Consider the following 72,089-nt stretch of genomic DNA (forward strand, 5'->3'; position numbering starts at 1 on the left):
CGAAGCAAGGTACCTCATAGGCTTACAAACGGCCGTCTTACTCGGAATGAGCCACAGAATAATTCATTAACTTATTGACAACTGAATTTAAGTATAAGATGAATTTAAATTAAATATCGGGTGTTTTTTGAGCTAACTTAAGGCATTGCGTTGGTATTTCTGTTCAGTAAGGTTTGGCAAGTCATCATGAATCGTTTAACACCAGAACAACGCTAACAAATTCTGCAAATTTACTTTGAAAAAAAAAATATGTTTGTACAGCACAGGCAGCATCATCAGTCCTTATTTCTTTCGAAAGAAGGAATGAGCTGGCGTTACAGTGAATGGCGAGCGCTATCGAGCCATGCTGAAAGAGTTTTTGTTTCCAAAAATGTATCAGCTAAACATCCCACAGACGACGAAACTTGCCACAATCGATTACCTGCAATATTCAAGGGACCATTGACGCCATACCGCCAAATTTATTGGAAAAAGTAGTCAAAATTTGACTGATCGAATGGTCCATGGAAATCGTAGCCGCGGCGGACATACTCGTACACCGGATATTATATTCAAAAAATAAATTACATGAAATTATCCACCAGATTAGAATAAAAGAAATTTAATCCAACAATAATTCTGTTTTGCATTAGCATTTTAAGTTTTCATGTTCTTAAAACACCCGATATATTGTGGTAGAAAGTTTCTTTTTCGCTAATAATTAAGAATTAGAATTATAGTAGTTATGTACTAAAGCTTTATGCGCCCTTTTCTGTTGTTTTTCTACGTTTTCTTTCTCACTCAGTTTTTAGAATTTGTTCAAATTTAATTAAAAATATCTAATTAAAATAAACATATGTACTATTCTATAAATAAGTTTCGGGTAAGAACCCTTCAGATTCATAGAGTTCGAAGTAAACAAACTTCATTAAAAAACTAACTTTATTACAATAAATATTTTTTTTTTAATTTTTCCAATTTTTATAATTAAGAAACGGAAATCTTGGACAACTACTTAGTTTTTACAATAATCCCTTTTTATTATTTTTTTTCTGAATTTTCTGAGAAAAGTGAGTTCCGGACCTATGCCTGTTATTCAGATTTTATAATTTTTTTTCTTCCATTTTTTCTATTGCATATAGAAAAACTGAACCTCGAAAAACTCAATCGTAACATTGTGAGAACTCCGCATGTTAGATTAATTTACTGAATTTTATTGAAATTAATAAATGTGAGACCCGAAAACAGTCCCGAAATGTCGCGATGAATAATATTTACATCACTAAATGTATCTATGAATGTACAAACCCGCGTACGAGTACTATTATGAGTAATTATTAGTGGACTTTCCCAAGGCTGTTGTGCTCGTATGGGCCAGCAACTGTTCTATGCAGTATGTTTTCTCTGAAAACGCGAATTAGCTGGAGGGCAGTGATGCATCCGCCAAGTGGCCAAGCAGTCAGCTAGAACATACCGCGCTTCTAAGCATTGCATGATTGAAAATAATTGAGTAATCTTTATTCTCGCATATATGTACATATGTGTGTATCTATGTACGCTCGAATGTACGATCAGCCACATATGAGTATGTAGAAATTATCACAAAGTAGATGTGCATACATATCTACATACGTATTGTACATACATGTGCTCAACTGTTTATGTAAATAAACATACAAAAGCGTAAATGTTAAATCTCTGGTGCGTGATTTAAATGCTTGTCCAGCGGTCATTGAATGAGTGAAAGGGGCTAAATAGACATATGTACATAGTACATATTTTCATATTTCTAATTAGAAGTGACAGTTTTATAAATATAATTTTTGTGCGTGTGAACGCGCACAGATTCAAAAATTTATGTATATGTCAATCACTTTCGCGTAGGCTGAGAGTGAAGGTTAGGTTAGGTTAGCCTGGTTGGCAATAAGCCACGAATAGACCTTTTGGTCCCTAGCGATACCAGATGGAGACCGACCTCTATGAATACCTAAAGTAGACATCATGTAGGATGTCAGCGCTTTTGGCGAATCTAAGTAAGGCTGGGAGCTCCGCTTTTGAGAAGTCTTCCAGACCCTCAAACAGTGGGGCTCCCAGGCATCTTAGTCGCGTTTTTGATAATGCCGGACAAACACACTGAAGGTGTTCTAAAGTTTCCTCAACATCCTCTCTGCATTTTCTGCATTTGTCCGTGTTAGCAATCCCTATCTTGTACGCATGTGCAGCCAATAGATTATGACCTGTTAGCATGCCTATAATACTCGTAGTTCTGCATTCCTTTCGCGAGAGTGTAAGTACGAATTGAGTCAGTTTTTTGTCGTTAGTTCTACACATGACTTTTGCTGTTTTGCATGTGGTCAGGTTAGTCCACCTAGCTTCCACTTGTCTTTTCATGTGGTCGTCCATTTCGTTGTATATTGCGTTTAGCGGTTTTGGTATGTCATTCTCTTACTCAAAAGGTAGTCTAACAGCACTTTTTGCTATCTCATCTACTATTTCGTTCCCCATAATGCCTTTGTAACCAGGTACCCAGTAGATGTGCAGCCTACTGTTTCTGGCTAGGCTTTCTATGGCCTTCCTGCTCCGTCAAACATTTTCGGACTTAATACAATATGAGCTATTGCTCTTATTGCTGCTTGACTATCCACGTATATATTAATTGTTGAGTTCTTTCTTGTTCTAGTGTAGGCTAGCTCCGCGGCTTTCCCCACAGCAAAAACTTCCGCTTGGAAAATACTGCTGTGGTCTGGCAGCTTGATAGGCTGCCTTCTTCCTGGTTTTGAACAGTAAATACCCGCTCCCATTCCGTCTAGAGTTTTAGAGCCATCTGTATAGATGTGAAATGTTCTATGGCCAAGCTTCATGCCTTTGTGCCATCCCTCCTCTTCAATTGTAGTGCAAAACCTTCTCTCCCAATTAAAGTACGGAGTCATGTAGTCCGTGCCACCTGAGCTCCACTTTCCCATTGAGCTGTGACCGAAGGTTCTGCAGGTGAATACCCCCGCAGCAATTAGCCTCCTCGCGGATTTCGCTGCCAGGTTTTCCGCCATGAGGTCAATAGGTGGCATGCTGAGTATCATTTCCAGCGCCGCCGTTGGAGTGGTTACTCCTAGAGCATACTCCTTATATTCTAACGGCTTTTCTATGTTTAGTACAAGTGAGTGAAGTGCAGTTTCAGTAGATCTGCCTTTGGTGTAAGCATGCTGCGCCTTGGATAATTCGTCCGGCGCAATTGTGTCTCTAATGTATGTGTCTAGAATCTTCTCTAACGTTTTCAGGAGAAATGAGGTCAGACTTATGGGCCTGTATTCCTTTGAGTATAGAGGGTTGCTTTTTCCTGCTTTTGGAATAAACACAACTCTCGCTTCTCTCCACAGTACAGGAACGTAGCTGAACCTCAGGCATCCCCTGAATATCGTTCGTAACCATGGTACCACAAGATGGCTTACCTTTTGGAGCATGGCTGGGAAGATTCCATCCAGTCCTAGCGATTTATATGGGTCTATTTTGTTGGTTGTAATTACGTTCGTTGGGATTTCGTGCACAATATCTCCTCTGGGTTCGACATCGTTAGTGTCTTCCATACTGCTACAGAAGTTCTTCCAAGATTCTCTCTTGGCTTTACGTATCTCTTTCTTGTATACTTTTAGTAGATCCTTGTACTCTTTCCAACAGAACTCATTGTCAGCAACTTTGGCTAACCTATAGAATTTATGTCCTCTACGCCTCTGTGCTCCTAATTCCCTGTTCCACCAAGGAGGCGTCACCTTGCGTCTATTACGTGTTGGAGGGCAGGATCTTTTAAAGGCTTTGACAAGAGTAGTTGCAAACTATTCAACCCCTTTCTCAAGCGCGACGTGTGACTTGTATTTCCGAGGTATCATTGGTGTTTTTGATAGTATATCCCTATACAAGTCCCAGTTCGTATTTTTAGGGTTTCTAAAGGATATAGGATTGTTTTTTGAGCGGAATATAACCTGAAAGCTTATGAATCTGTGATCAGAGAATGAGGGCCTACTCAACACTTCCCATTCCTGTACCATAACATGCCTGCTTGTGTAGAGTGTTAAATCAAGTACATTCTTCGAGGTTGATCCCACATATGTTGGTTCTTCACCTCTATTAGCTATTTCTAGGCTACTCTGAAGAATATAGGTAAATTGTGATTCACCTCGGTCGTTTATGTCTGCACTTCCCCAAACCGTGTGATGTGCGTTTGCGTCCGTTCCTACCACCAGAGCATGCTTCTTTCTGGCAGCTGTTTCTACCAGCTTCCGAAGTTCCGTCTGTGGTGCTTCTTCATCATGTGGCATATAGCAGGACCCAAAGAGTAGCGTCTCATCCTTGCAGCCCTCCAGCGCCACCACTGTCAGATCGTCTGAAGAGAGATTATGATCAATATAAGAACATATACTTTTTTTGACCATTATCGTTGTTCTTACCTTATTTTTTACAATCGGGATGTATGTGTTGTAGTTGTGTGACTTTAGACCGGAGACTATGTTGCCCGATGCTATCCATGGTTCCTGGACTAGAGCCACATCGTAGCCGACTCCCTCTATGTTGAGCAGGAGCTCGGCTGAGGCGTTCTTACTTTCGTGGAGGTTGATCTGAAGGACTTTCAGCATCTGGCCTCAGTACCTTCTCGGGGTTGGATACTACCTCCAAGTCACCCTTCTCCACTTCCTGTATATTGAGGGAGGCTTCCAGGATCTCTTCTATACCGAGATCCTTTTCCATCTCCCCCACAGCGAGCGTGTTGTGGTTGTCATCTGCCGGGTTGCGCTTTTTGAGGCGAAGGTGCACGCTACCAACTCCCCAAGCCATCCTCCCAAATCGCGCGTAAAGCAGGTCCTCTGCCGGCTTGTTGATTTGGATAATGTAGTCCTGGCCACCATCAGCAGTTGCTGGTTTTGCCACGCTCAACACTTTTCAATCGTCTGTCAGCACGTCTGTGTTTTTTCTTTGTAGTAGTCGCAGCGCATATTCCGGTTTTACCACTCGCGGAATGAAAACCTTTGCCTTCGGTATTGAGGGAATGCAGCTGCGATCAACAATTTCTAGTGATGCCCCCTCCCACAGGCCGTGAAGCGTTTTTACCGCTTCCTTTAGCCATGTGAGCGTGGGGTCATCCTTACATTTTATGATTTTGACGCCGCTGAACCACCCTGCTCCGTCGAATGCTGGCATGGGTGCGTTCGGCTCTGCGTCCATTTTAGTAAACAGGGTTTCCAGTAGCTTCATTTCCACTACCTTCCACGACATTCGCCCCAGCTGGTCAATACGGTCAGTGAGTGCCACTATGAGGAGTCTCTTGGCAATTTCACTGGCCGCTGCCGCTGCTTTCGACGTCGTAGGTCTTTCGTCTCCGTTTTTCGGTTTAGCCGTCTCGTGCCTGTCTTCTGCTTTGAGAGAGTGAAAGCGTTTCTAAATTATTTCCAAAGTCTCGAATACACACAACATGAACTTTTAAGCAAAGTTACTCGCATCAAATATTGTTCAGGCCATATAAGCACACAGGCTCTTCTGCATTTCATGATATGCACTCAGAATTCAAATTATTGCTCTAATAAATTCTCATTTTTCGTTATCTGCGTTGGACTACAGCTATTTTAACTGGGTTATTCTGCATTGACTACTTCCACAGTGTTTCCGGGCCATTTCATTGCCATTGGAAGTAGCAGCTCAGAAATTCCTCTTATGTGATACCAAGTCGCCTATTATATTTGATTTTGCGCCGAAATTCCTCTCACTCCATGCCTACTTCCGCTATCAAACCATTTATACCGCTAGCATTCATCTCAAGCGGAAGTTCGCATCGGTCAAACAAGCTTCTAACCTCTACCTTCATATCCCAATCTCATGCAAATCTACATTTACCCTTTTTATATCGAGGAAATCACTTGAATTCACGCAGCGACACGCACGCTGGAAGTGTGCAATCCTTCCACATATGCATATGTACATACATACATATGTACATACTTGCATCCTTCAATTGATTGCTTGCAGCTTGATTGAGATCCGGATTCACCGCTTCATTCAGTACATTTTTTAAATACCGTTCCACCTATAAATACAGCTATCTTTTCTTTATTTGCCAAATGTAATCGAGCAAACACATACATACATATACATACGTATATGTATATGCATAGGTGTACCTGTCAATTTCGTGTGGTGAGAAATTTTTGGAGTTCGCATTGATCGTGTATTTAATTTAGATTCACATACATGCATACATATGTACGCCACTGTGTGCGTGCGCGTATGTGTTTAATTTCTTTAGAATTCCCTGGGAATATTTTGCATGTCTCGATTCTTTTACTCACTTCACACTGCAGCGCTACACTTGCGCGTTGTTCTTTGTGTCTCCTCTTTCCCACATTTTTTAGCCATTATTATTATTCCTCTGTATGCCAACTCATTTCATTTGAGCCCATATTTTCATTAACATTAACAGGTGTCCTGCCCGAGTGCTTCGGTCCTTTCTTCATGAGTGTGTATGTATGTGCATATGAATGAGTATCTGTCTGCATGTACAAGTACATCTTTGCCTTTGTAGGTGTTACATTGCTTGACAGCGCAAATTTTTATTCATACTCGTACAAGTAGTATCCTTCATTTATAACTTTCCCATTCTACCTTTGTTGTTGGTCTTTCGCTTCGTGGCTCCTATTTAGTGCTTCTTATGCGGGTTGTTATCTATGTACTTTATGTCCACGTCTTGGTTCCCATGCTAATCGTCATGAGAACCAAGTGAAAAAATAGTTCTTATCTACATTCAAATTTTTATCTGTATTGCGTTGCAGACTTGGCAAACAGTTACTTAATGGATTGCTCATTGACAATACTGTGAATCCCAGAGTATGTATGTATGTACATGAACCCATATTTTCGGCAAAGTTAAAATGATATTTAATGGAATCAAGGCCTAAGAACTTGAGCAATACCCTGAACGTTGGTGGCGAATCATTTCTAAAAATCTTAAAAACAATAAATTATTATTATAAGCGCTGTGGCTTATTGTTGCGTCTAATATATAATAATAGGAGTTTGCAATACAATTGCAGGCTTAAAAAGAATATGCGAGTGTGTTTGTGCATGTTAGCATATTTTTTACCACGCCAGCCTTAGCCCAATGCCATTTCGGTAAGTAATTTCTTGTGCGGTACAACCGCAAGGGGTTCCGTGTTGCAATATACTTATCAAAGGACTACTGGTTATTTAGAGGAGTATCAATAGGGTTACCAGTTCCAAAGTGCTGCTCTGATGCTCTTTGTACAAATGATCATTTGATTTCTAGAGAACCAGTCGGTTTACCATCAAGTATATCAAGTATAATTCCTTTATGTTATGAGGAGCACGGCTACCGACTTGTAACTCCACAGCGAGCTGACTCAGAACCAAAATCTACTTGCATTTAGTAGATAATAAGTTGCAATCAAAATAAAACTCCTGGAAGAGCCGTTCCTGAAACAAGCTGGCCTCCTGTTCCCTGTGGTAGAAGTATTAAGGCATCAATGAGACCTCGATTCTAACCAGTGACGGGAACTCCACTAGAATTATATCGTCCATGAGACCATCGAATTTTCCTCACTCGCGCACCCATAGTCAGTATCCAGTATCTAGCTTCACATATCTGGCGCTGAAATGGATCACCGTTGAAAAGTCCAACGACAACATCCTCTTGAGAAGCACTGCCAAAATGCCGACAAGCACAAGAGGCTCTCAGCTATTGGTTATCCCAAGTAGCTGCTCGCCCTTCCTCGCAACTCTGCTCTGGTTGGATATTCTATCAAAACAAGCAGCTCATCGGCGTGAACACTGAAATCACAAAGTATCACTAGCTGTATATTACATTATTTCCTAGACCCATTCCACCTATATACTATATAACATCGGTATCCATGTTTGCTCTTGCAGCACTTCGCCAAGTACTCGAAGGTGTCTAATATCTCGATAGCAAATACGCAATCATATTTCCTGAGATTCCTTTATCTTTTAACTTAGCACAAGCTATTTCTATATTTTACTAGCGAAAACCCGCCCGTTCCGCTGGTCGTCTTTAACAAAAATGTAGATTAATTTATTAAATTAAGCCGAAAAATACTGTGTGTTTTTTATAAAAATTCTCGCGCATGAATAGTAATGAAAGAAGTTTTGAATAGTAGTAGCAAGAAAAAATCGTTTGATGTGATTTACTTTATTAATTTTTTATTATAATGCTCTTTGGTATACAATATTCTTCGTTTTTCCATGCGTTGTTGAATAAATGAACAGTACCGATGGCTTACCAACTCTTGAGCATGAAACATAAAGTTGGCTATGAGAAAATCATGGGTATTCTAAATCAATACCACAAATTAATAAAGTTTGGCCTTGTGACTTATTAATAGCATAACCTTTCTGCAAAAAATTAAGGAAACGATCACCAATCACGCCGGCAATGATACAATGAATTTTTCACTATAACTGACTTCAGATTAACGTTTATATAATAAGCGTATATGTAACATTTAAAAATTTTTTTTTTTAATTTTTAATAAGTGGTCTTCCTCTTTCTCTTCCTCTTCCTCTTCCTGTAGCTATTCCTCTTCCATCTCCAGCTCCATCTCCTTTCTTTATCCCGGAAACGGGCAGTAAAAATTACTTCACTTAAAAGCTTTCATCAACAGCTTCCATCTGATACCCATATTGTACAAACACATCCAAGGGTACCTTGGTTCACCTTTTCGGCTATATCTCGAGACCCTGGTCAATCAGAGATCTAAAAAATACCCTGTATTAAAGCACTCATCAGTAGCTTTGATTTGATACCCACAATGTAAAAACACATCCTAGGGTTATCCAGGTCCTCGTTTTGGCCTTCGGCAGCGCCACCTGGTGGCGAGTGGAATCAATACGCATATTATACTAACCTTCTCCGTGGAAAAATATATATATATACCAAATTTCATAATAATCGGCCCAGACACACACGACCAAAATGTATTCAATTCTAATGAATGCAATGTGCGGTACAAAAAATACGTGCGGCAAATAGCAAAAACACACTCACTTAACCGACGCACCGCACACACACGCGTTATCCGAGTTTAACCAAACTTCACAGAAACCTTTGCCAAAGCAACACCAACAATGTGTGAAACTTTCATTGTATTCCTTACACGCGTTGCTGAGATTACCACGGACAAACGCACACTTTTTTTTCGGCTTAATTTTTATATAATTATTATATGTATATAGACGTATCACTAAATTGCAGTCAACTGTGACCATTTCTTAAACCCTCCACAACGTGTGAGATTTTCTTTAATGTCCCCCAATTTTGTAGCACCTTGGAGTTCATCAAGTAGCATCAGAAGCCAACGACAATTAGCGCCAAATTTCAATATCTGGGAAAACATTTGCTTTTATGTACACATACATACATACTATATGTACAAACGTTGGGGTACCTATTACGGGCTCACTAGGTTCAACAAGCCGGCACGCACACGAAGGCACATGTCTGCGGAAATGAGTTAATTAGGGGGTGATTAAATGTAGAGCCAGTATTGGCATTAGGGGAAGTCATCCCTATTTAGCTGTTTATTTTGAAAATAAACAGATAGAAGCTTCTTTGAAGAGTTGTGAAGAATTTTTGGAAACAAAGCACTAATTGGAAAATGTCATAAATTAAATATTACCAGGACAATTTTTAAAGAGAAAATATTCTCACCAGCAAGAGGATGGGAAAGCTGATAAAATTCTTCTAGAAATTATTTAAAGCAAAAAGAGGTTCCTTGTTTTTTTTATAAAAGGAAATCTTGTATGTGTAATGAGAAATTCCGACATTTGCAAATACTCTTTATTCGAAACTAAATGTGAAAAATCCAAAATTCTAACTCCTCATTTCCTTAGCCAAACCAACAAAATGAGCATTCCCAGCATGGCTTCTGCACCGCTACGAAACTGACCATTATAATTACGATTCATTAAGCAACTGTTATTGGTAAATTGGTATTTAAAATTGCTCGACGTCGCTGCTAGAAGTAACTGTCCCTCAAGAGAACAGTTGCTGCTGACCGTAGCACGAAAGGATCACAAAAATGATTGGAAGAATTTCCCGCCATTCGTAAAAGGAAAAAAGTGATGTGCTAGTGAATACGCTTTACAAATACGTGTATATATATATGATATGTATGTAAATGTACATATTTATGTATGTACAAGCTAAGCGTTTCTGCTATTTCGCATACAATCACGAAGATAATGCGTCTGACGATATTCGATCATCCAACCCTTCAATATCGACCAACTTATTGCCACAAAAGTGCTGAGATTAAATTCACAATTAACAGACAGTTAAATTTGGGTTAAATGGCTTGTGGTTGCAACTCAAAGGCAGCCACAAACTACGTGTTGTTAAACGTGTAAAGTGTCAAAATCAAAAGCACAAAAAGTGGCCATGAAAACAGATTTCACACGCACACGCGTGACAAACTCATGCACTTGCGTGTAAGGATAATCGGGCAGCAAGCACAATATGTATGTATGTATGTATGTAGGTCACATCAGGTTCCCACTAAAATATTTGCCTTCAAAAATTCTTAACAATACAACCAGACAAAAATCTGTTTTACAATTATACTTTCCATTTTTTGTTTGCCTTGTAGAAGCACTATTTCTGTGGACCACCAGCAGCTGTATGACAAAATTTTAAGTGACATTTAACTGTCGAAGAGGTCTTTACATTGTACTTGTTCATGTCGAGCAATTACTTAAAATCGGGCAATTTTCGGCTCTTTTGATTAAATATAAAGTGGTTGGCCTAGCAGTAAACGTAAAGGCGTTCCCCCTTTTATGAAATTCGTCTGTGGTATTGTATACGAGTATCAAGTAAAGGGAAATAGGGAATCGGGAAGGTTTCCGAGTGAATTTGATTGACATTTTTTGGCGATTGCATTGAAATACACTCGGAAATGAATTGCAGAACCGGCTTGAATATTTCCATTTTCAGCTTTAAATTCCGAACACGGCTTAAAGTATAGTAGTTATCTTAGTCCGCGATGTACTTATCAATTTTGATAGTTAAAATAAACTCATCTTTATTTCTTATACGCCATACCAAGTAAACTTACTAAAGCAAAAAAATTTAATCTCTTTTTTTCAATTTGCAGGTTTGAATGTCAAAATTTCAAGCCGAGTGTAAACGAATACACAAAGCAACAACAAAAACCCAGATCACCTTGACATTCAAACAACCAAATAGCGAGAAAAAAAATCGGTTTTCCCTTCCATTAAAAATTTTGTGAATAGATAAGCTTTTTTCCGTATAAAAAAATCGTCTATGAACTTATGCATGAAAGAAACGGCGTGAGAGCTCAGCAAACAAAAATTGTCAAAAATCAAGGGTATTTTGCCAACACATGAAACTTAAAACTTATACATACTTAGATACAAACTTATCCACTTGTTGCACTAAAATTCAATGGGCTAAAAACCTGCATACCGAGAAAAATTGCGAATGCATTGACTAAAAATTTTTGGTTTTTGTTGCAGTATGACCTTTATTGTTATGTTGTTATTGTAGCATTTATAAAAAGGAGTGGTGTGCACATGAGAAGAAATCGTTGATATGCGAATCAATAGTTGTCAGTGCAAGTAGCTGAAATGTAATTTCTGATTCATTTAAAAGAAATAATTTGAGCAGCATATTTAAATTATAATTTCTATTAAACAATTTTGCAAAATACAAAAGCTTGTAAAATCTTTGGGTTAATTAGCTCACCGTCGATTATCAACTAATTATCACTCCAAAGCATTGTTATTACCGGTAAGGTCATTTCTACATACTTCTTAATTAGTCATTCAATGTCTTGCGAAAAAGCAAATAAATTATTATTCCAAGCTATGGGAGCGGGAGAGAGAAGAGCGAGAATCGATCTCAACATTCTGTTGATTCTGGCAGTCTATGGCGTTTTCACTGCACTCACGCGACGAGGTGCATGTGTGTGTGTGTAGGTTGCGCTCACGCGATCCCGCTTTGTTTATACGGGGCCATTGCAAATGCAAAAAACAATTCAGTATTTGAATATTTAAATGTTATGCCGCCTACCTGCGTAACGGTTTTCACTTACTTTGAATTTTTTAATTCCAATTTATTATTGGCAACAAATTTATAAAGTTTGAAAGTGTCAAAAAATTAAAATCTGTTATAAATGCAAATGCAGGCGAAAGCACGTATATGTTCTTATATATAAATACATACATGTACAGAGACACATAAGTATGTGTACACACACACATCTACTGTTATATACTTGAGATCAAATGAAATGGAATTGAAAACGAATCTTTCATACCCTTTTACTTCTTTGAATCTTTTCTTTCTTTGTTTTCTAAAAGCATTTCCCTCAAGTATTTAAATAAATTCCTCTGTGTATTTCTATAGCTCTACCCAGTCGGAAATAGTGATGCATAGTCAAGTGCTCGGGAATGTATTGGCCTTAGGCATGTATCCGTTATATGTATATGTATGTAGGTATGTACTTAGTCCTGCCATAAGTTCAGTTTCACGATAAATCCGTTATACATACATATGAAATTATAATACTTTTTTAATGAAGTTAGTTTTATTTAATCATGTAAATATTAAAAACAAAATTTTTAATTTTCATTCGAAATGGCTACCATTTGCTTTAACACCAGGAATATTGTTTTTTAGCCACTGCTGGGTGGTTTTCCGGGAAGTTCCAATGCTCTCCATTGAAAAGGTACTGTTCAACTGCTTCATAAATAAACAAGTTCTAGTTCTTCTTTTTGTTTCTCTATTTTCTGTACTGACGTCACAGCAAATGCAAAGGCGCAATCTTGTACTCTATCATTTTTGCAAGATTGTGTTTTCCCAAGTGCCATGTCGAAATTCCATATAATATTCTTACATATACATATGTATGTTTTCATGTTTGTTCTTGCAACAAGTAACCGTTGCCAGTTTTGATGCGTACTGGAATGAAGGTGACAATTTTTCGCTAATTCGCAAAAATACGATTGTATTTTTAATATGGAAATATTGGGCGACGAATTACCAAATGCTGCTGTTGGTGAAGATGAAGAAGATGAAATTTCCGAAGTTGGACGCTTGTGACGCCAATTTATCTGAACGAGCGGAAGAAGAGAAAGAAATTTCTGTCTGCCAGGAAGATAATATCTGCGCATTGCCTCCAGGTTAGTCTGTGTTTATACAAACTTGGGTTGAAATAGATAAGATCACTCAGTATTGAATCATATTTTGAGCTTCTGCTCTTAGCTGGAGTATTTCGATAACACGGCGAAGCAGACGAATGTTGCATGATAATAGTAAAAGCCGTTTTATTTTTAAACTGTCTCCGGAGTTGTAAGATTCGACAAGAAATCTGATAGTAATTAAAAGCGAGCTCCCGATAGGCTATACGAACGAAGAAGCAACCGGAGAGCCTTCGGTGGTCACAATCTTTGTTTTACTATATGCTGAACTAGCAAACCCGGCCCCCTTCGCTGGGCACACTAAAATAGAATAGATATGGTTTAGAACAGAAAATATATGATTTTCATATTATTTATTTCTTTATTCTTTATTCAAGCGCTTTGGCATAAACAATATTTTTTGTTTTTCTATTTGTTTTTGAGTAAATATAAAATATAAATTGAAAATCAGGAAAAAAGAAGATTGTTTTTAAATTTCAAATCAACGCATATGAATAAACAATCGTCTTTTTTCCTGATCATCCATGAATTTTTCGTTTCAATTTATATGTTTTATTAAGCATTGGAGCTTTTTTAACCATTATCCATTTATATTTTTCAAAAAAAAAAAACGAAAAAAAATTTGTTTTCCACGAACACATAATTTCATTCGGATTTCACATTAAATTCTCAAATTTCGTAAGAAATTATTCACTGTTCCAAAATCCACTCCAAAAAAATTCACAAACAATTTTTACATGTTGCACTTACGTTTTTTCCTTATGGCATCCAAATCAGAAAGAAATATTGACACATTGTAACTCACACTGTCAATTTGACAGTTCAGGTCCGCCTCAAGCGTTAAAAAAGTAAGCGACATTATGGCTGGTTCAAAAGAACGCTGTACCCGTTGCCAGTGCTCCGAATTACAACCAAACTTTACGAAACCCATTTTCAATACTTAACAATGTGCGTAAGTTTGGTTTAATTCGGTTCAAAGACACGGCGGGTCCACGTGTTGGCATATATTTCGAGACCCTAGTGATCAATGGGTATGAAAATTACCCCGTATTAAAGCACTTATCAACAGCTTTCATTTGATACCCATATTGTACATACACAACCAAAGGTTACCCGGGTCCACGTTTTGACCTATATCTCGAGACCCCAGTCACGGAGCGGCATGAAAAATACTCTGTACTAAAGCATTCACCAACAGCTTTCATTTGATACCCATATTGTACATACACGTCCGAAGGTTACCCGGGTCCACGTTTTGACCTATATCTCGAGACCCTATCTACCAATAGATATTCAAACTATACGGAAATCATCTTCAATACCTACTTAACAATGTGTGTAAGTTTGGTTTAATTCGGTTCAAAGACACGGCGGGTCCACGTTTTGGCATATATTTCGAGACCCTAGTCATCAATGGGTATGAAAATTACCCCGTATTAAAGCACTTATCAACAGCTTCAATTTGATATCCATATTATACAAACACATTCTAGGGTCCACGTTTTGGTCTCTATCTCGAGACCCTAGTCACGGAGCGGCATGAAAAATACTCTGGACTAAAGCATTCACCAACAGCTTCCATTTGATATCCATATTGTACATACACATCCGAAGGTTACCCGGATCCATGTTTTGACCTATATCTCGAGCCCTATTTCCAAAATAAAATATAATCCATGTTACTCGTGGATGATGTAGCTTTCGAATGGTGAAAGAATTTTTCAAATCGGTCCAGTAGTTTTTGAGCCTATTCATTACAAACAAACAAAGTTTTCCTCTTTATAATATTAGTATAGATATAAGCACATACAATTCTTTTATAATTTTTAGGGAAATAAACCCTGAATGGAAAATAACTGTCCTCCCTCGTAGCAGTCCAACCAAAACCTGCTGCTAAGAACCTACCAAAATACCGCAGAAAGTATTGAAAAAGCGCCGCAACCTACAAATCTAAACCGGGGACGTTGCTTCATTTGACCCAATCAACCAACATCACAAAATAAAGCAATGAATGTATTACGCAATGTAAAGCAATTATGTATTATGCGAAGAGATGCAATAATTGCTTAAAATAAATCTAGAAACTCTATACTTTGTACTTTTAAAATTATAATTAAATAAAATTAAATGCTAATATAAGCGAATTTGAAACAAAATATTTTATTTCATATATTGGGCATTATTGACCCATTAACGCCAATAAGGGTTAAACATTCACCTATTTTATCTTTAATTTTTCGATTTCACAATAGGCTTCTTTTTTTAGGAAAATATGAGTTAAAATACAAATGAGGAAAAATTAAGAAGTTTGGTACGAACTAATTTACAGTTACATTGGGTGCATCTTTACATAAGTCCTAAAAGCCATAAGTGAACATCACGAAATTTCCGACTGGGTGAGAATTGTACTGTATATACATATGTAGGTATATGCGAATCTGTATGTATGACATATGTGTGTATTTAGGCGTGCATGCCTTAGCGTTCGCGACCCAATAACTTCCGATAATTTTGCTGTTGTTGCTATTACTATATTTGTTTGTAATGTTTTTGTTGTTGTTTCTTATTTTTCTATGTTTCCCCCCATTACTTATCAGCATTTACTCGATGAGGCATTGCAATAAGAACTAAAACCAAATGTACGGCAATAAAATAAGAACTTCTTTTAAATTTATTTACAACCGTTTTGGCTCTGAACGTCTGTCGGTAGCGATTGCAGCATGTTGCAATTGGTCACGCCACTGTGGACGGGCGAGGGCAGGGAGCGCCGAATGTATGCATTTCCAAATAATCTGCGCGACCACGCAGGCGGAACGTTAAGAAGCCTCAATTCGAAAAAGGCATAGCAGCCAGTAAAATATTTTAATTGTATAACTTTCACGAAAATTAGTGATACAGTTTTTCACTTTGTCATAATGATTAAGGTTCCTAGAAGGAAATGAGATCCATTCGGCAATACAATTTATCACACATACTACGAAAGTTCTATATAAAGGTAAGCGAGGTATTCAAGTATTCAATACCCTGCTTTAGTCCTCCCCCGTTAGACGTCTCCCCGCTCACACTGAAGCTGTGAAGTAATATCTCGTAAGTCGCTTCTTTCCGGCCCGAAGTAACATCCGTAAAATAATCTGCGTTGGTCTGTGATCAGTGACGAAGTGAGTTAAGTCATACAACGATGAGTGCCCCAGTGTTCAGCAAAGCATGCCTCGCACTTCGGACTTCCGGTATTTGGACTTGGTGGGAAATTCGACCGAAGGATTGACGACCATACAGGTAGTTTTTTTTTTTTTTGTTTTTTAGTAAACTTTATTTTGTATTCTGTCTATACTTTTAATCCAGAAGACATTTTTTAAATTTTTGATTACATTTAAAAATGACTTTGATTGTATTGTTAAAGGTATATTTCTGGCGAAATATCCTTTCTAGTAAATAAATTCAATATTTCATAGGTAGCTCTTAAACGATCTGGATGGATGTTTTTCTTTTCAACCTTAAAAAGACACATAATGGTGACTCGACAGTAGAGGCCAGTTCATTTGGGAGCGATTGAAGTCGATTTCGGATTTCCAAATTTTAATTTGGTGTTGTGCCCCACAGTTGGATTCCATAAGTCCAGACTGGTTTCATCACAGATTTATAAAGGATAAGCTTGTTGCCCAATGAGAGGGTGCATTTATAGTTTAACAGCCAGTACATTTTTATTATTATTATTATTATTATTATTATTATTATATTATATATAAGAAAAGTAGAGGAGATCCACTTCTTTACATTAGAATGGAGCACTAGTGAAAACACCTTCGGCTCGCTTGTTAATAAATTTACCAGAGTAACAATAAATAGTATTAATATCTTACATTATACGCTATTAGACAATTAACGCTAAATTAACTTCCTAAGCTCAGCTAACGTAAAGTACTTGTTGATGTTCTTGATGGATTCGGAGTCATAGCTTTTCAGGGCATCGGAAGGGGTGTTGTAACCGAAGACGTTGAATCTTATTGTTGAAAAATGCTGACAATTATCGAGCAAGTGGATGACCGAGATTGAACCGCTGTTGCAAAATGGACACTGTGGAGGTGAAAGAACCTTAAGGAGATGGTTGTGCGTTGCTGTCGTATGACCAATTCGTAGGCGGGAGAAATTTCTAAGATCGTTACAGTTTATTCCCCTCGAGAAGGTGGGTGACTGCCTTAGCGAGTTTAATGCCGGAAATTATTCCACTCAGAAAGTTTGGCTTTGAAAAATTTTGCTTCTGAAAGCCTAAAAACATCTTCTCTGAGAATCGCGTTCAAGGCGATGAGTGGTTGAATTGCTGCCAGTTTCGCTCTTTCATCAGCGGCTTCATTGCCAGGTATTCCTGCATGGCTTGGAACCCACATGATTTTGATTAAATTATTTCCACCAGCTAAAACGTTGCGGATCGTTGAGATGATAAAGTTGCTTTTTGGTATGTTGGTTACTGAACGAATGGTGGACATGCTGTCAGTACATACAACGTATTTTTCACCAGTTCGAAGAGCATACTGCATTGCCAGCAGAACGGCGTTTGCTTCCGCAGTAAAAACGGAGCAGAAGTTTAGTAGATGACCAGCTGAAATTGTGTTATGGTCGGAGTCTACTACCGCAAAGGCTGTGGCGGAAACAGTTTTAGTCCCGTCCGTATACAAAAATGTCCAGCCTTGTTCTTTTAGATTTGAGGCAAGTTGTTCAAAGGCTTGACGGTAAACTGCTGGAGGAGTTGTACTTTTCTTAAAAGAATGCATGTCTAGATACAGCAAACTATTAAACTGGAACCATGGCACAGGACGTTTGTAATCGAATTTCTCTGGTTTGATAGGAATACCTAGTTCATTCGCAGCATTTAAACATCTCATAATAGATGACGGTCAATATCCGTGTTTTTTCCTTCTGCTTGCCGAATAAACCGCCTCGAGCAATACTGCATTCTTGCACCGAAGGGGCTTTGGGATCAATTTGATGGTGTTGGCAGTAGCTCTCTCTTCGATGGTTGGAAGACCAGCTTCTGTCAAAGTGCAAATAACCGGTGAGGTAGGGAAGGCACGTATGCTTCTCCTGGCTGCAGTGTGGTATAGGGGGAGAATGAGCTTAACATTGTTTTTCGCACAGTGCCCATAGATCGGTAGGCCATAGTCGATTTTAGATGAGAGTAGCGCTTTGGTCGCATTGATGAGCGATGCTGGATGGACAAGACAGTGTTTCGACGATAAGTATTTGATTATACATATCTAATCTTTTAACTAGAATTAGTCTAAGGTATTTACAATGACTTTTGAAAGTTAGCTTAGAATCAAATATAATACCAAGAATTGTTAAAGTACTACATAACAATAGGTTAACATTATTGAAAGATAGGTTCATCGGTGGATACATTTTCTTATTGCATATATGCAAGTTTCTGCATTTATTAAACGATATTTTGGCCCCAGACGTATTTGACCAGTTTGTTATTCCGATAAAATTTGTGTGAAATCATTCTGTACCACCGATAAAACTTTACATTTAGAGAAGAGATGTAAATCATCGGCATATATAATGTGGTTAATTCTTTTATGCGTCGATATAATTTTGTTTATGTCGTCAAATGCAATAATGAAGAGGATCACTGATAGTGGTGACCCCTGTGGGATACCATTAAAAAGTTTGTATGTGTTTGAATATTTATTATTGACTTTGACTGAAAATAGACGGCAAGTAGGAAGTTTTTGACAAAGTTATATATATTTTTACCGATTTTCCAAGACGCAAGATTTCGAAGAATGGCATGCGGACCGATTCTTTCGTATGCTTTCTTGAAATCAATACTAAGAACAGATCCGTGGTTTTTTGTGGAAAGGGCAGAAGTGACAAAATGTTCAGAAATAAGTAAGGTGTCCATCGTTCCCTGGCCTTCCTTGAACGCTACTTGATGGGCATCAAATAGTTTGTTTGAAAGTGCGAACCATACAATGCGGTTAGCAACAATCTTCTATAGTGTTTTGCTTAAACATGACAAAAGTGATATAGGTCTATAATCAGAAGCAGTTCCGCATTGAGACAATTTTGGAATGGGAAGTACTAATGCATTCTTCCACGTGTGTGGGAGGATGCCTTGGCTTAGGATGGCGTTGTACAGGTTGACTAATCGAGTTTTGACTACAGATGGTAAGTTTTGCAGCAATGAATATGAAATACGGTCACGGCCTGGGGTTTTACCTGACATGGAATTAATAGTAACTTCAAACTCGAAAATGGTAATAGGGGACTCAATTTTTTGGGCTGAAGGCGATGGAGAGTTATTAACGTACTTTTCTATTAGAGTTAGATTTTTCTCGGCAACAAAATTAGGGTGGAAATTGGAGTCTTTTGAATAGCTTGACCAAACTGAGCCAAAATTATTTGCCATGTCCGCAGACGAGTTGATAGGGCCATGAGGGGTGTCTAATACTTTGTTGGATAAGGGGGAAAAAGTACCCGAAAGCATCTTTATATTAGACCAAATTTTTCTGGGGCGGCAATCTGGGGTTATTGTACTAGTTAACACCTCTAAGCTTTGTCTCTTTGCGTCTTTCAGTTTTTTTTTTAAATAACCGTTCCTTTTTTTGTATTCCAATAGATTGGAAAGGGAACGATCCCTCTTATAATTATGCCAAAGGGTTTGTTTTTTGTTACGTAAAGAAGCAAGAAATTGAGACCAGTAAGGCACCATGCTTTTCTTAAATTTGTTTTGTGTTTGGGGAATAGATAGAGCAGCTGTACGAATAGTTTTAGTTATATTGTTGGCCTCCTTGCTGATCGTAGATGATTGGTTGTACTTAAACGACGTTACAGTTTCTGTACGTTGGAAAAGTTCCCAGTTCGTCTTTTGTGTTATAAACTTTGGTTTAGGGGTCCCTGGATTGGACAAGGCGGCGACAACTTTAGTAAGAAGGTAGAAATGATCACTACCGTGGAGAAAAGGGGAAGTTTAACAAGAGAGTTTTCGGGCCAAACTCGCCGAGCACATGCTTATGTCTACATGGGTAAATGTCTGGTGAGTTGAGAAATGAGTTGGCGCCAAGTCGTTTAACACTATGTAGTTATTTAGAAGGATGAAATCTTCTACTATTTTGCCCCTGGAGTTATCTGAAGTGGATCCCCAAAGGGTGCTCCACGCGTTCAAGTCACCGATCAAGAGTATATCTGTAGTAATACTAGAGGTTATGTCTAGAAGCATTTTTGGATTAAAATGTTGTTGCGGAGGAATATAGAGAGAAACGACAGTAAATTTGAAACCTAAATTGACTTCGACGGCAATGACTGACAACGGGGATATAATGTCTAATAATTTGTGGGGCGTTCCTTTTTTTAGCATGACGCATATGCCTTGCTTTGAGGTAGCGTTATGGGGCTGGTTATGAAAGTAGCTATGATTCGAATTCGAAATAGGAGCAGACCTATTGAAGGGGATGTGAGTTTCCTGCAGGCAAACTATAGATGGAGATAAGTCTTTAATTAATAGTTTTAATTCGGTTAAATTGTTATAAAGTCCATGGATATTTCAATGAAGTATATCAAAGGTCATCAATTGAGTTACTAAACCTATCTGATCTTTCGCTTTCAGAGTCAGAGGTCATCCGTGTTGAAGAGAAGTAGCGGTTTTGATTTAAGAGTACCTGGTTTAAACGAGTGATAGGCGAAGAGATTGTAGATTTAGAGATCGGTTGTGATTGCATAGTGTTGCTTGAAGTAGTTGTTATATTAATGGAAGTTGAAGGTTGAGATATGTTGGATGGTTTACTTGGTGGTGGGGAGAAAGTAGGTGAGTTAGAAGTAGTGTTGCTTGATGAAGCTGTTGATTAATGGGAGTTGCAGATTGATCAACATTGGATGATTGACTTGATTGTAGGGAGAGAGAAGATGAGTTGAAGTTCGTTTGATCATTGGTATTTGCTGGCTTAACTATATTTTTGCATGAAATCGAAGTGGTATGTTCTTGCTGGAGCAGTAATACGTTCTTGCTAGTGTTTGTTTCTGTTACTGGTTGTATGATTTTGTTGCTGGATGTGACACCAGCGAAAGAAAAGTGAGCTGAGGTAGAGGGAAGTTGAGAAGAGTAAAACTCTCTCGCTTGCTTCAATGTGCATTTACGTTGGGTTTTTATTTTAAGGATTTCCTTTTGTTGCGAAAACTTTGGGCATTTGTTGAAGCTGGATGGATGTTCTTCGTGGCAGTTTGCGCACCTTATGCGTGAACACTCTAAGTCTGGATGAGGGGGGAAGGCTGCATACTTGACACAATGGAGCATTATTGCAATGTTTTTTAGTATGACCTAAATACTGGCAAGGCTTACAACTCATCGGATTCGAGAAATATTCCCTCACCTTAACTTTATACCAAGATATGTTGATGGTTTCTGGAATTCTGAAAGCATCAAAAGTAAGAAGGATGACTCCGCTTGGTGTTGCTTTGTTATCAACTATCCTAGTGAATTTGAAACAACTTACTACACCCTCCGTTGATAGTTCTTTTACGATTTCCTCATCAGGAAGAGACTTGAGAAAAGGAGCGAAGACCGTCCCTTTCACGAAGTTGAGGTTATCGTGGTATTTGCATGTGATATCGCGTATTCCTGGAAGTTGTTTGGCAGCTATAAATTTTTCTGCAGTATGCTTGTCTTTGACCAGTAGTAAAAGGTTTCCATCTCTCAGTTCTGAAATTTTTTCTATGTTTTTGCTTAACACGTTTAACGATCTCTGCACTGCGAAGCATGAATAATGCGATAGGGCTTCTGATAATTAGTAGAAGAAACAACAATGTATTTTGGGGTGGATATTGTTTTTTTAAGATCTGGAAGATCAGGAAAATCGTCGAATTTAATTGGACGTTTTTTCTTCCGTTTTGGGGAGGACGTTAAGGTAGTGAACCTATTATCCCCTAAATTATGCGCCCCGGAGGGCATTGTGTCACAGTTTAATAGAAATAAATTAAGCACGTGGTACACTTGAAAAAAAGCAAATAGAAAAAACCAAACGTAAGAGTGTAGTTGTTGGGATATAACTGCACCGCGAATGAAGGAACTCAGAGAACACTATCGAAACACAACCGTATGCTACGAATGTTAGTCGATGACTGCAGCCAGTACATATTTCGAGTTACATATTAATCATATTTTGGCAAAGATAAGCGTTTTCCACGTAAGCCATTTATCCAAACGAATATTTAGCGATTTTACATTGCGGAATTGAGATACGGTTTAGGTTTATTGATGGGCAAGTGGTGTAATGAAATTATAGGATTCAGGTAATGCGATCATACCCTGGTGCCTTGTGATCTTTTAGCTTTTTAATAGTGCTAACTATTTCACTTTTGGTGAACCATTTGGTAGGATTCGTTTAAAAGGGCAGCGAAAGTGATGTCAAAACAAGGGTCAGCTTCAGTATCGTTTGGTGTAAGAACATCTTTTAAGTGTTCAGAAATAAGCTCTGATTTCTCGATTGCGGTTTTCGCCTATAGTAAAATTTCTGTAATATCGGCAGGTTCTGTAATTAATTCCAGAGAGAACTGCATTGAAACTGTTTGACAAATGCCTTCTTATATTGAGTATAATAACCAAAGCCATGGACAGAGACGTTCCTACTCGTGTATGTCTAACTGCTTACCAATAATTATGTACATAATATGTGGATAAGTTGTAGCTTTCAAACACCTCATCGGGAACTCTGTCCGCTATGTAAACTTCGCGCAGTATTCACATTTGCACCACTTAATGCCATACTTTGCCTTTCCTTTGTTTTGGAGCTAAATACATTTTTTATTTACAGTTGAGGTTGTTGGTGAATGTTTGTTGTTTTACCAAGTTTGAGTCATGCAATGCAAAGACTCATGTTTATGCACACCCACCTACATACATATATATACATCTGTATTTGTGCATATGTACGTAAGTACAGCGGTACACACATACACATGTATGTATGTAAATTCCTGCCACCCAATCAACCGTCCGATCGACACTGTGCGCGACTCCAACGCCTCCGTACCTCTTTCTTTCAATTGCCCATTAAAAGTGACGCTTCATTCGAAACTCAGGCGTCCGCTCGCTTCAAATCTGACTGAGCAACGTTCATTGATCGGCGGCACGTCGCGTTCGCAAAATACTCAACGAAACCGCTAAACAATTTCTAAGTAACTTCTGTATATGGAATGTGTTGCGTTGAAATTGGCCTGGGCGGGAGAAGACAACAATACCAGTGACACGGCCTGTCCGCATATGTCCATATGGCACTCCATATGTATACATGTCTAAGTGCATATTAAAATTTTTATATACATACATACATGTGTATGTATGTATGTACTTCTCTGGCATAACGACTTTTCGTATTGAGATTTAATTGCCCTGAAAATATTTTTTATTTACTTTTTATTCAGTTTTTGAACTGTATAAAAAGTTTTAATTTAGTACACGAATACAAAAATGATGGCTGCTGGATTGGTTATTGCTTTTGTGGCGCAATGTAGTATTAATTAAAATGTTTGGAGAATATTTTGAACGCACTTTCTGTTATTTGAAAACTTAATCAAATAGCATAACTTATAAAGTCATGAGTCTTGTTTTTATTTCTAACCGTTTTATTTAACTTCCGTTTCCGCATTGCAAAGTCCTGATACGAAGTTTAAAATTTTTCAATTGAGCGAAATGCATTCTAAGAAATACCCATATACAGACAGATGCGTGCATCTCATTAGCAACGAGATGCTTTGACCTCTTTTCTTTTGTTTATAATTTTAATCAATTTTCTATAAAAAAAGGGAACAACTTAAAAAAAATCGACGAAACTTCTTAATTAGAGTTTTTAGAAAATTTTCGAGTAAGCTGTTTTACAGCCCATTTTAGTGTTTTATTCCATATAAAAAATTAAGTTCATGCGTTATGTGGAGAAAATGTGCAACACCGTCAAGTAAAAAATTATTAATAATCAACGAGAACCTTGAGACAACTCAAACTTGCACTTTATTGCATTAAATTTAATGGCGTAAATAACTGGGAGCCCAAATTTTTGGTTCAAATTATGACTAAAGCTAGAAACTTTGATGAAAATTGGTCGAAGTTTTATAAATCATGTACATATTTTGGAACTTAAATTTATATGGTATTTTTTGTAGGTTGAACTATGTTTTTATGAAAATTAAAAAAATATAAAGGAAAATAGTGAAACGTAGGTACACAGGTAATCGTAGGTACAATAGGTACACGTAATCGTATGTAGGTATGTATGTATGTACATATGTATGAAAACTAGACTTTGAATTCAATGATTTTCATAAATATTTATGTCATTATATTTATTTTGTATATATGTATATTACATACGCACATGTATGCATACTGCTGATAAGCAGCTTATGAATTAAACAGAAGTGGCATTTTGGGATAGTCCCACAAACTGACTTGCTCTCTACCACCCATTTTGCGGCTTTATTTACCAAAAGGTATTTATGTCCACACATATTTACGTATGTATGCTCAAAATAAGCTTATATGTATCCCTCTAGTTGAAAGAAAACTCTAATTACTGCTGGATTACAATATTTTTTCTCTCACAGCGAACTGGGCCACCTACAATTTCTCAATATACCCACCTCCGGCGCTTTAATGAAGTGAAGAGAGCGCACGGCAGCATCATTTGCTACTCACTCAACCAACAGAAAATGCAATTCTAGAGTACTACACGCGAATGGAGCACATCACTTAGACCACAACAACACAAGCCGCTTGTGGCCCAGCAGCATTTCACCTAATTATCACTACAAAAGTGTGATGCATCAAACTTCTACGCTCTCTGCCGTCCACATAATATAAGCATACGGCCACGGGGCATGCCGTCATGGCATAAATAGGACAGCGGCGTCAACAATGTATGCGTCATGTGTTCCCTATCAATTATGACTACTGTGCTATAAACAAATTTATCAGCAGCAATAGTAGAATGTGTAGTATTTACCATGCGAAGTTACATACGTCACCGCATATTCACATGCACTCAACCCAACTGACACTAAACTAAAAAAAACAAACAAGATCCTGGGAATAAAATGGAAATACATGAGCTGCAACAACGGAGATGTTAGCGGTGGATATCCAATGGCATCTGCCAAGCCAGAAAAGTGAGAGTACTACACATTTTAAACTAAAGAAGACTTTATTATATTTTTGTAGGTATATATAGTAGGTAATAGTTTCATAATTAATGCAAGGAGAGTATGTACGCTACTCGTGGTTTAGCTGAGGGGGTTTGGGGAAGTCGTTTTTGTTTTCGTTTTGGAGTGTGTTGGTTCGCTTGCTTGCTTGCTTTGTAAAGTAGTATTTTAAATACAATTTTAGGTATTTCATTACTTAAAACAATTCGTCAGCATCATCATCGTGGTCAGTATTTTACCTTCATACCTAGATATATCTGTGCCACCATCTCTTTTTCCGTGGCAACTTTCGTTTTGCTTTGATTTTCTTTAACACTAATTTTGCTTCTTTGTGTTTTTAGTTACTCAATACTGCTTCTAGGACTATTGTTTTAAAATTAGTCGTTAAATTAGTTTAGAAACAGTCCCTTCTTCTTTTTTTCCTTCTTGCCGTCAACATTATCGCTGCTACTATTCGCGCCAAGACTGCGTCGCTTCAATTCCTCAAGTGTGATATGATTAGCTTCCTCCCACTCCTTCTTTTCGCGCTCAAATTCACGTCGCTTCTCTTCCAGCTCACGCACTTGCAATTCCAAAGCTTTCTTGCGTTCTTCATGTCGTCGCGCTAGCTCCAATTCGGAATCTTTCAGTTTCTGCATTTTTTCTTTCACTTTCATATCGAAGACCTGTTCCATTTCTGCCTCCATTTTCTTCATTTTTAATTCATGTTCACGCTTCTCCTCTTCCATTTGTGTCAAGGGATTTTTGTTTGAAAGACGGGCTTTGCCATCGACTAGTCCAAGCTCAGATAATTTGCGACAACGGTAGTTCTCGTAGTGCACATTGTTGGTAACATCCTTCAAATCCTGTAAATGTGTACGTATAACCATATTGCGAAGCGCAATAAAATCGCAGTGACCTAGATTTTCCACCTCGACCAGGCCCCACGGATAACGGCGACCACGAAGTTTTTTGCCATCCATTTCGATAATAGAGTTGGCACCTACTACAGCAAAAGGAACGCGCACACGCAGGTTCTGTGTAGTTTTCGCCTCTTCTGCGGCATCCTCAATGGTGGAAGGGAAATCGTAAATCTTTATTTTGTGCTGAGCAATTTCATTGAGAATTTGTTTTTTGAATAGATGCACCTCGTCCGGTGTCATTGTGTCTGCTTTTGCAATGATAGGCACCAGATTCACTTTATCGGAGAGACTCTGCATGCAAGCGATGTCTAATGGCCGCAACCCATGGCCGGATGGCGCAATGAAATATAGACAACAATGTACTCGATTATCTGGAATCTGTTTGCGATATACGCGTGACTCAGCCGTCAAGTATTCTTCGTACTTGCTGTCTACATATTCCAAAATGGGTACCCAACAATTTGTGTTATCGACAGCGTCGCCAAAGCCAGGTGTGTCCACAACAGTTAGCGTTAGATTGACACCATTCTCTTTGAGCAGCACCTTTGTAGCTTCTACGGCAACTGTCTTCTTGCGACGCAACGATGGCCCAGGATATTGCTCCGCATTATAGATATCAGCTAAGAACATGGAGTTGATTAATGTCGACTTTCCCAATCCGCTTGCACCTACAACCATCAACGTAAACTCGAAGCCACGCTTCACCGCTTTACGGTACACTTGGTTTGGCAGATTTGCGAAGCCGACATAACCCGCTATTTCCATTGGTTTGTTGCGCACAGGCAGTGGCGGTTTCTGCTTCTGCTGTAGTTGGTTTTGGTTTTCCTTCTCCTGCAACTCGGTGGTCACTTTGTTCGAATCGGCAGCGCCGCTTGCAGATGAATTGTTGCCACTGTTGGCACCCACTCCACCACCACCATTGGCGGACGATGATCCTTCCACCAAATGGCTCTTGTTGGGCACGCTCGGTGGCTGTGTCTGTGGCAACTGCGGAGGCTGTTTATCCCTCAGCGCCAGTTGCGCCAATGTACTAGGCAGCGACTGTATTGCTCCATTAACGGCATTCGTTCTCGGACTCTGCATGCTGCGATTTTTTCTCGCGTTAACACAATTTCAACGCCTTTTACCACACAACTTATTATTTTCGCACAGTTTTACTTCAATATTATGTAGTTTTTCTCAACGCGCTGTCACACCTATTTTTCTTCCTTTATGTTTTATGACTTTTTTTTCAATTCGCTTGTGCCTTTTTCGTATATTAATCTTTTGTATGTCAATTTGTGTCAACAAAATTCGAACGCGTACTGAAGCGACTCCAGCCAAACTATACCAGCAGCAGCGAATAAGTATTTGTCAGAGAGAGACAAAGTGGTCAACTAAATTCCAGGCAAGAATACGTGACACACATGCGAAAAAGGTACGAATGGCAGTGTACGATGAAATCGGTAAATATACACGTTGTGTGCTCTCACTCCAGTGAACGCTCTGTCTCAACCTCTCTCGGCGCACTCAAACGAAGCTTACGTCAGCGTCGCAGTGCAATCGCGCTGACAGTAGTTGTGCATTTTCCAGCAATGACAGCGGCAGTACTGCCAGATATGAGAAAATAACTTGTACTGCGAATATTTAAATAAATAAACAAAAAAATTCATTAATTTATATAAACCACCCATTTTGCTTCAACAACTTATGAAACTACGTGCATGAAAACTATTTTTTTCTTTATTTCTGTTATGTTTACAACCATTTCAAACTGCAATGCACGCTTTACAGCTGCTTAGTATTCCGTTTTCAAAACAGAACTTTTAATTTGTTTTTATAATTTCTCATAATTACTTATTTTACAGATGTAAGCGAATGCGTTTTCATCAAAAAAATCAAATTTAAATAAAACAAATTTTTCTTGAAGTAACCTATAATATTAGAAGGAAAACATTTCTAATATGGCAATGATGCTTTACGAAAGTGGAATCAATGAGACGAGGGAAAGATTGGCCTCTCATTTTTGAATTGCTGCGCTGCTAGCGTTTGTATACGGTCATGTTTTCGAGCCGATTTTCTATTTTTAAGGCTTTCTTTCGGGTGCATATGAACTTTAGGGCTCACATATTCGCTGTAAACCAAACCGTAGTATTTCCAGACCAAAATTCACGAAACTTCAATAACACTGCCCCAGTACAAAGTGTGCCTCTGCCAACGAGGACTTTCTCTGCTGCAGCATTCTCTTTTACACAAAACGCAAATTCATAAGTACATACATACATATGTACAATAACTGAGCATTCGTTGTTTTGTAGCCTCTATGTCATCTATGGCCTCTATTGAAACGATAACGCCATGCATTTGACAATTGCATCTACACTTTATCGTTAGGGGTATAAGCAAATGGATTTTACTGTGAGCATCAATTTTAAATAACTACATACATATGTATGTACCTAAAAGTGTGAGGTGTATCATGATAATGGAGCAAAGTTATAAAAAATACATACATACACATACATATATGTGTGTGGGCTTTTACAAAACGACTTGGCACTGCCAACCGTCAAGCACTAAATTGCTGTGTTGTAATGCAATATTGAAACAACAGTACCCATTCGTTTATGTGAACTAATTAACAACAAACCTTTTTCCCATAAACGAATTGTGCATATATGACATTACATTAAATATACACGCACTTACCTCTTTATCTATCATATGATAACATAAAAAAAATTAAATTGTAGCACTAATAAAAATGTGTATTTAAGAATGCATTGTAATTGTGTACAAACTTAGAACATTTGTTTCTCAGTTGCAATGTCGAAAATATGGAAAATATGTTAATGTTTTTGTTTTTTAATGACGTTTAATTTCATTTGCAATACTTGCACTCTACAAAGTATTCCATTACGAGAAGATATAGCCATACGTATATTTACCAAATTTTCAGAATGATGGGACAAGTCGATTCAGCCATGCCTGCCCGTCCGTCCATGCGCACGAAAACTCACAAAATTGTAATATATTTCAATGATGCCACGTCCACTTTTAGGTAAATCCGTGTATAAGTATATATTTGCCATGAAGATCGGATAAGAATCGTGCCTCTTCTGCCATTTAACGAATGCTCGAAATTTTTTTATATGAAAAAAAAAAACACCCAACACCGCCAGCAAAGGAGCAATTGTCAAAAATCAAAAACATATGTAATAGTTAAATAAAAAAATATATAAATTGTCTAGCCTTGCCATTGAGTCTCTGGGCATACATAGTTATTTATTATTTAATTATTTCAAAATTTATTTTTATTTATTTCTAAATAACTACACTATTTTCCATTATTTTCGTAACAACCTAAAAGCAAGCGATAGTAGATTGAAAATAATAACAAGGATAATTAGGATGCTGTTCACTCAATAGAGATTAGCCTTATTCACTCCTCAGAACGTTGTGCTAAAAAAATTGGAAATTTGTTTTCTCTAATAAATTTTCATTAAAGTGAGGGTCTATATATGTAAATACGTGGATACTGTATTAACCATTCATAACTGTACCTTAAGAAGTCAACTCAATAAAAGTTTGAGTAAAATATACAGTTGAACATTGTGAAACATCAGAATCCATAGATCTACTCAAACCGAATTGAGTGAGAATTTCTCATAAATTACTTTGAATTATGCTGAATTCTATATATATATATATATATATATATATGTAATTGGGGCGCACACCCTTTTTGGGTGTTTGGCCAAACTCCTCCTCCTATTTGTGGTGTGCGTCTTGATGTTGTTCCACAAATGGAGGGACCTACAGTTTCAAGCCGACTCCGAACGGCAGATATTTTTATGAGGAACTTTTTCATGGCAGAAATACACTCGGAGGTTTGCCATTGCCTGCCGAGGGGCGACCGCTATTAGAAAAATGTTTTTCTTAATTTTGGTGTTTCACCGAGATTCGAACCAACGTTCTCTCTGTGAATTCCGAATGGTAATCACGCACCAACCATTCGGCTACGGCGGCCGCTGCTGCATTCTATAAATAAATATAATGAGGATACTCAATAATAAAAATAATATCAAGGAACTATTTGCACTGTACACATATTTTCTAGCAAGCAACAAAAACAACAAAGCAAGTAATAAAACTTTAAAGCTTTCTCAAGCAAATTGAATGAGCTTTTAAAACTTGATACACTTAACATATTTCGAAACTTTTATTCAAGCGCTTCACTTTCAACTTAAAGTTAGGTACATAAATTGCAGTACTTAGTGTGATTTTCATTAGTTTTTAACTATATTTTCAAATATTTTAACCGACCCAAGGGGGGCACAAATGGCAGTAAATTCTAAGCGAACTATCATTAGTACACAAATTGGATTATTCGTTCTAAGAACAAAAATGTGTATAACTGCCTAAGGAAAATATTCCAAACATTTGCTAGGCGTAATTCAAGTCATTGTATGTCAAGTCTGTGTATAGAAATTAACCAAGGCACATTCATTAATAATAATGATATATTCGCTTTGGAAATTAACATACAGCAGAACTACATCAACGATGCTGTTGTCTTAAGAGACAGTCAAGCCACACTCTGAAACCTAGTCCTCCTCATTGGAGGTAAACAAAGTGAATGGCAATGTAAAGGCATTCCCACAAGTAATTCCAGGCTAAAAAGTCGTCTGTGTAAGCTCGGTATGTAGCAAAACAAAAAACGAAAACATTTTTGCCACATTCATTAAGTCGTGCGGGGTATATTGGCCGAAGTGCCGTTTCTTACCGCGTACATGCAGCGTTGAAATTATGTAGAGACTTTTCTATAACCGCTTGATGATTCTGCTTCATATGAAAAGAGACCTCAAATTTAAATATCAATTAAAAACCAGCTAGAGATAAAAAAATTCTTAGTAAATTTATTGAAGAAACTAAATCAAATGAACAAAGGATTACAGTTGACACGACGCTTGACGGACATTAAAATTATCCCTAAGATAAACAATAGGCAGAGGAGGGAGTCAGCAGTCAAAGATTCACCAAATTACGCAATGAAAAACACTCACACTTGCATACATACATACATACATACATACATACAAACATACGTATGTATACATAATATGCCCGTTAGAACGCATATCCAATTTAGGTTATACCAAAGCAAATTCATACAGGGTGGCTTCGGTAGGATAACAACAACATCTACATGTGTCCTGTTTTCGCAATTTGACGATTTCAATGACGAAATCTCCATGAAATGTAAGCAAACGAATAAGACAGCAACAAAGAAGCAAGGCACTTGGCATTCAAGCCAAAAAATCGCATGAATAAAAAACAAATCAGTTGTTATACCGAAGGCACCTTGTGTGGATTCGCCCTCAACTATACTGTAAAACAAACATTTCTAAAACTCACACATACATACGTACATATGTACATACATATGTTTCTATGATATTATGTTTATCCGCGTTTGGGTCCAATGCCCAATTGAAAATCCAGCCACTATTATCGAAAATTGATTGCAAGACGGCGAGTGCCATGCGCGAAGATGTAGAAACGTGCCGCAAACTGAATGTACTGAAAAATCCGAAATACAAACAGAAGCGCGCGCGCATGCCACAAAGCAGCTGCAGCCAGATTGACTTTATCTTTAAGAAATTGACGGTTACACGAATAGTGTTACTTTCCGTTTATGCCATTGCGCATAGTTTGGATTGGTTGTTGTTGAGGTTGTAAATTGATAGACAACTTGCGTTTGTAAGAATGTGTTTATTTAACATAATGCTGTATAATCTTTCTATTAAGAAAGGGTTGCATCTACTTGGTTTAAACGCTTTGCTCTGTTTGGTTAATTAGAACTTGAGCATTCCTTTGATCGCTGGTTTGTTGTTTAAGTCTTTCGTTTTGTTCCAATTGCTACCTGACGCGGTTGATGCGAGGCGCTGAGCGTTTTGGGTAGTACTAGTGTGTATAAAAAATTAGAATATTTTCGATAACTGAATTGGAGAGTGTAAATTACTTACATAAACGCCTTCATCCGTCGCATAGCCAAGTATATACGTGGTATGTCGACTAGTAGTCCAAAGTGATGGGCTCGAGTAGCAGAAATCAGTCGTTAAACAATCTCTATGTGTTTTTTTTTTTTTGAAGAGCTACTCATCTGCGAGTCAGCCAACAAGCATTACTTCATGTGTAAGGTGGTACTTCGTTAATCCCACTGCATCGTCTAACTCTCTCTAGGCTCCTCAATCGCTTTATAATGTCATGCATAGCAAACATAGTTTGTAACAGAATCTCTGGATAAATTTACTCCAACAATTCCTCCATAAAGCGTGGGCACTCAGGGAAGGCATGATAGGCATCCTCGTTCTTCTTGCTTTTCCAGTAGTCGCAGAGTGGTTCCCTCTCATTTTTGGATTTATATAGTTATGATAATTAAAACATCCATATCCGCTCAAAACTTTAGTCAAGTAGAAACTGCCTTCGCCATGCCACATCTCTATTCACATCTTCCAGTTTGGTATGCATCGTTGGGTGCAATAGCCGTTTGATGAGCTCATTTCCATTTCAGTTGCCTTTCTCAGATATTTGCTTTGTCTTTCTGCTGCTCGCTCAACTACACTTACTGAACGCATTTTGCTTCATAATTCAGATGCCTCTTAGCTAAGATACTTATAACTCGGAGAAGCAAAGTCCACACGTTGAATTTATGACTCGATAGTATAACGAATGGGAAGATGTTTGAGTTAAATAGGTGCACCGCCGTCTATTTGGGTTTGTATCACGCCAGCTAAAAACTGTCTACTTCGCTGTTTGCGGTCTCGAATGTAGAGCTTCATTCTAGATAACGCTGTGAAGGTTCGGCCAATGGCTATATCCATGTATTTCATTGGAGGCTTTATAGGCTAGAGCTAGATCTAGATAACTGTCTGCAACTTATTTTATAAGCACGGAGTACTAACTCCACACACCGCTTGTCTGCTCTTAGAATTTACTGTGCTTTCAGAATGGTCTCCGCCGTCAACGCCTTGCATATCAAGCGTGGGTGCCGTAGCGTCAAGATGTATTCCGAAGCCACCCCTTTAATTATTACCACTTTCTTTGTAGATTCCACAGATCAATACCTTTTCATTATTGGCCTTAGCCTGGCGTTATTGATTAAAATCGTTACAAGCAAACATTCTGGAACAGTATAAAATTAGCGATCTGTACTTTACTCATCGAAAGTCTGCATATCTCTCATATTCTGCATATTTCGAAGGATACTAAGCCCACGAGTTGCACCTCTGGTGGAACTCTATACCTACTTCTGCAGATTTTCAATATACTTTGTAGCTCTTATTATGTATAACTGTACTTTTTACCCACAATAAACAATTGGTGTACTTTTTGAGCTAAATACAGAAATCAAAATGACAAAAGGATAAAATAAAAATAACAACGGTCCCAAAGTTATGACTGCACACCTAAATGCATTTACAAAATATAAAATTTCCCACAAAAAAATTATTCTCACGCTCACCTGAAGGGCCGCAATGCAGCGCAGAGCACAACGCAGTCGGGTCAACGCATAACCATAGATGACAAGCGCACAGATGTGCCTTGTAAACTTCGGCGCAGGGGCTTACAATGAAATCCACGTGCAAAAGGGGGAAGACATCGTCGTCACACCACCAAAGCAAATACCACAAATACAAAAACAAAAACAATAATAGTATCTACGAGTATTTTAAAATAAAATAAAATACGTCACAGGAATCAACGGAAGCGTATAAGGAAGTAAGGAAGCAAAGGAGTCCGGTAGTAAAGGAATTACAAGGGTGTGCAGTTGTGCCGGCATGCAGGAGTGATCTACATACGCACACACACAAATACAAAGTGAAAGGAAAATCAACTAAGAGTGGAGAACACGACCACGATATGCATGGACAAGTGGTGTTTGGTTGTGTTTTTTCCTTCAAAATTAAAACATTGAAATTAGACAGACAACAAAAACAGTGCACGAAGGAATGTAAACAACCCTCTTGCGTGTAGGGGAGTTGTGGTATGAGAGTGTGTGTGAGTGCATGTGAGAGGCGGCAATGCAACTTAGCGTGCAAGGGAATTTATTGTCGAAACTGAGGTGAGAATACTTTTCGCGGGGAATGCTTAGTGCTTAAGAGTGCAAGTGGGATGTAGGGCGTGGGGTGGACTTACTTACATACATATATAATATATGTAAATAAAATTATATGTCTATAATTTCTTTTTAGTTTCTCGTTATTAAGGTGAGTCAGTTGCTGATGTCAATTAATTTAGTGCGCAAATGGCATTCAGTAGATATTATAGCGCTAAACTTTTGTTCTGCCTTTTAGTTGATCCTTTTTATGATTAAAATTAAACAGATGTTAGAAATTTCTCACGATTTTACAAGGTGAAGAAGGGGGATTTTTTTGTGCAAGCAGAGTTCTAAAAAAATAATAAAAGAAATAATTTTTTATGATATTTGATATGATTTTTTTTTAACAATTATCCTCTATTAAGTGTCATAACTCAGAAACCAAAATGTCGAGAAAAAAATAGTTTCAAAGCTTTCAATTTACTATCGAAATTCCTACTACTATAAATTCCTACCCGGTCGTAGTAAAATTGACGAAGAATGGAGTATTAGATCGTTCGTTGCTCCAGGTCGGCTTTCCACTCCTATACGAGTTGCGTGCTAGTAGAGCAGAAGAGCAAACGAGGCACAACAGCAATGAAAGTTGTTGTTGTAGCTGCATAAATATACCCCATACATGTACGGGTAATACTTTTTGAGGGGTAGTCCTCGGTAACGTAGAACCGATTGTCGTGGGAGGAATGTCACTCTCGCAGCATTCCCCGTACATTTATAGGGAATTTTAATGCTGCTAAAGCAACAAAAACATCAAAGGAAGTGTTTTGTGTATAAAAATACAAAAGATTCTTTAAATCTACTGCACCAATCATTTTGAAAATTTCCACAGTACTTATTTATATAATTCACCACGTTTATCGAATTTGTTTTTAGCTAACATCGGGTTTTTGGCTTCCAAGTGCTACGCAAAATTAAAAAAATTCTCTGGAATATCTAACGAAACTTATGATTCAACAAATCATTTGGATTTTTTTGTTTCAGATGATTCTCTTTCCAGTTATTGTGCACACCACAAAACACCTTTTTCGATTCAAGGCGTCTTCGGAGATCTTTGGTCACTTTTCAATATTTTGCAATCAAAATTTGTAAAAATATTGTTCAAATGTTGGATTATTATATGGAAATTTACTGAATAAACTATCTTTATCGCCAAAACATGGTTACACCAGATTTAATATTCATTTATGTTGCATAAAGACTTCGAAGTGTGTAGCGACTTACTCTATAGACTTCTGACAACAACTTTTTCTCGACTTGCCATTTTCTACTTGTCTTACACTAAACTTTTAATATCCCAAAAAGTTGAGTTAAAAATTGATTTTTGTATGAAAGCTCAGGGGTTACTGATTTAAAAACTTTCCAGAAATTTTAATAAATTTCCCTCAACTTTGCATCTTTGATTATCCTTTCAACTTAATTTTCTTAGATTTTTTTTGTGTGAGCAAATTTTCAAACGAAAGCATTCGATCGAATAGCTTCCCACCTCCAGCTGAACGTTTCCACTTCATGTTCTCATATTCGTCAGCAGATTGCAATAAAGCGTAAAATCATTCAATTAAACTGCAAAAAGAAATGCACGCTCATTTAAGCAGCATAAGCTACGCCTCCAAAAGGATCATCTAATTGGGAGCTCTGTTTCCCATAAATGCATTTTTTCCCAACACATCTCACAAAAAAAGTTCCCATAGGTAAGTTGTAGCTCCGTTTGCCATACTTCTGAGATGCATTGCATTTTTTATTATATAATACAGCAACTAAAAATAAAACAACAAGAGCCACAAGAATTCAATGCGAAGATTAACTAGCTGCCGCTTTTATATGTCTACACACGTACATACATACATACAAACATATGTATGTAGATACTTGGTTGGAAGAACGTGAAGAGGTGGCGATTGTATTCGGCGGCACATGGACGCGTATGCCAGGCGGCAGCCGAAAAGACAAAGAAGCCAAAATATTCACGTACGAAACGTGCATGCCAAGTTTCACATGGCCCACAATTTGTGCAAGGGCTACCAGCAGGCCGGCTGGCTGCGTCTACGTTTTGAGGTTAAGGTTGCCGATCATAAGAAAAAAATTTAAAAAAAATATAATAATGCGACTTTGTGCTGCAGTTTCTTATTGATTTCTTTCGCAGCGCACACTTTATATTCTTCTCACACTTTTTAAGGGGAGGGAAGCTGAAAATAGAAAAAACTTAGCAGAACGACGCAACTGTTTAATGAGATCTTCGAAGTTGGTTATGCGTGTGTGCGTAAGTGGCGCTGTACGTGAAGAATAACATACTCTTAAATCCTTTGTGTAGCTTAATGTGTAAATCGTGCGTTGCACGTTTGCAAATGAGAAAGGAAAAGTTCTTCTTCAGTAATTGTAAGATTGGACAATTTGAATATTAACGCCACCTGCGTATATGTATATGCACATGTACATTAGGGTGTCTGACTAAAAAAAATTGTGGCTAACTGCTATGTACTACAACAATTACAAAAATATAATAAAAATATAAGTAGATATATAAATAATAAAATTTTTGGAGGCACTTTCAAATCGGTCAAGCTCATGTAAAGCTCCACATGTTTCAGTAGTATTCTGGCACAAATCATAAAATCTAATAAATTATATAATATAATTGTATGGCTCAAAAAATTCGAATATACTGATGAAATTAAATGAGATATATAATCGTTAAAAAAATGCCACATGACTGTTTTAGTAATTTTCCAATCATTTTGAAAATTTCCACAGTATCTATTTACATAATTCACCAAAGTTCCTTGGAAGATGTTTTTTTTTATAATTATTAATCTCAAAATAACAAATTAGCCAGGGTTTTCCAGCACAAATGGTTTTTTTTTCTTTGCTTCCAAATGCTGCGAATAATTAAAAAATTAAAAAAAAAACCTCCCAGGAAAATCTCGAGAAACTTCTCCTGAAACAAATCATTTGGATTTGTATGTTTCCTTTCGATGATTCTTTTGCGAAGGGCACCGCAAAACTATTATACTTACAACAACAAAAACTTCGGATATGTTGATGAAATAATTATCCTATTCAAAAAATATAATTCTGTTAAAAAACGGACAGATCCGACTTCATTGATTACTCGCATAAAAAATATTCAAGGAATTCTTAAATCGCTCCTAGGTGTCCAGACATTACTTTACTTACGTATTTTATGTTGTGCGGCGTCCTGCTACAACTGGAACACTATCTCATGACGAGAAAATAAGGATTTTTCGAAGAAACTAGCGAAATGATAGTCTTTGCTAGAAAAGTTTTTGATTTTTTCATAAGCAATACTTAAATGTTACCTCGAAGAATTAAACTATTGCACGCAAAACAGAGGTAACTGCTTTCCTACTCTGGTCTTGCTATACAATAAAATAAGGAAACACTGCGGTTCACTGCTGCTGCTAAAAATACCTACTACAAATTATCGAAAAAGTTGGTTTGGCTTGGTTTGCAGTTGTCTTTTCAGTCCCCACAAAAGTAATTGCAGATATTCAGCATTTACTCGCGTCTGACTCGTGCAAAATTTTGAGCAAAGAATGCCTAAAGTAAAGCCATGAGTTTCACACTTTCCCACGCCTAAAATTAATTACTGCTGCGACAGCTGTTCTTTGCCTGCAACCCACCGTGCTATACCATATTATCCTTGGTTGGTGTTTCATCCCATCGTTCGTAATTACTTCTCCTTACGCGCTGCTTCTTTTATTTTCATTTATGAATATGTCGAAATCTTAATCTATGCCTTGCATCAAAACACAACCCCCATTTGCTAAAGCCAACCGACCGATCGACCAGTCGATCAACCTACCCTCCTCCTTTGATAGGTGATGCTGTACACTGCCAAGTTATGATGATTTCTTGAGATGCAGCTGTCGATTTTGTATTTTGTGAGCAGAAGAAAGTTTTCTTACCTACCCTACACCCCAGGCAAGGAATGCTTCATGTGTGTTGGATTTTTTTGCATCTATGTAAGTATGTATGTATGTATGTATGTATATGTGCACGTAGGTAAGCCGATAGTGAGTTACAGCTTTTAGTCAATATAATTGCATTCTATTGTTCAAAATTAAACGGTAAAACCAAGAAAAAGAGATACATATGTAGGTATGTATTTCCTTATTTTTTTGAAAATTGCTCTAGTTTGTTCAAAAATGATTTAAAACTGAAAATTTTGATTTTACTTGGAGGACTAGATTTTTTTATTCCGATGAGTCTTAGAACTATTTTTAAGCCAGTTTTGGATAAATGATTTTGTTTTTACAAATACATATAATACATATACATACATATACATATATATATATATATATATATATGTACAATATATATATGCATATGTATATTTATGTTACTGAACCGCATAAATGTTAGATCATTGCGTTTTTCCCAACAAAATAAATCACTTCATTACTTAAGCGGGGCAGTCTACTTACATGCATACAAACATACGTACATACACCCATACGTATAAGTTACTATAAAATTACGGATAAATATTAAAATTACTCTAGTTGATTTGAGTTGAGTGATTTCGCTTTCGTTGTTCTGTATCAATTCATAAACTCATATCCGTCATTTAAATGGAAATATAAGTGTGGATGTATGCGCTTCCCTACGCCTCTATATGTGTATGTACATGCATAGGTTTGTGTGCATGTCAACCCATTGATATGGTGATAAAAATGTTGACAATGAGGGTAATATTTATTGCAATCACTCACACACACCCACATCCACTCGATTACCGGAAAGTGGTCATACACAGGAATTTCGTCCCCTCCTCTCAAAACGGCGGGGAATGCGGCGACCACCGCCGCCACAGCTTCACACATTTCACCACAGTTCACACACTCGACTTTAGTCATAGGCACAGTGGCAGTCATTGAAGCTCCTCACACGTCAACGCTAGCTGACTTACTACCCGTACATGCACAAGAGTAAAGTCACAAGGAGACAACAGCACTTTACCTGTATACTTTGACTATCTGTCTTGTTGGCTGACTATCGGTCGCAGAGTCTCACGGCTCACACTACCAACACTACAAACACGCAGTTGAGCAAAAGAACTCAGGTAACAACAATAATGCAAACACAGTCGATTTTGGTGAGCGTGAGAAAAAACGTAAAGGAGCCGTCGATCGTTCGTGTGCGAGTCGTGTGTGTTCGTCGCTGCCTGGCTTGCTGACTTCGTGCGCCAAATCGTCGTGGTAGTTGGTCGTGGCTGTCGAAATCCTCGTGTGGTAAGGATCATTTTGAGTGTGCGCATTCCTGACGATCAGTATCCTGTTGGAGTTAAACGCGCGTGGTTATATGTTTTGCGCGCCGCATAAAAAATTGCCAAAGCATGCAAGTGATAATAAATTAAAAAACGAAAAAATACTCTGTTCTACATGAACTGTTGCAATAAAAAATGTTGAAGCACAACTGATTGAAGTATGAAACGTTAAGGGAATTTTGTGCAATAAAAAAAGCAAAAACAAATAGCACTGCGCTTAAGTCGCTTGTGTAGACCAAAGTTTTCCTTTAAGTGTTGTGTTTCAAAAATTATTGTTGTTGTTTCTGTATTCAAACAAACCATAACGTAGCGAATGTGTGCCAATGCCTTTATGAAAAAAAAATTGTAATGTGTTGATAATAAACCTATTTTCAATTGCAAAACCATTATATTTTTGGATAACCATTAATTTGCAATACTAAACTTACAATAATGGATTACAAAAACGATTTTCAATCGGATGATGATTTCGATTGTTCCAATGGTTATAGCGATAGCTATAACGGTACAAACGGCAGTGGTCAGGCGCAAATGTTGAATCCGCACGGACTGTCGAAGGCCGAATTGAGAAAGGTTTGTACAATTTTTCAAAATCAACGGATCCTTGTCTTTGAAATTTGTGAAGACTTTTATGGCGTAAGGGGTTAAAGGGATTTAAAAAACCGGAATTAGTGCCTGCCAAAACAAAGTAAAATATTTTGTGTAAAAAGTGAAAAAGTTTCTGAGGAGAGTTTGAATAGTTTAAACATTTTTGGTGGCTTGTGAATAAGGAAATATAATTTGGATCGACAAAGAAATTGAAGATCATAAATTTGGTAAAAATCTCGATGAAAAAGTTGTGTGATTCTAAAAATAATTTGTTGTTGTTTTTCATTAGTCCCATAAGATTTTTCGATGAAACAGAAATCTAAAGTTCGAAAGAGCAGCTGTTGGTTGGAAACACGTTCGAACTAAATATAACAAAATAAACTCACCAAGGATAGATGCTCGATTTTTACCAAAGAACAATACGATGTGTCAACTTAAAACTGATCTGAAATTGAAAATCAAATTAAATACAGTACCGCCTCAAAAATCGCACCAGCAATAAGCGCCATTTCTCATATCCTTGTTTTCTAATTCTGAAAAAGCTTTGAGAGAAAAAAGACACACAAATAACAGATAGTAAACTATGTACTTCGAAAAACTAATAAAGTTTGAGACGTAAATGGGTCGAGTTTCCAAGAAATGTAAATGATGAGAAAATACCTTTCCAAATATGCATACCCCTGAAGTCAAAACCAGTCAAGACTTGTCTGTGTTATTAAAGTTCCTTGAAGCTATCTTCCAAAAAACTAAGAAATAGCAGCGAAAATCGCATTACCTTGTTCCGGTTAAAGAAGTTGTTTGAAAACATTTGTAAGCAGACATTTTAAGCTTACGCTCTTTTATCATTAGAGGTGATGGTTTAAAAAAAATGTAAAACTATTTTATAGAAAAAACTCGATTTTTGTGTGTGCTTTCAAACCGGCCCCCTTCTCGTATTTTCCAAAATATTTTGGTAGAAGCCCTAAACTATAATCAATTTTATGATTTCGGAGAGTAAACAGTACCAATTGGTTGGGAGTGAAGCACCCTAATATACAAATACATATTAAAAGAAAATCTTCACAAAAAATAGTAATTCACTTGCATAAGCAGGTTTTCATTTCAATAAGTGAAATTACATGGATTTTTTATAAGTTGCATTTAACGAATTCGTACTGTACATACAATTTACATGTCTCTGACTTTTTGCCAAAATAACTTATTTTACTTTGGAATACTTTGCTTTCTCCTAACAGCTATGTGTAGTAAATAGCTATTTTAAGTTGTAAAAAGCGCAAAGGATCAATGCTAATGTAAATAAAAAATTAGATAAATTGATTTAAAAGTTGTGATTTTATTACTAGGGTGTGTAAAGTATTCGACTCTTCACGAATAGTCACAATGAGTTTCCTCGTGGATCTAGCACTTTCGCACAGATATGAACCTAGCACTTTCGAATATTCCATTCTGGCAGTATTTCAATTTACCTTTAGAGATATTTCGATCATGTTTCTTACCGCATTTATAATCAGTCTTCCTCTCTCTTACCAAAAACTAGCTTATGTGCGATCTGAAGGCACAGAACTCAAAATCTCAATCAAATCGGAAGTCAATACTACATTTTGAAAACTAAACAATCCCCACTAATAGCCCCGTAATCATCACATTGTATTCCCTGAGCTCATTCTACGCCACAATAGCTTTCCTTAACAAAGAACAGATATACTTCTCTCATTTGAATAAATTTTTTGCAGACAAATAAGCCAATTATGGAAAAGCGGCGGCGTGCGCGTATAAATCATTGCCTCAACGAGCTGAAGACTTTAATACTGGAAGCTATGAAGAAAGACGTAAGTAAAATAGAAAAAAACGAATTAAACTAAGGTCGAGGGGTACTGAATACTCGTCTACTGAACAAATGCCAAGTTTGAAAGGGTTAGAGCAAACTATTGTATTATGTATTGTAGTATTCTGTGATGAAAAGCGCCTCATAAAAACCATTTGCGTTCGGAGTCGTCTTAAAACTGTAGGTCCCTTTATTCAAGACGCACCCCACAAATAGGAGGAGGAGCCAAACACCTAATGTTCTGTATGTACGAGAATATACTCGTACAAAAGTTGGAATGTTCTAAATATCAACTTTAATTAAACTAAATTGGTTGAGATTTTAAACCACTTTCCACGTCTGCAAGTATACAGCAAGTTACGTTTTCTGCATAACATTTAACTTTCTTAGTACATGTCAGAACCTCTCAAATGGTTTACGAAACAGTAAATGAAGCGGGAGTGAGAAGGCGCAATAAATTTGAAAAAGTGGTGTTAAAAATTACGAGTAACTTCTCTTCCTTTTGTTTTCATTATCTGCAGGGCTGACGTCATCTGATTGTCAAAATCGCGAAAAATAAAGTAGCGCTTTCCCGAAGGCGCCACCTTCTGTATTTTATGGTGTGCATTAACGGATTCCATGAGCTAAACAGCTCAAATAAATAAATACTCTTCCTGCTCTTCTCTTCATCTTCGGTTTCCTACTCTCCCTGAGCTATCTAAATATTTGCGGAACACGCTGAGCTCGTCATCATCATATTGAATGTTTATACCTACCACGCCTCCTTTTCAGTGATTCTGAAATCTATTTTTAGGCTATTAATGTTCGGTAGTACGCGTTATCAGATTTTTATATATATATTGCTAATTTGTTTTTCAATGTATTGAAAACTCACGCCAGTCAATGATCGCTTTGAGTAAAGATCAACGGAGATCAGCACTGTGAGTTAATAAGCAAAGACATTTGAATGTATGTATGTATGTAACTATGTACATAAATGTGCACCGAAGAGTATGATTCATTCAGTAATTTAAATTTAATACTGAGACCAAAGGTTCGACTAATCTTACTGATGAGCAATAAATTATTGTTGATTGTTCAATTTACAGTTAGCATGTTCAAAATGCGATTACGGGCACTTATGTGGACAGACTGTGTATACTTGAAAAAAAATAACCATGCGACACGTTTGCATAAAAAAATCAATTTGCAGCAATCCCTTCTACACCTCTTTTCATGAATTTTGGACTCATTTTGAGAGAGAAGCAAAGAAACTACACGAATTGTTATGAGTTTATGTGCATTGAAAATATTCCTCATCATTCCTCTTAATTTACTTAATTTGTAGCTAACAAAAATGCCATCGAAATGTAGGAATCAATTAATAAGTGGCGTCAAATTTCAATAGAATCAATTACAAGGCAAAAAGTTGACAAGATCAAGTGGCTCGCCAGTAATGCTTGCCGACAACTTGCTAACACTCGAGTGTCCTGCGGCGCACTACGCTCTATGAGCTGGTGGTGCCAACAACACACACGTACGTGTTTAGGCAGAAAAAATGCTCCTGTTCCTCTTGTTCTCTTGTTTTTCTATAAACAATTTAACTGAGTGTAAAATTCCTCTAAAGACACCATGAAAAAAGAGTGAATTTGAAAAAAGAATGAATCAGCAAAAAATGCATGTCCCTTGAAAGTGTTAAATAAGCCGACAGCGTCGGTAGCGGCGTTGATAAAAGCAAACGATACCCGGTGATTAAATCACTTGTTATAGGCTAAAGGGCAATATGAGAAAATTGCGAGGCCGCTGAGTAGGAACCTGTTACGAGCCAATGCAATGGCAAACAACATCGAAACTTGAAAAACCAAAAAAAGAAAAAAAATAATACCAAATCTTCGCAGTATGAGAGAGACAAGTAAAACACAAAGTAGAGAAGAACAAAATAAAAAATTATTCAAAAAAAAGAAAAAAAACGAAAATAAAGTGATCCTGCTGCGTTCAATACCTTTGCTTATTTACTTATAGACACTAAGCGAATTTATGCATATGGATGTGTGCGTGCGTGCATGTGTGCCATTGTTAAGTGTGAGAAAAAACGCCAACAACCCAACAGCCACCATTGAGCTTAAAACTGAGTATAATAATGATAATGATCATGATAATGATGATCATAATTATGAAGTTATGGCGGATCGTTATGACGCTCTTGATCGTGAACAAGATCGAAGCGAGTGGCGGTGGCGGCGGCGCTCTGTGCCAAACTGTAGGGAAAAATGAGTAGCAAAAACAACCAATAAGAACAGCAACAACAACAACAACAACAAAACAAAATCGAAGGTAAACATGTTGCGTGGGAAACTTGGCCAGCGTAGTACTGGCGACTTGTGAATCAGCAAAAATGGACAACGACTAAACGAAATTGCCAAAGATGCGAAAAAAACGATGATGTTGAAATTTGCAAACGAATGCATGTTTGCATGAGTATCGATCCGCATGTGTACATGTGGTGCATGCATATGTGTGTGTCAGCAGCTTCACTCGCGAAAAGAATCACTCGAATAATAAAACTATTGAGAAGGCGAAAAGACAACAAACCGCAAAACAATTGCACTTTACCAAGTTGTGGCATTTTGCATGAACGCCGGTTGCATTAAGATTGCAAAAGCATCCAGACATTCCGTAAGTGAAGCATACACGAACATACATACATATGTATGTATGTGAGAACATATTTCAGCTGATCTGCCGCCGACACAACAAGTAGCTTCACACTCCACTTGGCAGCGCGTCCTTTCGTCGCAGCTAACCAAACTTCGCCGCTTGAATTCCCAGCAAAACTTAGATGATCGTCAATTTTTTTCTCTTGCTCTATTTGTGCACTGTCTGTCACGATCGTGTGCCGATCATCAGTGATAATCTATTCTTATTGCCACGAAATACAACAACAACTACAAATAAATAAATAAAGGGAGTCTACACCATCAGAATCTGTGGCCGCCACCTAGCCATTTGTAGTGGAATGGTCAGTCATTTCAGATTATGAGCTATACTACATATATAGGTACATATCTAAATACTCGTACATACAAACATATGTCTGGGCAAAGCTTTATGTATCCATTGCTGGAGCTGTTTCACTGCCTCTGTTTTACTGTCTGTAAATCTTTTTTTTTTACTACCTTGAAATTTGTGATGGGATTTTTCATACAAATTGCTATAAATTAGAGGCAAGATGGTAAAAAATGCAAAAATAATTGCAACATGGATAAGAATGGAATTACAACAGCAACAAAATCCACGGAACTGGCGCAACTTCAAAAGCATTTTCAGTGATTCACGTAAATGTGAGAAATATTTAAGGCTTTGCCCAGTAGCCAATGGATTATCAATGTACCGAATGGGTAGGCCAACTACTTCGAGGAGTGACGGAAAACTGTGAGGTTAAGGCAAGTCGGTGGCACTGGTTTTTGCATTTAGAAAGCTTTTTCTTATTTCTACCAATAAACATCTGTTAAATTTTTTTGGAGTTTACTCCTTAAGAAACGATATATAAGGCCCATAGTATGAAAAATATGGGTAGTAAAATCGTGTGAATCACCGGAAGTGTACGCTGACGGAAGTGACGCGTTGCCCTTTTTCTATATTCTAGTGAGAAAAAGCACTGCTTACCTTGTGGCGCTGGTTTGTTGGTGCAAACTTGTAAGAAATATATATTTCCTTGTAGTTCCTAATTTTCAGTGAGAAATAGCACTGCCTACCTTGTAGCGCTTCGTTGTTGGTGCAAACTTGTCAGAAATATATATTTCCTTGTGGTTCCTATATTAATTTCCAGTGAGAAATAGCACTGCCTGCCATGTAGCGCTTGGTTGTTGGTGCAAACTTGTAGGAAATATATATTTCCTTGTGGTTGCTAATTTCTAGTCAGAAATAACACTGCCCACATTTTGGTGCTTATTTCCGTTTCCTATCTAGTGCTTGTGCGTTCGTTGAGAACCTACATATACCAGTGATATCGTCTGAACCTTTGGAGGAGATTGTCTTCAAAAACCCTTACAATGGTTCATCTGCCAATTACACGCCAATGAACTACCGCTTAGACATTTGTTTGAATACATTGATGGCTCTACGTCTGAAAGCTTTAACGGTGAAATAGAGAAAAAATTGAAGGATTGTGAGAAGCTTTCTTTCGTCAATTATAAACCAATTATATTCACACTACCAGATATATCCAGTGAAAAAGATTTAAGTACGGATCAAAAATACCTATTTGATATTTGTAGTGCTATTAGAAGTGGATATTGCAACGACAGCTTAAAAAAGAAAAACCCCAAAAAAATTGTTCATTCCAGGTGGCTTACTATAGCGAATAGAATAAATAAATTTATATTTTTCCAGTAATATAGAAAAGGTCTTCATTTACTCCTTTTGCATATTAAATATATTTTTAAATATCACGGTAATCGTTCTTAAGGAGTAAACTCCAGTCGCGTGTCGGAGCTGACACACACACCTTTTTTTTCATTTTATTTGTAAGTCTAATTGATAGGCCCATGATAGGACGCATTGGCCCACAAGAAAAATCAAATTCGTCTCTTGTGATACCATTGCAGCAGGAGGAGATGACGAAGATTTTAGGGTTGTGAAATACAAACAAAGAAGGCCGAGGTTTAACGTTCCCCCGACAGTTGCTTCTACGTAACCGGAGCGACCCGGACTTTTATCCGGCCAAGGACTGTCACTTCAGCAACATTCACCGTATATATATGGGGAATGTTTATGCTGCTACAACAACAACAACCGAAGTTCAACTAATCACGGTTGTGTTAATCACTTTTGTATACTTATATATAAACCTATATCTTCAAGCATAGCAAACAAGTGAGAGCCAAGAGGTCAAACATCTGAAATCTGCAAGCACAGGACCTGGTTGGGACCTAGCTAGAAAATAATTCACCAGATCTTGATAAATACTATGCAAGCACATTTCTCCCTCGAATAACACGACTTACATAAGTATATAGAGATATTAGTCTTTGTGCCTCTGTTTATTGTTATTTTCATTTTTTTGTTTGTTCTTCCCGAGAATGCGAAACTGTGAGAGGTTACCGTTATTATTGTCACTTTTTTTCAGGACTCTACACCACTTGACATTCGCTTCAATATATTATTTTCATATTTCCACGATTCAATTCATTAAAATGTCTTTGTTTCCCTTCCTTTTAGCCCGCTCGTCACACCAAACTGGAAAAGGCCGATATACTAGAAATGACCGTCAAGCATTTGCAATCCGTACAGCGCCAACAACTAAACATGGCAATCCAAACGGACCCCACAGTGGTGCACAAATTTAAGACTGGTTTCATTGAATGCGCCGAGGAGGTCAATCGCTATATCAACCAACTGGATGGCGTAGACGCAATAGTTCGACAGCGACTTACCAACCACCTAAATAATTGCGCCAGCAATCTGGAACAACTCGGCTCCATGACAAACTTCAATAATGGCTATCGCGGCCAACTGGCAATGAGCATGTCGGCGCCGAGCAATCTTTTCGGTGCTGCGTTAGCTGCAAATCCGCTAGCAATGCCCAGCGCCGCAGCGTCTGGAGCGCTTTTTCCTCCACTGCCGCAGGACTTAAACAATAACAACAGCAACGGCGGCGTCAATGTCGGCGTCGGGGTCAGCTTCGGCAACAATCTTAATGCGGCCGCCCCACCCATTCCACCCGTGCAAATGGGTGGCGTACAATTGATACCGTCACGCTTGCCTTCCGGAGAATTTGCGCTGATTATGCCTACCACGCATGCGAACATCTTGAATAATAATACCATCAACAACAACAATAGCAATAGTTTGCCTTTTGGCAGTTTTCCGCAGAGCAGGAATGCCGCTGCAGCGGCATCTCCAGTGGTGACTTCAAAATCCACAGCAAGCATAGCGGCTGTGGGTGTGGTGATGCCCGTCGCAGTTGCGCCTGTCAATGATTTTGCGGCAAACTACAAACGTTTAAGCGCATTTAGCCGACCACCAGCAGCGCCGACGCAGTTACAAGTTGATGTGCCGACAAACAGTGGCAGTGTCAGCAGCAAAAGTGACTACTCAGCCGCAAATGCACTGCCTACTCAACAACAACATTTGCAAGAACGGGCCGCTCCTGTAAACCACCAACTACACCAAAACAGCTCCACCGCGACCAACAGTCCACCACTGAGTCCCATTTCATCGGTGTCCAGTCAAGGCGATGATTCGCTGATGCACACCAGCTCCGACTTCAACGGTTCGCGCTCAGCCACACCTCCACTCGATGTCACCGGCGATCATCAACAATTGGAGCACAACTTCTCCGGCGTATTTTCCACACCATCCAGTGCAGAGTCGTCGCTTACCACCGGCTCAACCTCATCGCTCTCTTCCGCAACCAAAGCCAACACCAAATTGTCATTGCATTTACAGCAACAACAAGTAACTTCGACCAGCGGCAATGCCGGCAACAGTTACAATACTAGCATAAGCAGCAACAACAATACAAACAATAACGAGTGCAGTGATAGTGGCATCGAACTGAATGTGTCTCTGAAACGATGCATCGACGACGAAGCGGACTCTAGCGATGCTAGTGAGGCACCTGCCTGCAAGAAAGTTGCCTTGGAGTTGAAAACACGGAATGAAGATTCAGATTTGGGACTAGTCGATGAGCAACAACGAGTTTTAGTTAAGCAGAAATACAAATTACAGGAACTGAAAGAAGATAGCGATAATATGTGGCGACCCTGGTGATACACCCACTCCACCCATTCTGGGCTGGTCGCCTTTGCCACGCGCAAAATGCGATTTAGAGCCAAATCAAGGGTGCTGTGAAGTTCCATATTTAGGAGGTTCACTTAACAGTGTTGCCAGCTATTTGTACCGAATAGTTAGTCCTTTGTTTCGCGGATGTGAAAATTATGTTTTTTTTTTTTGTACTGCACACTTACTGCTTTGTTTTCTGTTCGCTATTATACGTTAAGTTTTACACTTCATTGTCGTTTTATTAGTTATATGTTTTGTGTAAGTTTTGTATATGTAATATAGTTGCGTTGGGAATATATTATATGTATAATATATGTATGGATGTATATGTAGAAGAGGAAGTGGAACGCTTCATACTCGCAGTTTAGCTCTTAAGAACACTTTAGATCTGTAATAAATATAATTTTTAATTATATGTTTAAAAACTAAGGAGACGCTTTATTTAGAAATAATGTGTTATTTCACTTCCGTAGTGGTTTAGAGTTTGTAAACAAAAGATTTGAAAATGTTAAGACCTTTTTAATAAATATCTCAAATGGTTATTTATTTTTTTATACTTGACATTTACTGTGTACATTTTTTCAGGGCATTTAGTTATGATATTTAGTTAATATTTGAAAACAAAAAAAAAAAAACCAAATTAGAAAAACAATTAACCCAAAAACAAAAACAATTATTTGAAAAATTATTGCATTGTTTTGTACAACTTTTCAGAGAGATTTTAGACTATACTTGGTTAGATCTATAGCAAAATATATGAATAAGTAAAAGTATTCAAAACAGCGAGCTTAAGAGTATGCAACAAAAAATGTAGGCAGATCGACGTCTATTCACGCTGAATGCTGCATCGAAGTCATAAAATGAATTAAGCATACTATTAGGATTTTAACTTGATCATATTTTAAGTGAAAAATATTTGTGTACAATTCATTGCAAGAAAATTCACTTTTAAGCTGGCAAAAGTTTGTCTAAAGAAATGAAATGACTGTCAAAATTAGTGAATATAAAAAAGCTGAAGTATATTGTTTAAAGAAAGTAGTAAAAACTCTTACGAATTTTTTTGCTCTTTAACTTTGTAAGTTTCATAGATATACACAGATACAAATACACAGAACTCAAATAAAAGACCATAAATTACTTTGAATTTATTTTCGCTTTTAATACTTAAATGTTTCTTTTAAAGTTGATTATTTCTTGCGTTTGAAAAAGGGACTAAAATCAGGTTATAAACACAAGGAAATCAAGGATTTGACTTGATATTGAAATTATATTAGCAACCCGAAATGATTTTCCTCCTGAGCAAACCGTGTCAAGGAAATTATTTAGGATAGAGATGCTCATCTGGTGCTTGGCTTATTTCAAGGTCTAGATTTATTTGATTATCAATTGTTTTCAATCGATGGGTCACTTATCTGCAGCGTAGCGCGCCGTTTCTTACAAAAGTGTAAAAAAATTGATTCAGTCATCGAACTTCGTTTGAAGGAATAAAATTGGAGAGATTGATAAATAAATTCATTTCTTGGAATAAAATATTTTCTACCATTTTCGAATAGACGTAAAACTGCTGGCACGTATAAAGGTTATGTTTAGTTAGTAGCACGTCTTGGAAGAACACACACCAAGTTTCAGCCAGGTCGGTCTATTTCTTTGTGTTTGGCATTCGCTTGAATGCAGGAAGTCGAGTGATGTTCTTTTTCGATCACGACAACGCACTGGCTTACGCCTCAGCAACTGTGGTCGCAAAATTTATCGAAATAGAGCTTCAACTCGTTTCACATTCCCCCCATTCTTCAGACTTGGCTTTCTTGGATCCCTCTCACTACTATTTGCTCCCCAATTTGAGGAAATGGCTAGAAACTAGAAAAGCCTTGAACGAAAAGTATACGCTTAAAAGGTTAACCCCAAACAATTAAGTACCTAGATTTTATTTTTGCACTGGTGTTTCAAACGATCCTCGTATTTACAATTTTTTGCAATATTTTTTACAATTATTATTTAAAAGTTGTTGGTGTTTTGAAATGATTTTTCGCCTTCAGTAGTACCCCAATAAGTAAACTAAACTTGTCGCGAGTTAAAAATATACGCCTTTTGCTTCTTAACCCTGTTTGTTGAGCCCCTTACTGTTTAGAAATATTCTTAAACTTGATCCTCCAACTGAGCTGATCAACGCAATAGATGAAAAACATACCACGTGCCATCCAACGTAGGCGCATGACCCACCCACACCAGCGAATGTTACGTGATCTGTTTTATTTTTAAATTATGACTCTGTAAATGAAATGCGAAGTTTTAGTGGAGTAAAATTTCGATATACTAACACTAAAAAACTTTTATTAGCGTTTAATAGTCAAATGTACGTTTTCACAAATGCAGCTATATTATCCTAACACTTATATAATTTTGTAAATAACTACATTAAATCCACGCACATTTGATTAAGTCAGAAAAGTAGTTTAAATTTGGTCCGCCACATAAATCTCTACTCAAACGGGTTACCTTAGCGAAAGCAAAATGCATATGAGCCAACTTATACACGAAATTTGTCTGCTGTGGACAAAATGTCTACTATAGACACTTTAAATTTAAACACCTAAAAAATGTCCGCTTTGTATGCCCAAAGTACTCGCCAACTGATGCTAGGCAACGATTATTTCCTTTAGTACGCACACCCAGGCCATGAAGCCAAATCACTCGAATTCTTGCACGAAACAGCAGGCAAATGTATCATTGCAAAATAATCAAAAGCAAATTTTGCTCTGGTGATCTTTACACTTGCGACTTCTATGGTTTTGTCCGTTTCTTCCCCATACTCTAGTCCTATTATTCTTCCTTCGCATAGCCAAAGAGCTTTTTCAACAAGTTATAAACGATCATTTTGTGTGTAACCTCAGCTTCATATTTCATATATTCCGCCATACGGTTCTCCTTGTAGAGCGAGTCCAGAAGATCGAAAAGTCGCATCTCCAAAGCGTCCAACTCCACCTCTAACTCGGATGTGTGTGTGCCTGAGAACAGAGCCTGCATGTAAACGTTAGGCAATTTAGTCAATGCCTCGTCCAATTCGTGTAGTATCGGCTCGTCGGCGGAATGTGGAAAATCGGTCACAGGATCTACACTTTCGGATGATACCTGATATGTGTGCATTGTGGGCGTTTGGTCGTTGTCATGATTGTAGTCGCGAAGTGGTATAGCGCAGACTGTTTGCAGTGAGATCAGTAGCGCAATCAACGGTAAGAGTTGAAACATTTTGATTTTCTGAAAGGAAATGCAAGTATCTGTTAGTTTACGAAAGTCGATTATTTGGTGATCGCAGAAATATTTATACACATACATGCAAATATAAATATGTGCTATTATTTTCGTCCGGTGATATTTTATCGCCAATAGCACACTGCGTTTGCACTGAATTCACTGTAATCGTTGACACCAAACTTTCGACTGCTCGATGGCTTTGCTTTGTCGCGGTTTCCTGGCGCACATTGCCTTTTTATAGCAATACTAATCGAAATCTGAGCTAATTTTATTCGTATGGAAGAATGCAAATAATTCTTTCGCAAAAAAAGGCAGAATAAACAAGTAAATATAAATACATATAACTCAATTGTGTGCAAGGGATTATGGCGAGTTACGCGCAACTCTTATCACAATGCGTGTCGTCAATACACATCCGCATGCACACCCATAAATGTAGCCGTGTATGGGTATGTTCGCACAAAATGCGAGTAATTGTGACTTAAGTCCGCTTCCGCACAGCTTCAGCTCTACTACACTGTGCGAAAAATAACTGATATACAAGAATGATAGAATACAAGAAGCAGAAGAGAGAGGGAGTGACTTTGGCTGCCACGTCATAGGAGACTTGACTTCAGAATGTGCTTTCTCATTTTACATGCATTCTTACTCACTTCCAAGTAGACGGCAACGAAGTAGGATGCGCAGCGGCTGCGTTTATTTTTTCGTAAATGGCCAACACAGCCGGTGTATTTACCGACCTCTGCTTTAAACAAACCGCTGTCATCTCTGTGATGTTGGCCGCTGCTTCTGAATTCTCTCCATCGCGGTTGGTTAGCGCTACAAGCTCTCAAATGCAAGTACCTATTATTTCTGTGAGCTAAACTTTGGAACGAGAGACACAATCTCAGTGAATGTGTCGCTATCGCTAGAGGGTATAGCCAGAGAACGCAGATTTATATGATTAGAGTTATGGCCAACATCAGACCGTTAACCGGCTCTTAACGATATTGAATGAATCAGCGGTTATATCATACAAATAATTGGTCGAGTGTACGAGTGTTGTGAAGTGCCAAGTCCCCGGGGACGGGGTAACCAAAGTTACTCACACAATTTTGCTTCGGATGACCAATCCTGGTAATCTATCATGTGGTCATATAATCTTTCATTCACCTGGAATATGACATAAAACGCCGAAGAACGTGCCTAGAAAAGGAATATTCAAAAGAGTATATCAGTGTCAAAAGGCCTGTCCACATTTTTAGAAGGGAATTGGTTCTTATTGTTGTACTGAGTATTTCGCTACTTTAATTAGGTGACAAATTACTAGCCGTTAGAGAAATGTTAATCAAAAGATATGTATATTTTTTGTTCATTGTTTATGAAACCAGGAGTACCATAATATGGGCGAGGGCGAGTCGAATACTTTTTTTGCAGGATATGAGATGGCGACCGGCGAAATTGTACAAATAAGTAAGAATCATCATCATCAATCATGGCGTTACAACGAGGGATGCGTTAAAGCTTCCTGCACAATGCTCCTCCAAAGCGGTGATCTTGAGCTTTTGCTTCGTAGTTGCGAATTTTCAAATTTTTGAGACCGTTGTCCATCGGTATCTCGGCCTTCATGCCAATAAACTTCCCCATCATGGCTTTCTTCACGGTTAAATCAGCAGGCTTACGGCCATCTGTTGCGCTGTACTTTAAATGGCACAGCTGTCTCGTTCTAAGTAAGATCGTTTAGTCCACGGTTATACCGGATTCCATAGGTACCGTCTGCCAAAAGTCTTTCTCAAAATTTTTCTTTCCATAAGCAAGGGATTTTATAAGCAAAAGTTGATTGCTTTTCAGCGTGTGGCTAAACTTTTTACCACTACTGTCCTGTGCTTTAAAAGTGACTTGCAAATGCGTGAAAATGAAATAGAGAAACTAATGTTACTACTAATTGAACAATACAAACTATGTATGAATGCAAATACTGTGTTTATATGTTGAATTACATAAATACTCGTATATTCATAGTCACCGACTGCACGAATTATTTCCGCTTCTGGGTGGGACTAGGGCTGAACTTAAAAATGATGTTGGAACACTCTCAAAAGAAATCTACTTTTTTAATGCTTTACCTTGGTTAGTGATAAATTCATCCGTTCTCTTTGGCCACAAATCCAGCAGAGGCGCTTCGATTCACTCGTTCAATTTTCCTTCCTTTGGAGTTATTAAGATTTATATACCAAGTCATCAATACCACAAGTCGAATTTGTTGGATTTTTGAAGAAGGAATGTTTGATACGCAAATATTTTTATTCTTGTTTTGTACGCGCAGTTCATTAAATACTGGCCGACTGCTTTGTCGTGCAGTGAGTTCAGCAACGGGATTCATAGCAGTCAAGACATGAGCATGGAACCCCTTAACTTATGTAGCAATTGCATCGCAGCCCGATTTGTACCGAGGTTGATCAATGTTGCCATCAACTGTGGTTTATGTGGTATTTGATACTCCTTTTCTTCGACAGGTTTTCACCCGCACTCATACTATCTTCAAAGATTCCAAAGTGCAATATCTGTATGTGTATGTTGGGTATATAGGTAAGTATGTATAAACAAATTGACTTCCGCTTTTAATTATCAAAAGAGCGAGCGTGTGGCAGTCGCTCGATTTGCGTGCTGCCACTTCCACGACGGGGCAACTTCCTATGCGCTGACAAAGCCAAGTGAATGGAGTAAAAAAGTGCATAAATTGTTCACATACACACACGGGTGTACATACACTGGTAGCGCTCCAAAATGGAACAAACATCCTCCTTTTCCGCTTGCTACGGACAATAAGTACGTTTGCAGTCGTATGCTGATCTTGTGCGAGCACATTCATACATACACACATACAAACTCAACGCAGGTTGCCCTCCTTTGAGTTTCAAAATTCACACGTTCATCTTTGATGTGAACTAAACAAATATGATTGTAAAAAAAATATTCTCATAAACGCGCATAAAATACATAAAAATTCATTTCCTTTCATTTTGCTTATCCTTTCGCGTATCCTTTAACTGCATTTTTATTCATAAAAACATACATTTCAATTCTTTGCCTTTCATTTGTGTGTGTAAGCTTGAGAACGTGTGTGCGCGGGTGTGGATCTTCATTTCACTTGCGCATTTTCATTCCAACGGAAATATTCCCACACACACTTGAAAGTGTTGACTTGGTACTGGAGCTCATTTCCAATACCTCTTTTTTTACTTTTATTTCTTTACGCTTGTTTGCTCATTTTATCATTTTTTTTTAGTATCAGTGCACACATATGTATGTATCTCGTTGAGGCTTGTTGCTACGCTTAGGATCTACACACATCTACAATAAGGTGGCTCTTAGCTTTTGACGCAAACATTTTGAATGCTCACCTACGAAGGAAAACTTAAACTCTTTCAGTTAAGGTATGGACTTTGGTACTTTTTTGAAGGATAATGTCATTGCCTTGTTTCCTTCAAATACAGTCTTCCCTGAAATGTTTGTACTTTATTTATTAAAATCGCAATAAAATATCTTCTTCATTAAAGAGCCTTTAACTTTTTTTTTTTAATTTTTAACTGAATTTTTATAAAATGTTTAGCAAGTCATAAAAAAGTTTTAGTTATAGGTTGAAATCAAAAAAAAATAATATATTTAACTCTGAAGGTAAAAATTTGTATTTTAAATGTTTTTTATTTTCACTATAAATAAATACTAATTTCCTTTTATAAATATTCATAATTGTTAATATTTCATCGAAAAACACCTAATCACCATTCTTAGCTCTGAAAGTTTAGTTTCGTCTGTTTCACGTCATTAAGAGACTTATAGGCTCGTTACCATAGGTCCGATGCGTCTACTGCGGCAACGAATTTGACTGAAAGCCAAATAGATTACGCGTTTGTGAGTCGAAAGCGCCACATACGTGCTGTACGCCATGCCGGAATGAACAAAACTTGGCAATATTCTTCTTTTGCCGGCGCATTCCAAGTCCGAAGCAAATGGCAGAAGAAGAATTATTTAAAGAAGACCAATTTTATCTCGTCCAAATTTTTATCGGTGGTGTTTTTTATTAACACCAATTAAATACACAAAACAAATGTAATTTAAATTATTTGAGTAAATTTATAAGCACCCTTATCTATTCGATAAAAGTTTGAAAAATAAAAAGCCAAGCCTGGCCAAGCCAATTTGTCCTGAAAAATGAATCTGCGACCCGATCTCGAAGTTGTGGTCACATTCATTGTCTACGACTACCATAAATACTATTAAGCCCCTCTTATACTTCAATATATTTCACAACCAACAAAAATCTCTTTATACACAATGGAGTATAATATTTGCCTTCTCGACAAGAACATCTGTTTGTTTTTACTAAAATTTTGAAATTTAGAAGTCAAACCAAAAATCGTGTAGACTGGTGTAATTAGTAAATTATTTGCGGAAGATTTTTTGACCATGGCACGTTGGCGACGGCATGCATCACAGGGGATGGAACAATGCGCTGTATGAGCTTTACGGGGACCGGGGACATAGACATAGTGCAGCGAATAAAGATCAAGCGACTCCACTGACTAGGTCATATCGTCCGAATGGATATAAACACTCCGGCTTTGAAACAGGAAGGCCTTCTTTGCATTGGAAAGACCAGGTGGAGAAGAACTTAGCATCACTTAGTATTAGCACGACAAAGAAACGGGCGAAATCGCTTAAGCGGCTACCACGCCAATAAAGGGGGACACAAATAGTATTTTTGAATTATAACGTAACATTTATATAATTAAACACAAAAAATACTCTAATAAAAATATTTGTTCATGCAGAGGTGGGCCACCCTAGTACATACATCTACTTGCATATGTAACCGTATATTTTGTGATGTGCGTTGTTGTGCACTTGTTATTCAATTGCCTATCCCACCCTCAGCTCACTCTCTCTCTGCTCCTTTCATACTCTGCTGCTGTCTTACTTATCCTGCAGTCCGACCTTTTTTTGGGAATTCCTTAATATTTTTTTTAGATCGGTATCAAATCTATGTGCAGCAGTTGTTCTTGTTGATTTTTCATGCTGCACAGTACATGGGGATGGTTAGGACGTTTTTTCTACCAATGAAATTCACACGGGTTTCTTTATTGTTGCATAATTACCTGAGTTCTTGTTTACTACGCGTTCTTTAATAATATTTATTTAAATGGATGTACGTATACTTTTCAATCGAATGTTCACCTGTACGTATGTATGTTGTGTGCTATCTTTCTTAATGGCAGTGCTTAAGAAAATAGTATTTCAGTTGAGAGAGAAAGTAAATTTCGACGGTGGGCTGATTCTTAACAGAGTCGCTGAGCTCGGCCCCTGAAATACACTAATCCTAATTACTTTGGTTTGGCATACATATAAACAAATCTCTCCCTCTCTCTTGGGAGCCTAGCTCTGATATGATGACTGAGGTAGCGCCACCTTCCCCAAAGCAGCACTGAAATTGTGCTTTCTAACTTGACGGAAGCCGTAGCCGAATGAGTTGGTGCATTCGGAAGACGTATGTTCGAATCTCCGTCAAACACCAAAATGACGAAAAAGTTTTTTTTAATAGCGGTCGTTCCTCGGCAGTCAATGACAAACCTCCAAGTGTACTTCTGCGATGAAAAATTTCATTGCTGTAAAGAAATTCATACGCGGTGGTTGAAAGCACGTCTATGACATCGTAACAGTTGAGGAGTCTTGGATCTATGCATGTGAGTCGGAATTAAAACAGAAATCGACGGTATGGATGTTCCAAGACGAGCTCAATCCAACAAAAGTTGCTCGCGAAAGAAGCTTCTCAGAGTGAATGGTCACCTGTTTTTTCGGAAAATCTGGATATGTCGCAACTGAACCACTAAACAAATTTAAAACAATTCCGAGTGGTACACAACCATCTTTTTGCTAGAGGTTTCCGGAGAATTAAGGAAAACCAGCCACCGTAAGACAATGCTAGCCCTCACGTATTGGCTCACACAAGAAAGCTTTTGAGCACTCAAAAGATCAAATTAACGAGTCGTCCGCCTAACAACCCAGACTTGTTTCCGAACATCAAAAATAAAATGCGAGGTGAACGTTCTTCAACGACTGAAGAAGCTGTTGAAGCGTTTAAACAGCTCGTTTTGAAGGTATCCACTTCTGAGTGGCAAAAGTGAAGATTGGTCCAAGGGAATGCAGAAGTGTAGGAAAATATTTTGAAAAGCAATACAGCCGTTTTCAATATTATTTTACTGTGTTTTCATTATTGGACGCAACGTAAAGGGCCATTCAGAAGTGACGCCTAGATGTCGAAATGAAATTTGAAAAGGTCCAGCCAAGGAGCACCAGGAGATTTGGTGGCTCCTAAAACACTCAGGCTAAAGAGCCAATTGTATTTAAAGCTCTGGAAAGGGGTTAGATAGTCAAGCAGGGAAGGAGAAAAGTATCAAAGAAAGATATAGGAAAGAATAGAGACAGAGACAGAGATAGTTAGCCCTGTGAGAATTTTTCAGATTCTTTGGCAAATCTGTAAATATCCTCCAGTTTTAGAGAACGAATATTACTCATTCTCATGACATCGGAACCCAAAACTCGTAGCCGCGCTCTAGCAAAGGTGGGACACTCACATAGAAAGTGTTCAGTGCTATCCGCCTCCTCCTCGCATGACAGGCACATTGGGCCCTCAATGATTCCAATGGTCGTGATATGCTGACCCCATGAGTTGTGTCCTGTAATGATACCGAACATCAACCGAACGTCTTTCCTTCTAAGTTTTAGTACAAAGTTTGACAGTTTTCTGTTCGGACTTGTCACAAAACACTTTGCAGTTCTGCAGCGTTCTAGACCAGACCATCCTCTTTATGTAGATTGCCTACATAATCGCCAATTCATGATTCCTGCGGAACTGACTCCGATTATTGGCTCTGGCCCTTGTTAGGGCACCGCTGATCCACGGTTGGCCAATTCGTCGGCAATTTCATTTCCTTGAACACCGGAGTGTCCCGGAACCAATATAAGTACAAGCCTGTTTTGTCTTGCGACAGAATTAAGCCTCTTCTTACATTCTTGAACAATCTTTGAAGTTTGCTTCGCGTTCTCCCGGGCCTTAAGTGCAGCCTGACTGTCACTAAAAACTCCAATCTGTTTCCCGCTCCATCTCTTCTCGATTATCGATTATCCATTCGGCTACTTTCAAGATGGCAAAGACTGGAAAACAGTTGCCATTTCTCCCATAGCATAGTGATACTTATTACTATCGTTTAAGTACCATCCGGCTCCAGACCCTATTTCATTCTTGAACCCATCGGAAAAGAAAATATCCATCAAACCTCCCTGCATGCATTCTGGATTGCTCCATTGTTCACTCAATGAAAATCTGACATCAAATTCCCTTCCAAATGAAACTGTGGGTATCAGGTCGTCTTTAGGTGCCAAAAATAGTGGATACTGCTCATATAGCAACTTAAAGACTTCTCTGTGTCCCGAAGTTCCATCTTCGTGCCAGAAACCATATTTATAGAGTATATACATTGATTTTATTGCTTCCTGTTGTATCTTAAGATCCAGGGGGAGCAAATCAAGCATAGCATTTAGAGCATCACCAGAGGTTGTACTCATGGCATTCGTGATGCATAAACATACACTTCTTTGTAGCCTGTATATTCTCGGATTGTGGACTTAACCATGCTCCGTCGCCACCAGACCACAGAAGCGTAAGTGATGATTGGTCTGATAAGTGGTGTGTATATCCATAGGACCACAGCAGGTTTCAGACCCAGGTTTTGCCAAAGGCTCTACGGCATTGCTGAAAAATCCTGAATGCGCGATTCACCTTCAGTGAAACGTGTGTCTCCCAAGTCTGCTTCTTATCCAAGATTACTCCTAGATATTTAACTTCATAGAAAAGACCAAGTGTCACACCTTTCAGTGTTGGAAGATTGAGTCCATCCAATCTCCGTTTTCTTGTAAACAAGACTATGGTTGTTTTGTTCGGATTGCACTTTCGTGCAAAGCCTCGTCAAGGATTTATCCGATGTTTATCAGTAGTGATGTAGATGTCAGTAGTGAATAATTCCTAGATGGGACATCGTAGACATTTGTCAAGTAGGCAGATCTATAATTTTAACCATTGAGAATTTCGCATTAGGAAGAAGAACAAACTCGAATAATTTCAGAAAAATCACTACATCAACTAAAATGTACAATTGGTGTGGTTTTTTGGTTGGTGTATAATTGCCCGAGGAAGTGAAAGAGCTGTTACTGTTAGTGACATACCCAAAGAGATAACTGATTGAACATTTTCTGTGTCCTGAGCTTGAAGGAATAGGCAAAGGTGATTTTTGTTTTCAACAAGATGGAGTCACAAGTCACAAGACACGGGAAAACATTCCATTATTGCGATCTAAGTTTCCCGGTCGATTAATTTCACGTAAACTGATCACCTAAATCATAAAATTTTTCTCCATTAGACTACTTTTTGTGGGGTTTCTTGAAAAGTATGTAAAGTCTATGTAAATAAGCCAACAAGGATTCCAGATCTGAAACATAACATTCGGATCAAGGTTTCTGAACTTAATGCGAGCTAGTCCTTGAACATTTTAATTTTCGTATACCTGTAGAGGTGCTCATGATAGACAAATGTCAAAATGATGTATTTTTCGTATAAAATCGTTAGGAGCTGTATTTTGCATAAAAATAGTGAAACCTAAAAAAAATCAAAATTTTTTCATATTTTATTTTAAAACAACATCTAGGCAGATCTTTTGAAATACACTTTACAAAAGGTAACCCTCGTTGGGCTAAGTATAAAGTTCTTAAGCTCTCTGCTCCAAAAACTTAGTAAAGATGTTACTAAAATTTCCTCACTTACTTAGATTTTTATTACTTGCATGTGAACGGCGCCATTGCATCGGAAACCACACCTTCTCACTATTGTATCTGCCCCACAGTTGTTTTCACATCAAACTCCATTAATAAATAATCGCAGTACGCACTGTAGTGCCCACCAAAACAGATCTACTGCAATGGATTTATCTACATAAACATTTGGCCATTAATATATGAAACAACTGATAGCAGCGATTTAAAATATTTCAACATTTATACAGAAAATTTCTATAGGAATATGAAGCAAACGCATAAAAAGCAAAGATAACTGCATTCAAATCGTAGTCGCAGTGATGAGGTCTCAGCGGAGTGTTCTACGAGTACAACTCAAAACAATTATGCTGGTGAAACAACCTTTTGTCGTGGTTGCGACTGTGGGCCTAACTGTGCTGTTCCTGAGCATTACCAACTCTCACGCCGAGTGTTTGCTAAATGTGTATGGTAATTTGCCCGTGATAATGAAATCGGATAATGTCAATCGGATTATGTACGCACAGGAGGAGGGCGTGATCAAGATGAATGAAACGGATGAGGTGGAGGTGCACTGCTTACATGGCATTTCGTAAGTAATTCTACTTTAATTTGCATTCATCAGCTTAGTAGACTCACTGATCGACGAATGTGTTTGGTTTAGTATTCAAACGAAATTAAACAGTGGGCCACAGAATGTCAACACCGGTGGTAGCAAGCAATTCAAATGCTACAAGGGCTACAGAGTGCACTATAGGAATGCAAACGACAGCATTTACAAGGATGTGAACGTGAATTCGGTGTATCTTTCCTGCCAGGATCCATGGACGTTGACGCTTTACGAGAGCAGCACAAAATTGCCAAATTGCAAATCGTACATGAACTATGCGATGGGCCTCGCCGTGCCGAATGTGAAAGACATCATATCGGCGGGCATGTGCTATGATCTGGACACACTCTCACTGAAGTATGTCAATTACTTGGCATACCGACCTAAATATGATGAAATTATTGAGGTAAAAATATCAAGCTGACTACTGCTGGAGTTTGAGTTTAGGCTGTTGTACGAGTATTTGAGTTCGTCTATTCTATTCTATTTCCAGCTGAACAGTTCGGCTTTGAGCAAAAATCAATTGATTGTAAATTTTAAAACCAAATTAGGAAATCTTAATACATATTTTTCATTTATGAGGTGAGTTATTCATATACCGCCTTCGTCGTTCAATTTTCCCCCAGAATTTCATCTTTTCTTTAATAAATTTTAGTCAAGGCGAGTTCAGTATGGAATTGGAAAACGTAAAGGAAAAAGAGTCCATATTGGAAAATTATGATTTCGATTATGTGAGCCTATTGCAGGACGGCCCCCTTCAGGATGAGTTTGCCGAATTCACACACATATTCAACACAATGTGGTGGCGCAATTTGCGCATTGGCAATTGGCGTTTCTTCCTGGATGCACTGGCCGCACGTTCTAGGGTGCTCTCGTACAGAGTTTATGTGGGCACTTCGGGCCAAATGCGACTCCCAGACACTTCGAATGCTAATGGAACTGCTGAAGGAAATACTTTAACGGTGGAGGCCGGTAGTTTAGTTGTACAGCCACCAGCCTTCATTTGGTCATATTTGAAATCGCTCAAAGACGATGTGAATGAAGACTTTGTTGTCATCGCCTTTAACTCGCCATATGTAAGCGGGGCTTTAGTAAATTTTTGCGATTTGTTGACATTTATAAACTCATAAATGTATATATTTGCAGTATTATTTGAAAAGTACGGCGATATTCTGTCATGATATATGCGACAAGATTGATTGGCTGAAAAATAGCAAATTTGGACATACCCGTTTGATGCCAACCTTCGGTATCACATTCTGTTGCCGTCCAGAAGAAGTGGCACGCACCTTCAAGCAATTTCCCTTGGATTAGCACCGCATCGTTTAGACAATATGAAAGATATAATTATAATTATATATTATACATGAGTGTGTATTTAAAGTTAGCTTTAATAAGTTTATAATAAAGACGCATTGAATGCGCGGATTTAAAATGAAAAGTATCTTGGTTTAGAAGGGAAAAGCATGCCCAATAGAAATAAATTGTTTTTCATTAAGCGTTTTCCTTAATGCCCGTTCCATATCTCTGAATATTGAGGAAATCTTGTCCCAGACTTAATGTGAAGTCATCACGACATCGACTAAGTTTTCTGGCCTTATAGGATCTTCTGAAAGTGCGGCTAAATCACGTCTGCTCGCTCCCAAATCGTGGGCATATAAAGGGCACACCTCTTGCATTTTCCTCTCCACCACATACTGGACATAAAGGCGACTCACTTAGCGTTAAACGATGTAGGTACTTGAGGTACCAACGTTAGATGGAAATTAAGCTCCTCATAGCTTTCTTTTATCCATCTTTTGACGTTTAGGATTAGCGTATAAGTCCACATTCCCATTATTGAGTTTCCCAACGCTCCTGTCATTTCCACAAAGATGTAGCCTTCTCTCTTACTATAATTTCTTATACGTTAGTGTTGCACTACTGCTATTGTTTGTGCACTGTCAAAGATGACCAAAGTTTGTACAAAGCTTCATATGGTGTTCCATATGTGTTAACCTTCAAAAAGATCTCGCCCATACTGGGACTGCCTATAGCAGAGTCGATTGACGCTAGTTAACAGCCCTCGTTTGCTACTTCTCAGACCATCTAAATTCGGAAGCATTCTGTATATTCTCGATGCTTTTTAGGCTATATATTCGGCATGGAGTCCAAAACCGAGTCGGTCGACAAATAATAGCACTCACATATTTCAGTTGCCGCGACGGTTTAAATCGATGTATGTTTGCCTATGATGAACAAACCTACGTCGTCCAACCACTTTGTTACTATTGCAATAGCGGTGTTTGCTTTGGATACAATATCGTTTAACTACCATTACTAGGACTTTTCTACCTGCAAAACAAACACTGCATCGTATACAATGTTCCACAACGTAGGGCCTACCACTGGACATTGTAGCACATCTTCTGTGACATATTCTAGAACTCGATTATTCAGACAGCTTTAATAATATTAAAAACGAAAGCTGGGACAGCTAACATTTTCAGTGCGATTACAATGTGTCACCAGGCTGCTGAATTTAATGCATTTTTAACATCCAAAGTCATCATTGCAACATTGCATTGGCTCGTTTTTCGAAAAATCTCCTTTCACTTCTTATTGTTGTAAGATATATTCCTCAAACGCCTATTGCTGTGTATCGTCTATTTATTTCATCTGCTGCGTCAGCTGAATCTTATAAACAGGCAAATGCAAATTCTAAGCTGAAATTAGCTGTAAACTGCTTTGAAAAAATTGTTACTGATTAGAGCTCTGGCGGGTCAGCACCGCCACTAACTGTTTTCATTTCACCAAATTTTAAACCATCTGAGTTTTGGTACGCTGCTAATTTTGGAAAAAAGAGGTTCATAGAATACATTTAGCGATTAAAAAACGCTTTTATTTAATGCACACATCTGCTAGAATATTTACAAATATTTATATACACACATATTTTGTCTCAGTTTGTATTTGGTAAAAGCAATTTTTAATCACCATTCATCTGGATAATTCATTGTTTCTTGTATGGTGCTTTTTGTTGTTGCTTCCATCTGACCATCTTCAAAAGGAAAATTATCAATAATCTTGGCCACCTCTTCGGGCCGGCAACAGAAAGTGTAACCGAGGGTAGGCAGACGTCGTAAGTTTCCGAATTTGCTTCCCTTCAGCCAAACAATGTCGTCGCACATATCGATTTTACAGAACTCGCTGTGTCCCGGATTCTTTGCCTGCATTGAAATGCAAATGAAAGATAATCACAAATATGAGGGAAATGAGGGGAATTATGACCTTACATAAGGGGAATTATGCCCTATAACTACGAAATTTTCCGTTTCACCGGGTATTAGAGACTTCAAGTAGGCCCAGATGTAAGCTGGTGCCTGGACTACCACATCCTCCGTACGTACAGATACCACTTCGCTTTTAACCGAACTACAACTACCTTGTGGGGCAGGTATGGTGATATTGCCATATGTGCCTACATAAACAAGAAACTTACTGTACCGTGTGCGTTCATGAAGGGCATTAAGGAAGTAACGCCAGTTCTCTTCGCGCAGTTGACGCCACCACATTGTGTTGAATATATAAGCGTAACCATAAAGTTCAGTATTTAAAGGTTCGTCTTGCAACAAACTCACGAATTGAAATTCATGTGAGTTAAAATTCAATTCTCCACGTTTCTGTAAATCGTCTAGTAAGTGTTGGCTATAAATCAAGAACTGTCGATTATTTAAGTGAAAAGTAAATATTAACTATTTTTAATTTCAAAGGCGGGAACATAATATCAAATTCTATACAATAGGATGAGCAACTAACTACTTCCTTCCTTAAGTAAAACAGCAATCTGAAGGAGTATTACATCGGATTTAGATCTCCCAAATTCTCACCAATTCTCAATGATATTTTTGCGTTCATTTAAAGGGTTTTTCAGTAAGAGCGCTTCAACTTTTGAACTTTTTTGAATAAAACACAAACGGTTTGACTTTTTTAACTATTTTTTTTTTATTATCGAGTTTGAACATATACATTTAAGTATGAAATTCGATTTCTTTTGCATGACCACCGCGTGCACGTTTTACGAAGTCCAATGTTGAACCCAATTTTCATGATGAAATGTATACTAATGAAGTTTACAAATGACAAGCGAAAAATAAAAAATATTGCGTCGTTCGCCCTCCCTATCGGAAAAAAGTTGAAGCGCACCTATTGAACAACCCTATATTATCTTTTATCGTTTTATTATCTCAGCGCCAATGATACTCGCAACAAGCGCACCTTTTTTATCTCCAACAAATTTACTTTGAAAAGCTTGTACCGCTAGCAGTTATTATATTGCGCGTTTTTATTTATTCATTTAGTAAATCTCGAAATGCAACGTATCTAACAGACTACCTAGAACTAACAGTGTTTGTAAAAATATATTATATTGTATATATATACCTGTTTCGTTACTCTTTAAAAAATTCAATAATAATTTGAACTTATATTCAGATAGCGATAAATCAAGTTCCTTGAAATATGGTTCAACTCATTCAATGTTCTAATCAAAGGAAGAATAAATCATTACACCGAAGATTTAGCTGAAGTATGTGATCATGAATGCGTGCTAAGAGTTGGCTCGCCTCTAACTAATAATATCGAAAACAAAGCAGAGCGAAAATATATTTCTTCTACTTTGTAACGATTTTAGATTTTGTGCGCGTTACACCTTGCATTGTAAGAACGCATCGGATCAGTGAAGTTTAAAGATCAGAGTGCAAAACGAAGAAATTTCGTTTCAATGCGTTCAAGTCAATTTAAGTGCCACCGATGATATGGCCTCCAAGTAAAGACGGCATACTCCAACTTGGATCGTACGAGAGAGTGTAAGCATCCGCAAAATGGGAAGCAAAACGCCGAATCAAGGCAAGTGTAGAATACGATTTGGCGATGACAAAAGTCAAATGACCAAAAAACTGAAAAATTGAGTTAAATATTATTCTTGAATCAGCCATTACATTAAGAGTATTTAGACGCGAGTTTTAGTGTGCATACTTTTTTATATATTGTAGTTAGAGCGATTTCAATACATTTTGAATTAAAAAATAAGTGCCAACGCTGTTCAAAAAATAATTTAATAAAATATTCTCACCCTAATAGTGAATTCATCTATACTGTTATTTACTACTTTCGCTCTAAGCGCTAGGTGGCAACACCGTACACAAAAGATTTTAATTAAAGCCTTATTCATTATTTTGAACACATTTTGTTTGATAGCCATTTCCTTAGCACTAATTAAATTTTGTTATTCATTTAGATGGCAACGTCATTTAGACATATTATTGGATTTAAGATATCTTCATCTTTACATTGATATATATATGTATGTATATGCATATAATATATAACTTTTTAAATCTTAATAAATTTTTGTAATAAATTTCTTAATTTGCAAAAATAGGTGGCAACACCAGCTAAACAGCTTTTACTGAAGCTTTTCGAAGGGGTTTTACTTCGTTTGATACCTATACTTCTGCTGAAATTTCTGATAAATTGCTTTTAGTTCAGGTAGCAACGCCATAAAGAAATAGCTTTGAAATAAATGTTTTTTTTTTTAAATATTTGCTTTGATATACGTGCTGTAATACTTTTATTATCGAACTATTTTTTAATAAATTTATTTTTTTAATCACAAATAGGTGGCAATACTCTGCTAAAAATAATAATGCACTCAAAAAGTCTGCGACCCCTAGGCTTCCCGAAGGTGTATAAATTGTTAAAATCGGGACATGGTTTTTACGTGATGCTCTTTCGAAGAAATTTGATGCACACATATAATTAGGTACCATAGGTCACATAGATTCTTATCTCACTATGCGCTTTATGGCGCTGCCACTCTTTTACAAATACGTGTTTATGCTCAAGAGTGAAATGAAAAATGTATAAATCACTTACTTTACGAAATTAAAATAGTTATTGAAACCATTCACTTTTTGATTTAGATCAATAGACAACTTGCTCCCACTATTCGACTGTTATATAAAGTGCATTAGTATTGTTTAAGCGAAATATTCAAGTGCTTCTTACCTCATTTAATATTGAAACCTTTTGATGACCAGCAATGTAGGTGGCGAATTTCAATGTAAGTTTGTCCAAGTCATAACAGACGCCAGCTTTGATGACATCACCCACAGTTGGGAATTTAACACCGATTGCATAGCTAATAAAAGTTCCACACTTTGGCAGTTTTTTTTTGCTTTCAAAAAAACTTAAAAATGAAGGATAGCAGGAAACTTGTAAATTGTCATAATAATTATCGTGGGCAAGAATTGAAGTTCCATCACAAGAGAACGCTGCCATATTATCGTTCTCAGAATTATAGATATTCTTATAGGAATTATATTCTTCACTAAAATTTTAATATAAATTTATAAAGTTTGCATAAGAAATAATACTTTTAAAGTGAAAAAAACTTACGTCTGTATCATTATTCCGTCGTTACAATATGCCTGAATAGTTTCGCCGTCTTCAAAAAACAACTCTACTTCTTGCGCTTTGAAAATAATGGTTTTTGATCCAAATTTCTTTGTAAATAAGGGCGAAGGCTCCATTATTTTGAGCTGACAGGATGAAGCGTAGGTGCATCCTGCCAAAAGTACCACAAAAGAAACAATGTTGGCAAAATTTTTCATCACTATTTTAATTCGCCTCGACTGGGACTCGATGTTGATAAAACTGGTGTCACTTGGACGCTATGTGGCGCCTTTTATACAAATAAACAAATGGAAGAATGCGCATGCATATATACACTTGTAGAAATATACATACATATACTGACATACGCCTGTTATCTTGCTGAAACTTACTTACTTACACATACATGCATACTACACACTAGTTTCCAATTACGCTTCTAAAAAATGCGCAAAACGAGCACAGAGATTTTATAAATAAGTTTATAAGCCGGCGCATATTACACCGCTGAGCAGAACAAACCCAGTTCTTCATTTTGTATGCTTTTATACAGATAGGTGGAAATCTATGAATACATGCATATGTCAACATATACATATAAGTATACATATGTATATAATTACGATAATAGGCCCTCCATACCCTTAAAGGCCATCTAAACAGGCTTACCGGGAGAGTCGTCCTAGATATCTTCTTAGAAAGCTAAAAAGACATAATTTGCTGAACAGTTTTTATTCAAAATCTATTTTTTACTGATGTGAAGTAGGATGAACTTTGTGATCATCATAGTAGTTTCGCAACTTTATCAAGGATGAATTAATAATAATATTTATCAGTTGATATGCCCTTTAACTAAAAGCAGAAAAAAATCGATTCCAGCATTTGAAAAAAGTGGACCTACAGCAAAACAAATATTTCTTTTTTTTAATTATCTTTAAAATCGTCGACCTCGAAAACAGTAAAGTTTTGGATATCATTTGAGATAACCAAATTAAACAAAAATGGCCCAAATATTAATGTCCTTAAGTATCTAAAGGATGGACACAAAAATATTGGTCGGGCGAAAATCGTTATAACATCAAATTTATATAAGCTATCAAAACAATTTTTCTTTTATTTTTTTTTCTTTATTAAGCGTACTTAATATGTACTACGTCAAACGAAAAACTCATATCAATTCTCTTTGAGGCGCCATTTACAATAGAGTTCACTCCTCCCATTAGATGGACATCAGTTTTTGTTACGGTATCTGATGTTCTCTGCTCTCTCTCTCGCTCATTTTAAGCTGCTACTCATTTCTTTTTTAATATTATATTTAGCAGTTTTTTTAACAATTGACCAATATTTCCCAATGGGTGGCAATTGTGGGCAGTCTGATGAGTTGTGGTCCTTTCAAACAATATTTACCCAGTGATTTTCATGCCAGTTCATAGCAATACGGCTATGTCTATACCTAATGATACGATGCTAGGCAAACCAGAATAGAACTGAATCTTTATATTATTGTATGAATGGCAGCAAATGTTTTTGTAAACACTCCTTCATATAAATTTCTTGATTTATAATGTCCAATAACGTTTTGCTTTTCATACCACACTGGCGGTTGGCTTGGCAAACCAAACATTTTTTAGAACACTTATCCAATACTTTTAGCCTAAACGCACCTGGGACTCCTCCTCTCTTCGTTTCAGTGTAAAAGTCAGCGTCCTGAAACTGTTTAAAGTCTGCTTTGATCTATGTTTCACCGTCCAATAATAATAATAATCCTTCCACATACGGGACTGTTTTCCACCATCTCGAAGCAAGAGGCCAGCGTTTTTTTAAATAATGGTACCATTCTTCGGCTTTTGTTTCCGACGCAAATCCTTTTTTTCTTGCACAGCCAAGCCTTTGTTCCACCGTTCCACCGACAAGGTTTCATTGAACAATTTAAAGTTTTTGCTTTGGCATTGTGCGACAAATGACCATTTACTTGCTTTTGCGCACAATTTTCTCCACAAGCTCACATACCGAATACATTTTGAAGAATACGTAGAAGTTACAAAAAATGAAAACGCCAAATTAGCAATCACAACAAACACTATGAAAATGCAAACTTGTTTTTTTAATTACAGTTAGTTTTACGCAAGTGATGAGTTAACACAATCGACTAGTTTTCTTCGTGTCCATTCTTTAGGACGACTTTCCCGGTATCCCTGTAAACACATTGTTTATCACCCAAACATATACGAGTTTTTTTGTGGAAAAAACTTTGTATTGATTTTCTCGAAAAATTTACATTACTTCATCAAGATCTAATTTGTCCCATCCAAAGTAATCCCGCTCAGATGTAATGCATTTCAAGTAGTGCTTTTTACAATTCTCGCAACACATGGGTGTAGGCTTTTAAGTACGGTTCTGAGCTATTCGAATCAATCGTGACAAATCTCCGTCCTTGCATTACATTTTCAACACTTTTTTTTTGGGAACAGCAAAAATATGTTTAAACTATACATAACGCCCGGCATAAAAGTAAAACAAAGTGGGGCAATACTTATTGACTTTTACAACTCCGCTAATGAGTAAAATCGAAAAAGAGGTCACATTCGTCGTATTTATTAATAAAAATTTTAAAAGGGTATTTTATGCTCTGGAAAATATCAACGTCAACATAAAATAAGCTACATATGCAGTATTATATTTTTCAGATTTTTTTATTAAAAACCTTCATAAGGTTTTGATGTTCTCAAAAACTTTTCAACTGTACCAAGGCCATTTTCTTACCGTTTAAAGAAACCGCATTTTAATAGAAGTCCTTGGACCGAGATCCCCAAAACGAACTTAAAACTTAATTTAATTAATTAAATATACCCGAGCATATATGCACCGGGTACAATACGTTCGCTGTGCTCATTTATATTGTATACTTGTAATTAGCGATTGATTGCCACACATTCGAGCACTATATTGAACTATTTTATCACCATCTGTACTAAGTTGTAGTTTATAAAATTTTATAAAAAGGGAATTTACCGAAATTTCACTATCTGCTCTTCAATATATGATTATGTCCTGGCATTGTGGACGTTTGTTTTCCTTTATTCTGTGAGCGTGTCAGCGCTGAGCATTCGTGTGCAAAACTGGACGATGCGGACCTGCCATACAGCTGCGACGTGTGACGTCATCTAAACACATGGAATTGCTGAGGCTGCAGCTCTCACTTACCCAGCTACCCAAAGGTGATATCACCAAAGTCATTAAATTCGAAAGGAACTTCAGAATTGAACTGCACAATAAATTAAACTGGAGTATATCTTCATTTGAAAGGAAACAGTAAAAGCACCCTTGAGTGTACACTCGCCGTCAGTAGACTTTTGCCCGCCGAAGGGCGAGTACTCTGTTCTGATGCTTAAGACTTGCCATAGGAAAGATGTACGCCCACTTATGCACCTAATAAAAGTGTGCCATATTTAATGTGTCATAACCTGTCATTTGCTTTTTAATACACTCAGTATTGTTTACAATTTCTTCATGGAAAGATATGTTTAAGAAGGGAGGTCATTTTGTTTTTTTCTCGAATAATATTCATCGATATCTATTTTGCTGCCTTTAATGTAATCTCCGTCAGATATAATACAAGAAAAGGTCTCGGAGAGCCCAGTTCGCTTAGTAGGGTAGTCGAAACAAGATTACGAAATTATTTTTGATAAACAATTCAGATTTTTTTTCATTTTTTGTCTTTTGACCACTTGACTGCACTGCCAATCCCTGGGCTTATAACAGACGAAAATAGTGGGCTACCAAAAATAACTGCCGAAAACTTTTAGTTTGTTCTTACGTTAATGCCGCGATAAGCTTATTTTGCAGGAATTTATGTTCAAATAAAGAAGAAAAATACAAATGAAGAAGGTGAATATTAAAGCTAGTGCAAGGTCGATGTTTTAAGCTAATAAATTATATTGCAATACTGTTTGTTCAGCACGAAAACGTCAAAAGTAGGGAATAAGTGGGTTCGAGGATGTGACGGGGGACAATGAGTTTTCAACTTATCAAGCTAGGAGAGGAAG

General features: G+C 37.5%; 5 protein-coding genes across 6 annotated transcripts; 2 read left to right on the top strand and 3 right to left on the bottom strand.

Annotated features, from left to right (window-relative positions):
* Positions 1-25,378: 25,378 nt before the first annotated feature.
* LOC128866035 (protein peanut) lies at positions 25,379-27,827 on the bottom strand. The gene has a single exon (XM_054106500.1). The coding sequence runs from the start codon at positions 27,378-27,380 to the stop codon at positions 25,785-25,787; it is 1,596 nt and encodes a 531-aa protein (XP_053962475.1). The 5' UTR covers positions 27,381-27,827; the 3' UTR covers positions 25,379-25,784.
* Positions 27,828-39,311: 11,484 nt separating this feature from the next.
* Positions 39,312-49,045, top strand: LOC128866766 (protein deadpan). Of its 2 annotated transcripts, none has more exons than XM_054107737.1 (3): positions 39,312-40,297; positions 42,046-42,141; positions 47,337-49,045. In XM_054107737.1, exons 1-3 carry the CDS (start codon positions 40,157-40,159, stop codon positions 48,888-48,890), a joined length of 1,791 nt encoding a protein of 596 aa, XP_053963712.1. In that variant the 5' UTR covers positions 39,312-40,156; the 3' UTR covers positions 48,891-49,045. The 2 variants fall into 2 exon arrangements, with proteins under 2 accessions (XP_053963712.1, XP_053963713.1); XM_054107738.1 differs by having other exon boundaries at positions 40,211-40,297; positions 41,850-42,141.
* A 2,171-nt stretch (positions 49,046-51,216) lies between these two features.
* LOC128866767 (uncharacterized) lies at positions 51,217-53,238 on the bottom strand. The gene is made up of 2 exons (XM_054107739.1): positions 52,234-53,238; positions 51,217-52,157 (listed from the first exon to the last, which is right to left on the bottom strand). The coding sequence occupies exon 2, from the start codon at positions 52,146-52,148 to the stop codon at positions 51,723-51,725; it is 426 nt and encodes a 141-aa protein (XP_053963714.1). The 5' UTR covers positions 52,149-52,157; positions 52,234-53,238; the 3' UTR covers positions 51,217-51,722.
* Positions 53,239-61,292: 8,054 nt separating this feature from the next.
* On the top strand, positions 61,293-63,053 carry LOC128866879 (uncharacterized). Its single transcript, XM_054107917.1, has 5 exons — positions 61,293-61,590; positions 61,663-62,014; positions 62,102-62,190; positions 62,264-62,684; positions 62,755-63,053. The coding sequence occupies exons 1-5, from the start codon at positions 61,322-61,324 to the stop codon at positions 62,920-62,922; spliced, it is 1,299 nt and encodes a 432-aa protein (XP_053963892.1). The 5' UTR covers positions 61,293-61,321; the 3' UTR covers positions 62,923-63,053.
* Positions 63,054-64,463: 1,410 nt separating this feature from the next.
* Positions 64,464-68,319, bottom strand: LOC128866880 (uncharacterized). The gene is made up of 5 exons (XM_054107919.1): positions 68,047-68,319; positions 67,657-67,978; positions 67,525-67,601; positions 64,884-65,295; positions 64,464-64,817 (listed from the first exon to the last, which is right to left on the bottom strand). Exons 1-5 carry the CDS (start codon positions 68,259-68,261, stop codon positions 64,581-64,583), a joined length of 1,263 nt encoding a protein of 420 aa, XP_053963894.1. The 5' UTR covers positions 68,262-68,319; the 3' UTR covers positions 64,464-64,580.
* Positions 68,320-72,089: the final 3,770 nt, after the last annotated feature.

The sequence above is a fragment of the Anastrepha ludens genome, chromosome 6 (assembly GCF_028408465.1).
Source record: "Anastrepha ludens isolate Willacy chromosome 6, idAnaLude1.1, whole genome shotgun sequence".
NCBI classification, from domain to species: domain Eukaryota; kingdom Metazoa; phylum Arthropoda; class Insecta; order Diptera; family Tephritidae; genus Anastrepha; species Anastrepha ludens.

Coding starts and splice junctions, on each gene's coding strand:
- LOC128866035 (XM_054106500.1), bottom strand. CDS start 27,380: ATGCAGAGTCCGAGAACGAATGCCGTTAATGGAGCAATACAGTCGCTG.
- LOC128866766 (XM_054107737.1), top strand. CDS start 40,157: ATGGATTACAAAAACGATTTTCAATCGGATGATGATTTCGATTGTTCC. Junction 40,298..42,045: donor CGAAGGCCGAATTGAGAAAG/GTTTGTACAATT, acceptor AATTTTTTGCAG/ACAAATAAGCCAATTATGGA. Junction 42,142..47,336: donor TGGAAGCTATGAAGAAAGAC/GTAAGTAAAATA, acceptor CCTTCCTTTTAG/CCCGCTCGTCACACCAAACT.
- LOC128866767 (XM_054107739.1), bottom strand. CDS start 52,148: ATGTTTCAACTCTTACCGTTGATTGCGCTACTGATCTCACTGCAAACA.
- LOC128866879 (XM_054107917.1), top strand. CDS start 61,322: ATGAGGTCTCAGCGGAGTGTTCTACGAGTACAACTCAAAACAATTATG. Junction 61,591..61,662: donor CACTGCTTACATGGCATTTC/GTAAGTAATTCT, acceptor TGTTTGGTTTAG/TATTCAAACGAAATTAAACA. Junction 62,015..62,101: donor AATATGATGAAATTATTGAG/GTAAAAATATCA, acceptor TTCTATTTCCAG/CTGAACAGTTCGGCTTTGAG.
- LOC128866880 (XM_054107919.1), bottom strand. CDS start 68,261: ATGAAAAATTTTGCCAACATTGTTTCTTTTGTGGTACTTTTGGCAGGA. Junction 67,602..67,656: donor AGGTTTCAATATTAAATGAG/GTAAGAAGCACT, acceptor TTTATATAACAG/TCGAATAGTGGGAGCAAGTT. Junction 65,296..67,524: donor AACTATTTTAATTTCGTAAA/GTAAGTGATTTA, acceptor CTTGATTTATAG/CCAACACTTACTAGACGATT.